Source organism: Triticum aestivum, chromosome 7D (genome assembly GCF_018294505.1).
Source record: "Triticum aestivum cultivar Chinese Spring chromosome 7D, IWGSC CS RefSeq v2.1, whole genome shotgun sequence".
NCBI classification, from domain to species: domain Eukaryota; kingdom Viridiplantae; phylum Streptophyta; class Magnoliopsida; order Poales; family Poaceae; genus Triticum; species Triticum aestivum.
In genome coordinates this window covers 416,290,498-416,358,964 of record NC_057814.1, presented here as the reverse complement: position 1 = coordinate 416,358,964, position 68,467 = coordinate 416,290,498, and the positions used below count along the sequence as shown (strand labels likewise).

General features: G+C 44.3%; 2 protein-coding genes and 2 long non-coding RNA genes across 4 annotated transcripts; 3 read left to right on the top strand and 1 right to left on the bottom strand.

Moving 5' to 3' along the window:
- Positions 1-16,040: 16,040 nt before the first annotated feature.
- Positions 16,041-17,815, top strand: LOC123163692 (uncharacterized). Its single transcript, XR_006481944.1, has 5 exons — positions 16,041-16,161; positions 16,301-16,524; positions 16,635-16,932; positions 17,027-17,202; positions 17,304-17,815. It is a non-coding gene; the product is annotated as an uncharacterized lncRNA (long non-coding RNA).
- Positions 17,816-21,767: 3,952 nt separating this feature from the next.
- Positions 21,768-27,064, top strand: LOC123171139 (uncharacterized). The gene is made up of 9 exons (XM_044588768.1): positions 21,768-21,851; positions 21,954-22,022; positions 22,524-22,603; positions 22,813-22,867; positions 23,084-23,230; positions 24,909-25,087; positions 26,206-26,242; positions 26,456-26,525; positions 26,702-27,064. Exons 1-9 carry the CDS (start codon positions 21,768-21,770, stop codon positions 26,917-26,919), a joined length of 939 nt encoding a protein of 312 aa, XP_044444703.1. The 3' UTR covers positions 26,920-27,064.
- A 2,273-nt stretch (positions 27,065-29,337) lies between these two features.
- LOC123165022 (nicalin) lies at positions 29,338-36,272 on the bottom strand. The gene is made up of 14 exons (XM_044582651.1): positions 35,878-36,272; positions 35,058-35,212; positions 34,464-34,567; positions 34,269-34,335; positions 33,188-33,280; positions 32,948-33,112; positions 32,718-32,858; positions 32,552-32,629; positions 31,978-32,090; positions 31,834-31,894; positions 30,477-30,644; positions 30,286-30,387; positions 29,942-30,031; positions 29,338-29,858 (listed from the first exon to the last, which is right to left on the bottom strand). Exons 1-14 carry the CDS (start codon positions 36,143-36,145, stop codon positions 29,796-29,798), a joined length of 1,668 nt encoding a protein of 555 aa, XP_044438586.1. The 5' UTR covers positions 36,146-36,272; the 3' UTR covers positions 29,338-29,795.
- Positions 36,273-39,744: 3,472 nt separating this feature from the next.
- On the top strand, positions 39,745-43,017 carry LOC123163804 (uncharacterized). The gene is made up of 2 exons (XR_006481999.1): positions 39,745-39,963; positions 42,871-43,017. It is a non-coding gene; the product is annotated as an uncharacterized lncRNA (long non-coding RNA).
- Positions 43,018-68,467: the final 25,450 nt, after the last annotated feature.

Here is a 68,467-nt window from a genome sequence, read left to right as displayed (position 1 = left end):
AGCTTCGCCGTGAAGACCAAAGCCGCCGTCGGCACGCCGGCAGGGAGCCTCCAGCCGTCCCTCACCGGTACTCCACACGCCACCGGTTGCCACACCGGGACGGATCTGGACGGGACGCCAGATCCGCGGCTTCCGTCACCCATCTCCAGGCATAGACTCCACCGAGGGGAAGAGCACCATGCCAGCCATGGATCTGGCCGCCGCCGCATAGGCAAGGGACGCCGCCCTACCTGCTGCTCGCGGATCCAACACCGGAGTCGCCCATGTCGCCTCCGGGTGATCCCGCCGTGCCCGGCCCTCCACGCGCAGGACGAGGCACCGCTGCACCGCCGCCGGACCTGCCCGCCCGCCGCTGCACCCCGGATGAACGCGCCGCCGCCGCCCGAGGACGCTCGCCCACGCCGAGCCCTCGCGCGAGGAGGAGATGGGGCCCTGCCACCGCCAGCACCTACCTGGCTTTGCTCGGCGGCATGGACCGGCGACGGCAAGGGGAGAAGAGGGGCGGCGGGACCTGAGGCTAGGGTTGCCCCCTCGGTCGCTCGCGGGGGAGCGACGCAAGAGGGTCGACTTCCGAATTCGTATGTGGTAGCCCATTTGAAATCTCTAAAAATAAAATATTTAGGAACGGAGGGAGTAGAATAATTTAAAGTGGACACCGATAACTGCCACACGTGTGGTGTATCGGGTGGTTGTGCCGCACGCCTCGTGTGGCATGGAGAAAAACCCGCCCGCACGACCGCGTCCGGCGCGCGCAGCCACAGCCCGCACGTCCGATGTGTGGCAAAACCGCCCACACGTCCGGGCCAAACGACCGCGCTGCCCGCACGACCCAGCACGTCAGTCGTCCCGGGCTCATTCCGATCCCCAGTCCGCCCTGCCGCCATTGTCTCGCACCTCTCGATCCCCTACCTCCGTCGCCTTCCTTCTCTGGTTGCCATGGCAACCAGAGCAGATCCCTAGCGCCTTTCCCACCGCTAACCACCCACCCCACCCCCTACCCCCTCCCACCCCAACCCCGCCCTCCCAAGATGACGAGCTAAAACAGGTGGATCTCCGATCTCCTTTTGTTTCTCGACCTTCTTTTGTCCAGAAATCTGAATTTGCAAAATTTGCCCACGAAGATGGCGACTGGATTCACGCTATCAGGGCAAACACCCCACGAATTTGTGTGTCTTTGCATTTGCCCACCAACATACGCCAGATCTGCCATATACTATGCTAGACTTGTGCCAAGCTTCTGGGTTGGCTTGATGCGAGTAGTTGGTAGCGTAGTAATCACTATGAAATAGGGAGAGAAAGGAGGAATTTGGCATGTGGAGGGAGGAAAAATAATTGCCACTTGTATCTAACGTCAGTTGCCATCTATCGTTGTCCGTAGTTGCCACCATGTTATATTATTGCTTGCCATCCTATTTTATTTTCTGTTGCCATCGCTTCAAAATGATAGATGGCATCCAGAATTCAGAAAAGAAAATGGATGTGCATGTCCTACTTGCCATGAGGTGTTGGTTGCCTACGCAAGAAATGTTATGAGATTGCCGTGTTATCTTCTACGTGCAAACAGCAAGAACGCTTTTTGCGGATTGTTGATGCGTTCTTGTTCATGCAGTGACTAAAAGCACAGTGGCAGAAAAGAAAAAGCAGAAGAATGAATCACGAAGATGGCACTGATCCTTGGCTTTCTCAAAGGCCGGAAACGCCACCTTGGGATGCGGCGGAGTACAATCAACTCATTTCTTCAGGGCCATTGCTGCCACTACTAGAGCACTACGCGGGCATCGGTACGATGCATGATAAACAAAGAAGAAACAGTTGCCATGTTCGTGACGATGAAGATGTCATTCTACTTATGTCCTACAATCTATTTTTTAGCAGGTTCTTATGACCAAACCACAATCAGGGGGGCAGCATGGCAAGTTTCGTCACAGGGCGCTAACGCTGACAAATGTACGGGCAACCAACTTCAGCTAGCTAATGTGGCAAATCAAGGTAATGCATACGAAAAAGGAACTTATTGTTGTGGACATGAAATTAAACTTGCAAGGATGGCAAAAGACTCACGAGTTATATCAGAAAAAATGTAGGACCTTCATGCAGCACGTGGCATCAGGCAGCAACCATGTACCTGCCATCAACGTCATACACAGGTGAGTGCATGAAAGTGAAGTTGTGGACAGTGAGTTAGGAGAAAGGAACATATATGACAGCTGCAGTTGCCATGCCTGGACAGCTTCGGTTGCCATGGCTAGACAAACTGCAGTTGCCATGCCTGGACAACTGCAGTTGCCATATATAATCAAATGTGACTGCAATGTCTAAACAACCGTGGATGACAAGTGTGAACAAATCTGTGTGGCATGGTTGGACCACTACATGTGCCATGTTGAACAAACTATAGTTGCCATGCAATGACCAACTGCTACCATGATCGCAGGTTGTTACGGTGGAACCACATCGGCAAACATCTCATGGCAAGCTTTACAGTTGCAGGAAAGCGCTATTGCAGATAGAGCACATCAAATTGGAATGACAGACCACACAAGATCGGCACATGCGGCACAACAAGGTTAAAAAAAGTGAAAACAGAAAACAGTACTGCATTTGCTTTTGTGGGGAATAGCATGTGAAGAAAAGTAGATTTGTAACGGTGGTGGTGGAAAAAACAAACAAAAAATGCTACCAAGTGGTCATGTGCAAAAGAGTCGTATATTGTCTTCGGGATTTGCCAATTTCTATAAGAGTGTGTGCAACATTCATGATTGTTCACATTTGCGTATTGAGCTCAAGCCTAGAATACAAGTTTTGATGCTAGAGTATACTGGTTGCCATGTGTTGGCAACAGTAGTTGCCATGTATGTTGGACTGGATCTTCCATTGCTATGTGCTGCAAGTTCTGATGCTGAAAGAAGCTGGTTGCCATGTGTGGGCAACAGTAGTTGCCATGTGTGTTGGACTATTTCTGCCATTGCTGTATGCTACAAGTTCTGAAGCTAAAAGACGCTGGTTGCCATGTGTTGGCAACGGTAGTTGCCATGTGGTTTGACTGTAGCTGCCATTACTGGAGAATTACAATTGCCCTGCATGGCCATATGCAGATTCACGGCTTGCTGTGTGAAATGATGTCATGCAAAATCACATGCAGTTGCTGTACTCCGTTACGATACACATGACCTTCAAGCAAAATCTTACGCTCGTACCTGATTTTTTAATGCAGGACCTTCAACTACAATTAACAGCGGCGCGGGGACATCTACTGCGGGGAGCTCTGAGCGCACGGAAGACGCGTTCCACCAGCCAGCCAACACTCATGCCACAAACAATGCCGAGTCAGTGTCGAAAATGGCAATCGTGCCAGCAATACCGACAAGCACACATGCGCACACCAGCACAAGCAACACTCAAGCAGGTGAAACAGCCGTCGATACTGAAGTGAATGATGAAACCGATGACGAAGCACAAGGGGATGAAGATGGTGGGCAATCAGAAATCATGGTACCCCAGCCACCGTATCTTGGGCAGAGATTTGATTCGTTTGCAGATGCAAAGGAATTCTACCAGACATATGCAAAGTTCCATGGGTTTGCGGTCAACACCGAATACCATAGGAGAATTAAAAAAAACTAACGAGTACAGCAGAGGTGAGATGAGGTGCTACAAGGCACAAAGAAACAAGAAGGGCAAAGGTGATGTGCATGTCGTTCCGAAACGAAAGAGAGGTATCGTTGTCAAGACGGAATGCCCTGTCCGGTGTAAGCTGAACGTAGATGGAGCACAGTGGGTGGTCACTGAATATTTTGACGAGCACAACCACGAGCTAATAAAGAAGTTTGACCTGGTAAAATTTCTGACCGCCCACAGAGGATTCACCCCCCTCGAGAAGAAATTCATAAAGCTGCTACATGATTGTAACGTCGGTCCATCAAGAATGGTGCAGATACTCTCCCTCATCCACAGCAAAAAGGGGTCTCTGAGTAGCATGCCCTACCTACCAGCAGACGTCATAAACCTAAAGGCAAAGTACCGTAGAGAAAGCAAGTTGGCTGACATAGAAGCCATGATAGCCTACTTCGATGAGAAAGCGAAAGAAGATCAAGATTTCTTCTACAGGATAAGATTGGACGATGAGGACCGTGTCAGGAACATGTATTGGGTGGATGGTGCTGCAAGAAGAGCCTACAAACATTTCCGAGACTGCATTTCTTTTGACGCGACATATCTCACTAATATGTACAAGATGCCATGCGCTCCATTCATAGGAATAAATAACCACAATCAGTCATTGCAGTTCGGATGCGGGCTCGTTCGGAACAAAGACACGGATGGGTACGTTTGGCTGTTCAAGACCTTCTTCGAGTGCATGGGTGGACTTGCTCCGATGAACATAATAACAGACCAGGATTTTAGCATGCGTGCAGGCATAGAGGAGGTCTTTCCGTTGGCAGTGCACAGGCACTGCAGGTGGCACATTATAAAGAAGGCTGAGGAGACACTAGGACCGTTCATTGCTGACCGTCCAGACCTGCACAAGGCATTCGAGCTGTGCGTGGACCACAGCTTGACGGTGGAGGAGTTTGAAAGGAGCTGGATGGCTATGATTGAAACATATCAAGTCCAAGACCACGAGACGCTTGCTAGCTTGTGGGAGAAGCGAATGTACTGGGTGCCGGCCTACTTCAAGCAGTGCTTCTTCCCGTTTCTGCAGACTACACAGCGCAGTGAGGGGTTTAATGCTGTTTTGAAGCGGTACGTGAGCCCTGGCAACTCATTGCTACAGTTTGCCAAGCAGTACACCGCTTTGCAACAAAAAATACTGGGATCCGAGCTACAGCAAGAAGCAAACACCGCGCTCAAGCAGCCAAAATTGCTAACGTATTTACCAATGGAGAGGCAGATGAGCAAGATATACACCAACACGATTTTTAACAAGTAAATCAGTTGTGTTACAATCTTATTTGCACAAATCATGAAGGTACCAGGTGCCATGTAGAATGCAATGCAGTTGAAATGCTTATTTGAAAATGATGATTGTGTTGAAAAGTAGCCATTAGGTACAGAGTAAACATGATATGTAGTTGCCGTGCTTAATGAACTACAGTTTGCCATGCTTAATAAACTGCAGTTTGCCACGTTCACTCAACTGCAGTTACCATGTTTGCTTAACTACAGTTGCCATGTTTGATGAACTGTAGTTGCCATGTTTAATGAACTGCACTTGCCATATTTAATGAAATGTAAATTCCACTGGCCATGATGGTATGGAATGCAAATGCCAAATTGAAGTTGTTATGTAGTTGCCATGTTTAAATGAACTGTGGTTGCCATGTTTAATGAACTGCAGTTGCCATGTTTACTCAACTGCAGTTGCCATGTTTAATGAACTGTAATTGCCATGTTTGAACGAATTGTAATTCCATTGGCCACAACAAACAAAAGGTGCTACAAAAAACTTCACACAAGAGTTCAACAAAAACCACACAAAACTTGCAGATTCCAGGAAGAAATAAAGCGTGCCAGCATGTACACAGCTTTCCAGGTGGACGAACATACGTTCAAGGTGTGTTCTATCATGGGCATGTCGGATTCAGAACCTGAAGACCCAGACAAGGGAAGGAACTACTTTGTGAAGGCATCGATAAGCGAAGGCGAATACTACTGCCAATGCTGCAAATTCGAACGGGACGGGATTGTGTGCTGTCACATTCTAAAAGTAATGGACTTGAACGCGGTGACACGAATGCCCCGCCATTTCATAAGGCGGCGATGGACTTGGGACGCTGACAACGCATTGGCGCCGCAAACATCAAACGCAGTTTTGGCCGTGCATGACGAGAGACCAGAGTCAACCATGGAAGCCGTGAGGCACGTTGTGTTGACAAAGAACTATGCTGAACTAATTGATGAAGCGTGCAAGAGTGATGAGACAGCAAGGGTCGCAGAAAAACACAGGAAGGCCCTCAAAAGAGAGCTTGATGAGATCAAGAAGAGGAAAGCTGAGGAAGCCTTACACAGGTTCCCCCGCACATCAAGTGTGCCTTCGTCCACAGGGCCATCATCTAAAAACTCGAAGGTAGGATCTGGAATAGCAAGCACACAAACACAGGTTAGGAACCCGCCCCGTTCCATCACAAAAGGGCGTCCAAAAGAGATAAGATACAAATCGGGATTGGAGATTCAAGCAAAACACAAGAAACCAAAGAAAGGGACGGGCAATCCGTAAACAACATTGGAGCACTTTGACTTGGTCCATGGTGACATTTTTTTGTAATCTAGATGTTCTAAATTTTCTAAAAACTGGAGAATGACTCTTCAGGTGCATCAGAATCTGAAGTAAAAATGCCATGAAGGAATAGCTGCAGTTCCACGTGTATGTCGCTGAATTTGCCATGTTACTTGAACTGAATCTGCCATGCAATTTCTACTGAATCTGCCATACCATTTCTACTGAATCTGCCATGCCATTTCTACTGAATTTGCCATGTTATTTTTACTGAATTTGCCATGTTATTTTTTACTGAATCTGCCATGTTAATTGTGCTGAACATGCCATGTTAGTTGTACTAAATCTTCACCGCGTAGATTTCCATGTTCAGTCAGCGCATTTTAGTCACACATGTTGTATTGTGGTGCAAACTATGGGAAACAAGCTGAAACGGTCTCGTGCAGCAACCGCACAGGTTACTGCTCCGTGATCAAACTACCATGCTAGCCGGTACAGTTAGCAGTGCAAAAAACCCAAAAAGCCAAACAAGAAAGAATGATAACTTTCACTGACCATGACTGATCAACTACATTTGCCATGTTTTCAGACATCAAGGACGCATTCAAAACACCATGCTGGTACTACCAACCCACAAGCACATAATAATACTGAAAACACATAAACGTATCTGCTGTCAAACCTAAGTAGGTTCACATCCACACATATATTACAAACTATTCAAATGTCACTCACACGCCACCACTGTATACTAGGCTACGGGGAGACGCAGTCATAGCATATTACACGGACATAGTTTTGAAAAAACAAGGTAATACCTTACATTCCTCGGCAACAGAATGTAAGGTAGGCGTTCGGTCAGGAGCACCACGTGATCACTTGTACTTCTTGGCGGCTTTCTTCACAGCTTCCTCTATGAACTCACGTGCGTTGGACCGCGTGTTGAAATCTTCATTCATCAACCAGTTCCATGTGTAAATTTTGCGGAGCTCGACGACCATTGCAGCTGTGACGACAGGAACCCGTCGACCTACCCACTTTGCAAGGTATTCCAACGTGTGGAAGCCGCAGTCGTGCCTAAACAAGAAAAGAGTCAGGTTAACTCACAAGAACATATAGAAAAAATCATAAACTTCAATTCAGAGGTGGCAAAAGAGAGGGTGAGCATTGGTTTGGAGGACACATGAAGAAAAGATGGGAAAATACCGGTTTCCTTGCTTCGTAGTCGCCACGTACTCAATTGGAGAATGTCTGATCTGGACCTTTGAGTTTTCATAGTGACGGCTCCATGTCTCTTTGAGGTTGTTGATGAAGTATTCAGCATGCGTAGTAAGGTCTGCATCAGCTTCTGAACGCATTGAATCAAGCACCTCAAAACGTTGGTTCTTCAGGTCAAGGCAGATCGCATAGTGGTGACCACACTTGTCGTGTGGGTCGTGTGGTGCAAGCTCCTGGAACATGGGGAACAAGACCTGCAAACAAAAAATGAAGGAAAGAAAAGAAGCAGAGCTCACATTAAGAACAGAAATGATGTAGTTGGGAAAATGACATGTGAAGATATCACCAGTTACACTAACAGGCACATGAGTGACTACGAAAGTATCAAGGGTCCAAGAAAAGTGGACCAACGTATAATGTTTAGTTGTAGTGGGTAATTAAAAGAAGTTGCCGTCCATGTATGAACAAAGTTGCCATGTATTTTAGTTTGAAGTTGCCACATAGGTTGTATTAGGAAAGCAAATCAGAAGTCATTTTACATGGCAGCTGTTGCCACATGAAACAACTGTCACAAAATAGGGTGTAGCCCACATCTGAAGCATAGCTACTGGCAAAAAAAATAACATGGGAGGAAAAAATGTGCAAAAAAGGAAGGAGTACTCACACATTTCTTCATTGTGAGCTCGAAATCACCATGCGCAGCAAAATGCTTCCTCGGGATTTTGTGGTGGAAGTCACCATCCCATATTTTGCACGTCACAGTGTACTGCATGATTGTTTTTTCGGGAGACATATCCATATGCCTGTTGATGAAGTCAATCCCACATGCAACTACATTCTTCGACATTTTACCGAGTGGCCTCACAGACTCGGCAAGATCACCCAGGTCAACGTACGTCGCATCACATTGTATGATCTTGGTTCTGTCCAAACATGAGCTGTATGAAAATGATATACATGAAAGAATCATGTCTACTAAGTGAAAAAAAGAAATAAAACGTAAATGGAGCATATCTAGAAATATCAAAAGGATGAATAGTAAAAAGAGCAAAGCAAATGAGAGGTTTATGTGGGTGTGGTCATTACGCTTTCAGCTCCTTCATGTGATTGCTGTTGGACCTCGCATTTCCAAAGAGCTTGACAATTTCGTACAGCTGGTTCTGATCCTTTGTGGCCTTGACTTCCAGCTCATAATCATCCGCGGGTGGCGTGTGAACTACCCTACGCTGCCTCACAGAACCAGGGGTGGCACTTCTAATGGTATCCTCAGATACGGACTCAGCAGGCACGTTGGAACTTGATTGGCCCTGACCTCGTGAGGACCTCCTCTACAATGCTACCTCCTCAATCCTGCGGTAAGCTTTATCAAGTGACGGCGTAATCTCCTCAGGGGTCGCTGCACGGATCAAAAAAGTGGGTTAGGAATCCTTGGAAAACAAAACAAATCTAGTTTGAAATAAAGGTTGCAGAAATATGAGATGTAGGCACAGAAAGTAGGGAGTTGCCATGTGCAGGCAACTCCAGTTGCCATGTGCAATGCATTGTAGTTGCCATGTGACAACAACTACAGTTGCCATGATGTATCAACTGCAGTTGCCATGTGCTTGCAGAATGGAAAAATGGAGTATGGCAACAGAAAAATGTAGGTGACAGCGTGCAAGCAAATCCAGTTGCCATGTCCATCAGATAACATTTGCCATCACAAGTGAGAACCCAAAAAAATGCTTGGAACAAAAGTCAGACTAAAAAGATGTATACACGAATATGATAAACGCATAAAGAAATGTACCTTGCACAACCGGCTCTGCGAACTTCACAGCCTTCTTGCCCTCGACCATTGGCTGCGCCATCATTGGGGCCATGCCTGCCGGGAAAGCAAAGGCAACTAGTGGAGGATCTTGCACCACTGGTTCATCTTGACTGCGATCAATGCCAAGGCTACAGCTCGGTGGGGTGAAGGCCATTGGGTGCCTCTCCTGCCTACTGGCCGGACCGCGAACAGCTTGCTGGGCAGAATCCAAGGGTGAAAGATCAACAAACATTTCTGCATCGGCTGCTGCAGAGTCATCAGGCTTATTCGTAGGACGGGGCGTGTTGTCAGCAGTATCAGTCGCAGCTTTCTTGACAATCTTCTTGTTTGGGCTGTAGGGGACACCGATGTTGACTGGGAGCTTAGAAGTGCGCAGATTTAAGCTGGGGTTATCCACTGCGGGTAAAGACGCAGTCTGCTCCGCATGTTCACCTCCGTCAGTCGTGCCCGGCTTGCCACCTGGGTCGGTTGTACTCCGGTCTTCCGTTCTCTCCATAACATTGCTTCTGGCAGGTGGTGGGAATAGTGTGGACGCAGGCACATAACCAGAGTCATCTCTGCTGCTCCTAGCTACAGCAGGCGCGTTGGGTGTGTCTGCAGATTGCTTGCGAGGGCTACGACGCCTAGGTGGAAGACCAGCTCGCGTAACGGTCACCTTGGCAACCTCTGGAGCACCAGAAGCTGGAGCTGTTGTGCCAAGAGTCTCACCTATGGATGGCATGTCATTATGAACTATCGCCTCCGCCCCTTCTTTCGTGGACGAAGAAGTGCCACCACCCACGCGCTTGGAATCCGTGTCAGATGAGCGGGAATCTTCCTTGCTTAGGTTGATCTCGGGGGCGCCCACTTCAACACTTGCTGATCGGGTCGCATGGCTCATAGCAGCATCCTTCATTGCTAGCAGAGTGGGAAATATTTCAGCAGTCCTGGCAGATACCGACTCGTCACTCCCAGATGTATGGATGCCTGCTGTCGTAGCCTGCACATCTGCAACTGGTGGAGATGTTCGGTCGCTTGCATCAGAGCTAGTGGGAACAGTGGACGGTGCAGCAGCAGGTTTGTGCACTGGCGCCTCATGAACGTCTGAGTTACCACCTGTCGACAGCTTTGAGTGTATGCGTATGAGTGGGTCTCTAGGGTTCTGCTTCGTCACGCGTGTGGTAGTCTTCTTCACCCTGAAAAAAAAACACACGAACATTGTTAGATGAACAGATGATAGTTGCCATGTAGGTGGAATAAGAGTTGCCATGTGGACCAGTTAGCAGTTGCCATGCATAACAAGCAGCAGTTGCCATGGTAGACATCTTAAAAAATGTAAGAAATGTGTGATGTGCCAGGACTGCCATTTCAAAACTAGGTGTGGATGAGTGCACAAACAGATGGAAAAGCCGGTAGTTGCCATGTAGGTGGAATAAGAGTTGCCATTTTGCCTGGTTAGCAGTTGCCATGCAAAACAAGCAGGAGTTGCCATATAGTAAGAAGAAATAGAGCATGGGAGAAACAGCAGTTGCGATGTGGGACTGATGGCAGCAGCCCATGTGGCAAGCTGAACAGCTGCATTGAAAGGAAAAATTATAGCAATATGGCAATGAAGAAAGAACATGGATAACCTACTTCTTGACTGTCTTCCTCAAATCTGGCAACACGACAGGATCACCGGTGTTGGACGTCGATGTACGAGGAGATGACCTAGTGGAATGCGTGTCACCAGCAATAGGGGCACCCTTGTTCAATCGAGCAGAAACACGGGTTGGCGTTGGTGCTTGTTTCTTCGTAACTGCTCGTCCACCAGCTGTCGCCTCGCTGCGCATATAAGAAAGAGGCAAAAAAAGGTGCCAAGTGTCAGACACGAAAATTGTTGCCACGCTTAGCAAAAACAAATGGAAAAAGGGGGTCAGTCTGTTCGAAAGGATAGACAAAACAAAACACTAAAATAGAAGTCGAACCTCCTCCTAGCAGCTAAGGGATCGGTCCTAGGTCTCTTGACAGGAGAGCCCTGCCCAACCTCCTCTGGATCCCTCCCCCTCTTTGAGGGCGACACCCCCTTGCCTCTCGCAGCTGTCTGTTCTTTGACTTTCTCCGGTGAGGGGACATATGGTACACCCTTGCCCTTCTTACCACCTGGACGAACGTCGACATGTTCATCATCGTCGGTGCCATGTTGCACATTCTCCATGTCATCGTCGTCATCCTTGTCGAGAGCAGCATCTCCATCTAGTTCATCTTGTGTGTCAGGAAGCTCCTGCGAGCTGTTGTAGTCGTACCGACCACGGCAACCAGTTGGCCGATGTGTCCGTTCTGCAACGAATGGAGTGAACTGCCTCACAACCGCATCGCTGTCAGAGCCATTAAGGGACGTCCAACCCTCAACCAACTTCCCGGGCAAGCTGGTCATTTCGGATGCAAACTGCCCAATTAGATGCTCAACAGGTGCCCTCGCCTGTGCGCGAAACAAGAAGCAGCAGTAACCAACCGTATTAAAGTCACGTGCACAAGATCAAAATAAACCAAACACAACCATAGATATATATCCTTGATTACCTCAACAGGACAAGACGGAGCTGAGTGCACGTCCATCCACTTTCCAAAGTTGTGAGGCCCACCAAACACGTTGTAGTCTATAGCATGCTTGGCCATCAGCTGGAAAAAACCAAAAAAACAGCTAGCATGTAAAGATAGAAAACAATGAACACTAACTAACAGTTCATGTATTGCAACAAAAAAGAGGTGTAGGATAGAAGTTTCAAAATGAATGGCAAAGTTGCCATGTGGCGTAAGACATGGATACCATGCGCAGACAGCCATGGCTAACAAGGTAGTCATCTCTTGTTGGCCACGGACGGTTGCCGTATGGGAATTTTTTCATATGTTATGCAGCGTCAAAAATGAAAGAATGCCGTGCAAAGAAAGAAGCCAGAACTAACCTGCCGTTTCCCGTATTTCGTATCAGTTATCTTGTCCGCGGCAAGCACCGCCTTGACAGCATCGTAAGTCCACGCACAAACAGCAAACTTGTGTGGAGGCGGCGGGCCTCCTATCCCAGTAAAGTCCACAATAGACAGATCAAGACGATCGATGTACATGAGCTGATGTACAACAATTTAAAAAGAAAAAATATGAGTTGCTATCATGGTATTTTGCAAAAAAGAAGCTAACGCATGATCCGTCAATCATCAAGTTGGAGGGCATGAAGAAGGAAAAGAGTTGCCATGTATTTCTGTTAGTTGCCATGTATTTCTACTAGTTGCCATCTAGTTATGTTGGCAGTTGCCATCTTGGTATGGTGGCAGTTGCCACAATGTCACCATCATGGTTGCCATGCATGCTCAAGGAGCTAGGAGTGTTTGCAAAAAGAGTAGTACAAAAATACCATTAAATGGAGCCGACAACCCTTCTGGTACATCTTGTTTGAGAATGCATCAGGAAGTCCGCAATGAACTTACACCAATTCATGTTCTTCACTTCTTTCAGTTTTGCCTGCACGACACAAATTTCAGGACAAGAAGTTGCTGCATCAGAAATCAAAATGGGAAAACATCAAAAAAAACGGTAGTGACTAACTTACAGATGACATAGGAGTCAAAAGATTGAAGGAAAAATGAAGGAGTAGAGATACAGCATTCACCGGGATGGGGAAGCATTTGTTGCTTGGGCGAAGAGATGTGATCGGCGCAAAAACAGCTGAGATCAGGTACATGAGTAGCTTCATCTTGAAAACCTCGCCATGGGTTGTCATGCCCTCCAGTGAATTTGCCAGCACGGTCGTGTTCGGCATGGATGTCAACCCAGGAAACAAACGGGCAAACAACGTTTCCTCAATCGTATTATTGACCTCATACGGGACTTTGATCTCTCCGCGGGGCACACCCAACGTGCAGAACACGGATTCCTCGGCTAACGGCAGTCTTCCACGTCCCGGAATCACAAATTCCCTGGAGGCGGGCTCGTAAATCTCACCGAGCCAGTCGCATACAGGATTCACTAGATTCTTCCACCGAACATCCATCAGAGCCTGCATCCCCAACTCAGCAGCAGCTCCCTTCTGGTCGTCGATGAATCCCTCGGTCAATATAGTCAGGCGTTCCTGTGAAGCCCTATTGCGATTACGGTTCTTCTTTTGCAAAACAGAGAAATGGTCATTTGTTGCCATGTTTCACCATCATGCAGGTTTAGACCCTATCAGACGATTGCAAACTCAACATGACATTCAAAACATATGGGGGGAGTGAGGCTGGGGGTGGACAGTTACCTCATCGTCGTCTGTTGTCCGTCTAGTTGCGCGATTCTGCCGTGGTAACTCCATGAAATCATCATCATCGTCTTGATGATCACCGTGAGCCATTCTGCTGATGTAAGAACAAAGCAAAAATGTCAGGGTGAAAATGAAAGTATGAAGTAAGCAGTTGCCACCCAACAGAATGTACTTGCCACAAAGGCTCAATTGAAAGTGGCAAAAAGTACTAGGTTGCCATATATTGTGGTAACATATAATGTGGTAACTCACACTCTGTCCTCATACAAAAAATGAGTTGCCACATATTCAAAGGCGAATGTACTAGGTTGAAATTGCCATGTTAAAAATGCAAGACAATTCAAAAAGCGTTGAAAACATCTACTCAACAACATGTAATGTGGCAACTCACAAACTGACCTCATATTAAAAAATGAGTTGCCATGTAGTACGGCCAAAAATATGTTCAGATATCACAAGTCAGTATGGGCAAACACAAAAAGGGAGTATATTGTACAGCGAATTTGCCGCATTATCCTGCCTATATCATGGCAACAACCTTAGTGTGGTAACAGAAATACTTGCCACATATAATCATACTGTGCGGCAACTGACACATTTGATCAGGAAATTAGTTGCCTTCCAGTGCACATACTTGCTGAAACTGCCATGACTACCTATTTACTACACTTTATCAGGCCTACAGCATGGCAACAGCCATATTGTGTGCACACAAAAAGTTGCCGCATGGAAAACATATTTGTGGTAACTGGCACAGTTGATCAGGGAATTAGTTGCCATCCAGTGCAGATAGTTACTGAAACTATCATGTCTACCTTCTTACTGCACTTTGAAAAACAACTACCTCGATCTAGGGTTCATTGGCAACTATCATAACCTGAAAATCGTCAACAAAAAACTTCCTGCACTGCTCGCAAAATAGCATTTCAAGACAGTACGTAACTATGAACACCCACACCCCCTACGATTGTCCAACGATAAATGTGGCAACTAAACACATTGGCTTCGTTAAAAATCTACAGTTCATAAGGCAATTTAACAAAATGTTGAAGTTGCCATGTTAACGCAAAAGAAACTAGAAACAAAAAGGGACACATACTACAATGCACAAACATATCATGTGGCAACTGACACCCTGTCCTGATATAAAAATGAGTTGCCATATCTTCACAGGCAAGTGTGTAGGTTCAAATTGCCATGTTAAAAGTGCAGGACAACTCAAAAAGTGCATAAAAACATCCATCACACAGCATTTAAATCTGGCAAACACACACCATGATCTCGTATTAAAAACGAGTTGCCATGTATGTTCATATATCACAAGTCAGAAGGCAAAACGCAAATTCAGTTTACAATACAGTGAATTTACCCCATTATGCTGCCTACAGCATGGCAACAGCCATTGTGTGTTCACAAAATTAGTTGCCACATGGCAAGCATGTTTGTGGCAACTGACACGGTTGATCACGAAATTAGTTGCCTTCCAGTGCATACAGTTCCTGGAACTACTATGGCTGCCTTTGTAATTCACTTTGAAACACAACTACCTAGATCTAGGGTTCAATCCCAACTACCAAACCCTGAAATTAACCAACAAAAAACTTCCTGCACCAATGGCAACAGCATTTCAGGGCAATGCATGACTAACAACTACAAAAACGCCAGCTCAAATCGAACCGCAACACCCGGATGTGGTTGCGGACATGGCGAGCCACACCGGCATCACTGCCACCGCGGCGGCGACGAACCTGCGCAATGCCATCCTAAACGGCAAACACGGGACTCCGCCGCCGACGGGAAGGGCGGAGCACCGCGATTATGCCGTAATCACTATGAATCTCGAGTGGAGAAATCCACCGCAGAGGGGAGAGGGGAAAATGCAGGGAGGAATGTCAGCGCGGGGAGGAGCATTACCTTCAAGCTGCGGGCACTCCGGCGTAGACTCTCTGGTCCGGCGAGCCTCACCGACGGCCGCGAATGTCGTCGACTCTTCCGCCTCCGCCGCCTCCTCCTCCTATCGTCTTCTCCTCCAATCGAATGAACTGCTGCGGATGGTGGGTTGGGTGAGTAGAGAAGTGGGGGGAGTAAATGGAACCGCGCACGATGGGGGTGTGAAGTATGTCGTGCTAGACGGCAACCGCATTCAGGCGACGCATGCGGGCGCAACCGCAGTCCCACCGCACGCCCCCGAGTGGCAACCGTTGACCGCGGAGAGGAAACCGGCGTGCGGGCGACCCCTCTTACACACCACACAATCGACTTGTCCTACGTGGCACACGAAATCAGCCAGATCGTGTCAAGATTCGTGCAGTAGCTACTGGACGGCAACGGATGCGTGTGCGCGAGTTGGCTAACGCCCACACGTGTGGGCGTTAGACTTTTCGTTTAAAGTTTAGACATACTCCATCCAAACCGAGGGAGAGCTCTCCATGGGGAACACGACCTTCAGCTTCAGGCCGGTCATGAAGTCCTCATGACGTACGTCCGTACATTCTTCTTCTATAAATACATAGCTCGGCCATACCACCATCCCATCCCTTCCTCTCCTCCTCTCTCCGCAGCACCCTCTCCATCATCTGCTACGCCGGCCGGCCGGCGACCCTGGCAACATGAAGCTCCTTCCGGCCGTCTTCCTTCTCCTACTAGTCTTCCTCGCACTGGATGGTACGCGCATTGTAAACTACTTACGGCCTTGCTTTTTTCCTATCCGTATGCTGCATCAATCCTCATCGAGTTCTACATGTTCTGTCTGCATTGCGCGCATGCGCTGACATGATCGACGACCTATATATGCTGTTGACAGATGCGCAGGCCCGAGGCACACCCAGGGCTCGGTGGTCCAGCATGTTCGTCTTCGGCGACGACTTTGTCGACAACGGCAATGTTCCCAACATCATCGGCGAAAGGACGTCGCGGCACGGCGGCAGTGGAGCTACCCGTACGGCGCTTATCGCAACTCTAGTTGGTCTGGCGCTCCCGTTCCAACAGGACGCTTCTCCAACTACCGGATGCTATCAGATTTTATCGGTACGTCTACTCGTATACTATTCTAGAGTACTTACCTAGCTAGCGAATTGAAATTTTTTAGACTACTGCTAGTGGGCTATGACATGTAATCTGTGACCTTGTCCTTGCAGCAAGGATGTTCGGCCTCAATGAGGCCCCTCCAGCCTACGAGCTCACATCAGATCAGTCTTGCGACTCATCGGGCATGACCTTCGCTTTTGGCGGCGCTGGTGTCTTCAAGGTGGCGGCGAAGAAAGTGCAGACCCTTGCCGCACAGGTTCAAGCTTTCAAGAGGCTAGTCAACGACGGGGTCATCCCAACACGACAGCTTCACCACTCCGTCGCGGCATCGCGCTCATCGCCATCTCGGGCAATGACTACATGAGCGGCTCCGACGCCAATAATGGCTTCTACTCAAGCTTCGATGATGTGAGTATAGTTCCTAACATACTCACGCAGACGAATTAAACCATCAATCAATATATTGATCTCCACCTTACTGATTAACTTTTCATGCATGCAGCTTGATACTTACATGGGAAACGTGGCGACTGAGATCCTAGATAATGTGGCACAGCTGCAGACGCTTGGTGTGAGAAAGGTGCTACGAGTAGTAAGCAACTTGCATCCCATTGGTTGCACGCCATTGTAGACTAGCTCAAACAACTATATCACGTGACATCGTCAATCACGCCCCTGGTAAATACATATATATGTCCGTGTGGATGTTACAAGTCAAATCTTACTTCTAATGTGTGGATTCAATTATGTAACTATACACATTTTTCTTGTGCATGCAGGTGAAGGGTTGGATCGGTCCAAGGATTTCAAGCGCAAGCTGACCCCGTGTTGCGAGAGTTCCTATGAGGGAGGGTACTGTGGAGAGCGTAGCAGTTCACGGAAGCACCTCTACTACCTATGCCAAAATCCCGACAAGAGGTTCTACTGGGACGAGACACATCCGACACATGCTGGGTGGGAGGCTGTAATGGAGGCGCTGGAGCAGCCTTTGATGGAATTTCTCAATTGATGCGTTGTATTTTTGGCAGCACCTTGATCAATTGATAGTTGGTGCGGTATCTTTTAGGTTAGCATTATATACAGTGTGCGTATTTAGGGGTGAGCTTGAGAGATTTTCTTTCGTCATGTTCGGCTAAACTTTTAGTCCAGTAGGTTCGAAATTGCTTAATGTCTCGTATCCCATGTTTGAGATTAGAAAGATGGTCGTAGTATTTGACCAACGTCCACGACGGCATACGCCCTCTTGAGCTCTTTACTAAATCTTGTTCAGTGTTCGGCTGCTTGATCTCTACTCCTAATGTCTTAGTTGGTAGTCCGCGTTCCGGGTTTTATTTTCGTCCCACCTAATACGGTCTTTTTTGGTACTTCTTTCGTCCCATCAGAGACGGTTTTTTTTCGTCCTCGATCCCACCTCCCGCATCCCCTCGATTCCCACCTCCGTCCTCGAACCAGGAAATAAAAATCGGTATGCTCCCACTATGTCCACTGCTAAACCCTCCGGTTCATCGAAAAAAACTCGCACCTGAAAAAATCTACGAAAATTAACCTACGCCCCGACCGCCGCCCGAGGGTCGCCCGCTCCCTCGCGCCCCTGTTGCTCCCTCCTCGATCCCGATCTGGATCGAGGGGACGAGGAGCTCCTGCCTCCCCGAGACCCCGACGGCCGGCCTCCTCCTCGCCCCGCCGCTGCGTCCGGCGCCGCCACGGCCTCTGGAGCCAGGGAAGCCATGGCCTGAGCTCGGCCTCGAGGTCCCCGCCGCCGTCTCCTGCAGCTTCTGCCCCGCCGCCTCACCGCCCGAGCTCGCCGTCGCGCCGCCGCCGGCTCTGGTCGCCTCCACCTCCGCTCCAGGCAACCCTCGGTCGCCGGCTCGCTGGAGCACGACGGCAGACGATGGATGCCTGGTTGTGTGCGACGGATGCAGTTCTCACGCGCAAGCTAGGGTTGGAGCCGCCAGCTCTTCATCCTGCCCGCCGGCGGCGAGTCTTCCCGTCCCGTACTGCCGCCTCCCCGTTATCACAGGTATCTCCACCCCTTCCTCTTTCCCCCTCTTCTCTCCTCTCCCTTCTCCCTCCTCCATCTCTGTTCCCTTCCCCCTCCCACCCCGTTATCTGTTCATGTTGTTGGCACCTGAAGAAGTTGGTGGCATGGTGAAGCCCCTGAGCAAAAGTTGCAGGAGTCTTTGAAGGAGTTGGAGAAGTCTTAAACCTGAGTCCGAATCCAATTTCGTGGGAACAAGCATATATTCCATGAATTTTCCATTAGATTCAGTGGACAGGTAATGTCCTCAACGACACTTGCACACCCTAAACCCTAAAAGAAACAACTAGATGCCTTGGGTAATTTTGGCTGCATCCATCTTGGTTAGTTGGTTTACATGTGAATTCACACGTTTAAAGGGCATGTGACCATTAACTTTATAAGTATTTATCCATGTTCTAAAGGAATTAAATAGGATGCAGTAGTGCAGACATTCAAAGGAGGTGGGAAGTGTGCATATGCTTTATGTTAGTTATATGCACAGGGCAGCCTATCAATATAGAGGTGTCATTCAGACAGAGCTCTTTGAATATAATAAGATAAAAGATCGGGTTCCTGATTTTTTTATAAGAAGATTCTTCTATATGTTCAGTTACATGATTTTTAATTTGATCATCTTCTTTGAACAATTTTTGTGCTGACTATGATATTTCTTTTGATTTGTAGGTTCATCTGGTCCTTTACTCCTCACATAATAACTGTGAAACTTAATGAGGAACTTCTGAAAAATGCTCCCTCCCCTCTGATGTCTATTTGGTTACTTATGCTTGTGTGGTCTGGTTGTTCCTAAGTGCTTTCGGACATTATTATTTGTGTGATCAGCATTGAGTAGATTGCCTGCAGCAAGATAACTTGAGTTTTTTTACTTAAGTAAACGATATGTAAATAGCTCTAAGTTAACTGGACATTTTGTCGCATTGGCTTGAATCTGCATGTTGCATCATTTGTGCACAATGAAAACTGTATGAACCTGCATTGGATGGTGTATTTGTAGGAAGGTTATCCTTTCTTCAAGGACTGGAAGTTTCCTGGTAAGTGTTCCTTTTTCTTAAAAACTCTGTGTTTGTTCGCTGTAATATTTTGTTTACATCAGGTTTCTCTCTCCTTTTGTGGGCATAATGGGCGAGACAATAATATTCAGAAAGTTGTTGTTTTAGGGAAACTGCTAACTCCATATGTCAGACCCATATCATTGTTGAGCATGCATAGTGTTCCTATGTCATTTCTATGATGTATTTGTTTCCTTTTATATCACAGTAGTCTTCATTTTGGCCATGTACCTTCAAACTGAACCAAAAATGGTTTGTCTGATGACATGTTTGAGGAGATTCTTGATATGAAACAGTAGATATGAGGGTGACCGTTTTTTTTGCAAGTTTTGTCCGTGGAATCTTTTTGCAGTTGATAAGACATGGGCTGGACTTACTTCCGATCTGCAATATTTTCGGTAAAGTGATTCAAGGTATGTTCGATTGTTTACTTAGGGTGGTTACTGAACCTCTTCCATTGTATAAAGAACTAACCTTCCATTTTAGAAAATATCCCTGCAGGTTACAAACCTAACTGATTGCTTGATAGTTCTTGTTTGAACTGTCGATATTTATAGCTTAATCTGGAGTAAACAAGCCATATAATTATATCATCTTACTATTCTTAGCACTGCATTGATAAGCACCCCATTCTTTGAAAATGTTGAGTTTTATCTTATTATAGGTTTTGATACCAGCACCATTTTGGGTCATAGGAGCGAAAAGCATCTCTTAAATCATGACTTGCTATACTAATCAAGAGGGAGGAAGAAATTAAACCTGTAGAAACCATGAATGAAAAAAAATCATATACCTATCTATACCGTATATCACTTAATCATATGTTTGCATCATTGAGCCGCATTGTCAGCTGGCTAATGGCAACTGGTCCATGGAAACTCCTTAATAGTTAGCCAAAGAAACCTCATCGCGTGGGCACCAGATGGCCTTGCTGCGGCCCTGTGTTACACGCCTGTTTCACTCGAAGCCGTGCCCAGGAGTGCGTCGATGGTCGTTGCCTGCCTCACGCCAAGCTCATCGCTTTGGAATTGACTAGGCATAGGTCATTGTGATCAGGTGGGCAATGCGGCCATCATCGGCATACAGAAGGATAAGCGGCGACAAGGGTGGGACACAGTGTTAAAATTTAGGGTGTAGACATGTGTGTGGAAGGAGGTGTTGAGACATGCTTATTGTCTAGAAGCATATCATATATTTTCTCCCGTTGCAAGCTATCTCCCCCTGCCTCTCAAAATACAGTAATTGATTGCCTGAATACGTATATGGAATGTGAAACAATATTGCTTACACTAATTGGAATGGAGCTAAATTTTCTTCAATATTTGAATATATGCCTTCAAATATGCAAGATTATACTCCCTCCGTTCCGAATTACTTGTCGCAGGTATGGATGTATATAGATGTATTTTAGTTCTAGATACATCCATTTCTGCGACGAGTAATTTGGAACGGAGGGAGTAGTTTCCTTTATGAGTATGATGCAGGATTATCACTTATGCAGTTTGATACTTGTGCTGAAATCTTACTTTATTTGAATCTCGATTCTGTTTCAAGCATACTTTGTCAAATTCTCATTGGTTTCATGGTTTCCAGGAAACAAACATCCACTGTGTCAATCACTCAAGATGGTGCATGCAGTTTTCCTGAAAGTTAAGTCTGAGGTAGTCAACAATACATATGCATATATGAATATGTCTCCTGGACTTGAACTTCGATTAATGAAAAGACACTTTCAACTTTGTCAGTTTCATTCACACATTGTTGTGATCTAGAAAGCATACCAAAAAATTGCTTTTTGAAAATGCACTTGGCTCTGAACATGTATGGATCCCAGTGCACCATTTCACTCAATTTTGGAGAAATATGATAATACCCATGGCATTTGGTGCCGGCTGACCCTGACGGTGTGGCATTCGCCCTTTTCAGAGCCTGCTCCTACATAAAGCTGGGTGACGGGACGACGGCCAATTTCTGGGAGGACAAATGGTTGCCGGGTGGGCGTTCCGTTTAAGACCTGGCGCCAACACTGCTCACTTTTGTGCCCAAGAGCACAACTAGGTTTACTTCTGCCTTCCTTTTGACTGCAATTCCTTGTGTGAGCTCCTCCCTCTAAATCATGTCCTCCTAATTTATTTTTTCAGTCATCTATGGTTTGGATGGGGCTGGGTTCCTACAACGACGGCAACAGAGGCGACAAACACCACTTTGCAACGTCGCCGAACTGTGTTGCTGAACTGAAGGTACTGTAGCAATCCTTCTGGTTTGGTAGCTACAACCGAGATACTTAGCTTGTTTATGCCTTCATTTTTTTGTAGTAAAAAACATGATTCCAGCATCTGTAGAGTATTAGATTTCAGTTGTTTGTTGTAGTTTGTTTTGCAACCTCGCCGAACTGTGTTGCTGAACTGAAGGTACTGTAGCAATCCTTCTGGTTTGGTAGCTACAACTGAGATACTTAGCTTGTTTATGCCTTCATTTTTTTGTAGTAAAAAACATGATTCTAGCATGTGTAGAGTATTAGATTTCAGTTGTTTGTTGTAGTTTGTTTTCAGGGTTCAGTAAATTCTGCATCAATATTTAAAATTTTAGTATCAAGCGATGATGAGCAAGGTCCGCTTCTGATTGTTGTATGCCAACCCATGTTTTCTATTTGTAGATGGTTGTGTTTTTGTAGTTGGCCTACATCTAATAATTAGTAGTTAATGTCTGGATTACTTTCGACCAAATATTTTGAAAGTTGCTTGTTCTTTTGTACGTATCTGTGTTGGATTATCAATGCATGATCTAATTATCATTTTCTTCATATCGATATCCTATTAATTACTACTACATCAAGGATCTTCATGTTGTTCGTTTTCTTACAAATCCACTCATTGGTAATGATGGTTTAATTTCTTTGATATTTTCTTCAGTTTAGGGACAGCAGCAGTTTTACCACCGATGGTGTTGCATGTAAGCTGGATGTTCTCATTGTTCTGTTGGCTCTGATCGGGTGAGTTCTTCCCTATTTCCTTTTTTGATGCCTCCGTATGCTCAACCTATTATGGTTTTAGTTGTAGTGTGAATGTTTTATAGTTTATATTTTTTTGTGTTCTCTGGTAGTGTGTATGCTATGAAGTTAAGGTTCTTAAGATTAATGATGTTTATAGAAGGTAGATACAGTTTTATCATTCATTCATGATCATATTTGGCCTCTCTTAGTGGCCAGTCTATGGTAAATCTAATAGTTGCTCTTGATAGTGATGCAGGATGTGAGGTACAACTATCAAAGTGACATTAATTTTGGTTCTGATTCCTATCCGCAGCCTCTTCTACACTAGGTGAGAAATTGGTTAAAAGAGTACATTTTATTACTTTTCTAAAAATATCTTCTGAGAAACATGATTATTATGTTCAGTAGTGTTGCTTCTCTATTCCAAAGGCACATGGAAGTTTACAGAAAAAAATCTTACAATTGTTTTTTTATCTTCAGAGAAGGAAAACACTCGACGATCTGGCTCTGTCTCAGGTATATGCTCCCTCGCCCGCAAGATCCGCTCTCTCCCATCTACGCATCGCAACAGCACTTCAGCTCCTCTTGTGGATTCTCACCAGATCAGGCCACCTCACTCACCTTCAGGTAAACCTTGAGCGACGACACAGTATGTTTTCGCCAACTAATCTTCTTTAGTCAACCTATCGATCCTTGTTGCGTGTGCTTCTTAATCGACATGTGAATAATCTGTTGATGCATGGAAATACATACTGATCTCCTATTTTCTTGCTGCCTGCAAGGTAGTATATGCATGAATCTTGTTCAACTACAACAACCTGAAAGCCATGTTATTCTCAGAAAAATTATCATCTACGGTTGTATGCATATGCCTCTTGATATTTACCAGCTCTTCTTAGGATTGCCTAACTAGCATACATATCCTAGCTAGAACATAAGAGTTTGAATTTGTACATGTGAACTGCACATTAAGTTACTATCACCACTGTTTAACAACACTGTTGATTATGACTCAGGTTTGTAAACAGTCATCCATACTATAGGTACGTACATTAATGCAGAAGCACTACTATGGAATTAGATGTAGTAAGTAGTAACTGCGTCAATCTGAACATTTTAGCAAGTTCATGCATCAACCTTAGGGTCCATCGGTGAAACAAAGCCAATCATATGAATTGAAGGAGCTACTGAAATAAAGTGGAAAGAACAAAGAGAAAATTGAAGATTATCTATATGAACATTCTGAGAATGGGATAGGAGAGGTGGTTCTTCCCAACAGGAAAAAGAGTGGAGCGGTACTGTTATCCTGCCTTTTCTACTACAATCCCAGTTAGCATAATAACATACGTGACATGAAAAATCATATTATCGATTCAATTATGATTCAAGCAACATGAACAATTATCCGTGAAATTCACTTCCAAAACCTGGTTTTATTTAGTTCTAACTTCAGGATAGACATTTACTGTATTGTAATTGCCAGACTTCCAAAATTCTATTATTACCATTGTTTAACAACACTGTTTTTGTCACGGGAAAATTATAGATGGATAAACGTCTCAAATCATACACTATAAAGCTTCCAACACTTGCTTACAGTGTCTTTCTTGTGTAATCAGTCTGTCGTGATGGACAAAGTTAAGATCCCAACAAAAAGTGCTTCTTGATGCTATGATGCAGCAACTTAACCTTCCAAATTACAGTTTACTAAACAGTAAGTGCTTCTCGATGCTATGATACAGCTTCTTGATGCTATGATGCAGAAACTTGATTCTATGGGCAAGTGATTCATGCTGCTCTTGGTTCTTCTGTATACTTGAAATAAGGAACAATATTTGAAAGTATGATAGTGTTTGGTTAAAACATATACCTCAGTCCATTACTTCAGTTTCTTCTTCTGAAGTTATGTGTTTTCTGCTTTTCTACTTCTTTGCTCTGCTTTACACAATTCACATGGCATTCGAGACCTTTTATTTAGGACCAGAGAAAAACTCTAATTGTTAACTTTGTATTTTCCAACTAACTAGCACATATCTTGCCTAAGCGCATGCCTAGGCAAGCTTAAGCAATGCGTTCTGTTCTGGCCTAGCGCCTAGGCGCTTACACCCTTTCCCCCTTGCTTGCTTTGTTGTTCAGAGCACAGAAAAATTATATTCAAGTATACATCACCGCTGTTATTTTACTTGCTTGCAATTACAGTGTATTTTAAAACACACTTGGCGAACATCTGCTCGTGCTTACAATGCTCTATGAGGGAAATAATAGATCAATACTTGCTTTTTTGCTCCTTTTGAACGGTTGTCAGGACCTCGCCGGCAGATCCCTCAGCTATCAGGGAAGGCAGCCATCAGCGGAGATTGAGGGCGCCTCTCCGGCGAGAGTGCTCATGTCGTGGTGGTTTTCCACCAGCAGCGTGGGGGAGGCGGTGTCCTCTGCAGCTAGGTCTACTTACTGGCGACCTCACCATCACCAGCCCACCTGCAGGTATGCTAGCTCCTCTTCTATTAATGGAAAAAGGAGATGCTCAAATGGATTGGGTGGTACCTTCCTGAAAGTATTGTAGGGATGGACATATGGATTGATTGGTAGGCCCCTGAAAGCTACACAGATCTGAACCGATAACTTCAATAAGAATGTGTATCCCAGCTCCTTTTATAATCTTGAATCCTTCTTGGTCCTACTAAACTGTAACTCATGTTTCGTATTGGAAACAATATTTTGGACATTCCTAACCTGGCCAAGGGAATGTATTGCCCACCTACAGTGAGAGATACATACGAAATAGGTCCTACTAAACACCTAAAAGGATGAGTCATACTGTACTAACATTTTTGCTATCTTTATGCTCCATATGGATGGGAACTAAAAGGATGATGATATTATTCTACCTTTCAATATTTGGCGGCGCATGTTTAAGAAAATCATAGTGACTAATAAGCATGTCATTTTCTAGAAGGGGCTTGACTGGAATGTATTTATATAGTTAATAAAATCATAGTGACTAATTCTTCAGTTCCTCTATTTAGATTAGAGGTGTATGCATGCATATTAGCCAAGTGATCAGTCTTTCCAGGTCAAAAGAGAAAGTGACCAATATTTTGGCATATTTTCCTATTAAGAATAAATGGATATGCCCATGCACGTATGCACACAGATTTCAGGTTACAGTTTAATTAGGAAACAGATGATACCTCATTGTGTCGTCGTGGTCTGAGAAGAGGGGATATACTTGGTGAATATATATGTTCCACCCGACCATTGTGTTTCTTGGTCTTTTTAACTATTTTGGTTGATGGTCGATCAAGAGGTAGTAGAAACAGATGCAAAAAGAGAGGTGCAGATTTGAGAACTGGCTGACTACAAAAAATAACTCTATATGAAGATTAATTGTAAGGATATGATGCTTCAAGAAATAATGTGCATAATTAAGTCTGGTGCTTTTAACTAGACATGTTGATATGGCCATTGTTTCCTATTGTGCTTCACCGGCGTCGATGCCACCAACTTCAAGTTCGTCCATCTTGTGATAATGTTTTTGGATTATAGAGCATTTGTAAAGGGCAGTTGATCTTCTCATTGGTTTCATTGGCGTTGTATGCAAGGTCTCAAAAGGTCTGCTGTTCCTGGATGGTGCGTGTGGTATAATCCCCATCTCCCCCAACTTTTCTTTTGTTACCATGCTTTTATCATCATTCACAGTAATTTCTACTTGCGCCTCTTGTCATGTGCTCCACCATTCCTCTCCTGTTCTAGGTCCAAAATGATTTGTTTAATTGTGTTGTGCATGTTATTTCACGGTTGCATCCTTTTTGGTGCTCTATTTAAATCTTTGTTCTCCACTCACTGCCTTAGATAGCTGCATATGAGGATGTACGAAGGATTTGGCTGCGAACTCAATCAGACCATTGGATTGAAGCTGAAGGTATACTTTGGCTGCTTTTCCTATTGTTTTTGTTCCTCTTTTCATGTGTGTTCAGGATTTTCTCCCTCCTTTTTTTCCGCTTTAGAGCCTCAACTTTGACAAGCATATGTTGTCGATTAGTGAGTAATGAATTGACAATATCTTGATCTATGTTGACTCTCATTCTCTACTTTCAGGGGGCATTGCAAAGATACGAAGGAATGGCCTTTCGTTCATAACCTGGTCAGCTACACAACATCTGGTCGTACATGTTTCTGTTGCAGCGGCCCAGTTACGTGGAGAAGAATGGCATACGCTGAGGATTGTGTCAGCTGATTTTCTAACTCATGGATTCTCATTTATCTCTTCAATTTACACAAGGAGGTGCATTATCAGCTCTTATGTATTTTCTTAATAACCGTTGATAGGAATGACAACTATGTTGAGATGTGGTAGACCATTGAATGACTTTTGGTCCAGAATGAAAAATAGAGGCATAATTATTGTAATTTTGTTGCTGCTAATTTCTTTCAAACGAAGCATGGCTTCTAATCCACAAATCACGCTAACTAATGTTCATCACTTCATAACGCCTATAAGAAGTATCTCTCCTTATCTACCTTCCTTCCTAATAGCATTGTAAATATTCTATCATAAGCTTCTTAGAACATTATGTATCATGAATAATCCATGTGTTCCTATTTGCCCCTAAATATATTTTTGTTCACTCTTTCTATACTTGCCTCACTCTCGCCCCTTGCGCCATTGGTGCAACGGGTCATCGATCAATGGCTCATTTAGAACACGAGTTACTGGATTTAGTGAGAAGCCTGAGGGTTGTGAGTTAGCGGGATGGGGGTTGGGGTTGGTCCGTTCAACTACGGATGTCTAAGTGGAATAATTTCCCTACATTAGAAAATGTGGCAAATTGCATGAGCGAGTGGTTCATTGCCTTTTTTCCAGGGGATGTTGCCTTATTTCTACAGTAAGCAAATAAACAGTGTGATGAACTTAATAACTCTATCCTTATTTGCCATTTCCTTCTCACATATTGTATGGGTTTTCGGATAGCCTAGACATACTGAGACAATTTGGGGGTGTCGATTCTCTCTCTCTCTCTCTCTCTCTCTCTCTCTCTCTCTCTCTCTCTCTCTCTCTCTCTCTCTCTCTCTCTCTCTCTCTTGCACGCACGCATGCACACATATTACATACCTTCTCCTCAGTCCTACCGTGCATTATTTGACTTTTGTGCTAATAGATGGGAAAATATGTTGTAAACTTGTGAGTTGTGAGCTACTCCCCCTGTTCCTAAATATATGTCATTCACACTTTCACCCTTATATTTGATGTTAATGTATGAGTGTATGTCTAATTAGGGTTTCTCTCCAGTTGGTTGGTGTTTCAATAGGGGTTGCTTGCTTCCCTTTTATGGCGTAGCTCCTATTACAACACACACATTTCCTTTTGAGTTTTATGTGAAAATCCTTTTGAGCCGATACACAAAACATGAAGTTACATAACTCAAACAAAATTGAAAAATTATTATAAAAATACAAATAAATGCCAATAAAAGTTTAAACAATAAATGTTATCAAAGATTGATATGTCTACCTGTCACAAGAGAGGTAGGAGTAGCATGTTCTAGAACATGTGTTTTTCTGTATTACTTTCTAAATGGTAAATTGTATGGTTTGAAGCGCCTAAATCCATATTATGTAATAGTTTGCCAGCCAATTGCATATTGCAATGAAGTTTCTGGTTGGAACATTTGTTTAAAGGGAAAAAAATCCTTCATGTGTCGTTTTTAATTAATAGATAATAACAATGCACATGCTTTCATGAGGCAAACAATTTTAAGAATTAAAAAAAGGCATTCAAGTGTTATTATCATTTGTAATGCATTGCAGAATAAAGAGTTCAGTGTTTGTGTACCAACTTCTTTATTTTGTGCATCAGGTATATGGTCGAATTACATTTTTTTAATCGAAGTACATTGAAAGCGAATTAGATTTCAATTATTTTTTTATTTGTTATTACCTATCTTTCTATGTATGTAAAGTTTTACATGCAGCCGATACAAATTTTCAAAAGCCCGTGGCAACGCACGGGCACTCTACTAGTTAATATAGTACATCGCCCATGCATTTTTTGGCATTGAGAAACTTACCTTTTACGTGGTTCGGACAATTCACATTATAGAAGCGCATACTCCTGGAGGAGGTTGATTAGGGCGTGGGCATAAGGGCCTTACATAATCAACAATTCGATTCATTTTCAGTTAGGTCTTCTCCAGGTTCTTTAGGTGTTATTAGGCCTTGTACAATGCAAGGTGCTTAGGGGAGATGCTTAGAGAAATAAATCAGATTTTTCTTAAGCACCGATGCTTATTTGTACAGGGTAGATACTTAATTAGGTGTCTCTCCTTAACAAATAAGCACCGGTGCTTCACAAAAGCCGGTTTATTTTTCTGAGCATCTCCTTAAGCACCTACCATTGTAGAAGGCCTTACTTCCTTAGTAGCTCAACATAGATAGCACTACCTATATCCTGCAGTTTTGCAGGACGGAAATCTGATGAAATTTTACAAAAAGAGGGGCTAAAGTAAAGAATTCATCAGGAAATTTGCATGCTCGACAGGAAAACTGACGGCACATCAAGAGATGTGTATTTGAGAGGCCAACAGACCTTATGTCATTCTTGACACCCTGCTTAATTTGACTAAAACTTCGTACTGTAAACCTCCGTGATTAGCCGGCCAGTTTTGCTAAAGCACATCTATATGTGCCCCAAGTATTGCACATCTAAATCCTATGTCATTGCTTACCCGGCATACTTGAGGGAATCATGCATCCCAAGCCATTAGAAGTACATTAAAACAAGGTATATGAAGCAGGATGTAGTTCTGCTTTGAGTGTATTCAGAAGATGCATCTCACTGTACCCAAGTACAGATTTGGGAGTGCAGAGTGGTGCTCTCTATCCATACATAACATAGTAACACACTGCCACGATGATTATGCAGATAGGCCTTCTACTTCACAGTAGCCGTAAATGAAAAAAAAATATAACAGACAACAAATTACAGTCAAATTCCTTGTGTGCAGAAGAAAATGTTTTCGCCCTGGAGAATCTGATGCCGCTCACATTGGCTAGAGAACAAAGGGTAATTCTGAAAATTACAGGTCTATCTGCTGTGGAAAGCTTAGCTTGTCGTAAATCCTGGTGTCTAGCGCTCTTCTAACTAGGCATGCACTTCTCCTCGTTACTAATACACAAAACATAATGATCTAGCCTATGCTCCCTTGACTTTACGTGATGGAGGCCGCCGGAATATGTTAATGAGATCGTCGAGGCCCTGTTCAGGAGAAAACGTATCATCTCAGTTGCAGGGAAAGAAAGCTTCTAGTTATGTTTACAGAAATGAATCGGTCCATATACCCGTGTTGTGATTACTAGGAAACTGAAGAGAACGATTAGATAGGAACCAAGCACCAGAAGGAACAACAGGTCGAAAGTAACACTTGCAACCTGTGAATTTGAAGAATCAAAGGCCGGTTGAGGTTAATTCAATGTGGTGATGGTGATATCTATGAAAAGCAACATAAAAGGTGGATAAAACTTGAAATTTGAGTAAGTGATCAGGGAATTCATCCGTGGATGACACATCACAGGCACTACCAAGCTAGAGGCTATATATATTCTCAGTACACTTTTATGTCATTCTGAAATTAAATGGCGATATCCAAACATGGAAAAGTGTGGCATGAAGCTTACACACTTACCTGGTATACGTTTAAAGTTGATTTTGTTGCATCATAGAAAGTGAACATGCCATCAAGGACGTCATTTTGAACATGCACATCAGTAGTATGCTCGGACAGTTCCTGCACCAATATATAGATAGTGTCATGGCTTGCGAGGAAACTATGAACAAGGTGAAACTAGATGAGATCATTGATAGCAGGTACGCAACCTTTTTAAGTGCTACAATGAAGGGGTCATTCTTCTGAAGAAAAGGTGCAACCCGTGGTGTCCGTGAAAAAAGATCCAACCAGGACCGGATGTAGTGAGGACTGATGGCTAAGCTGCTGTTGTCAGCAAAAACATCAATGTTCCTTCCTCTCAACCCGTAGATTTGTCTCTGCGAAGAGGCACTATTAGTATAATATCAGACTTCATCTAATTATAAGAATCCTGGTTCAGAAAAGAGCAAGAGGCGGACGATAACTTTAGTTCTTCCAATCACTTATTATAGCAGCATTTTGCACATCTAATCATTTTAACATTCAAACATGCCACCTAAATGACACGAAACAACTGAAACATGGATGGACGGCAGAATCTCCTAAACCTTTGTCTAATTATAAGAATCCTGATTTAGAAAAGAGCAAGAGGCAGCCAGTAACTTTAGCTCTTCCGATCAATCACCATAGCGGCATTTTGCTTACCTAATAATTTCTTGCATCACATTCAAACAAACATGCTACCTAAATAACAGTATCACATGAAACAATTGTAGTATGGATGAACAGCCAAATCTCCTAAACCTTCGTCTAACTATAAGAATCCTGATTCAGAAAAGAGCAAGAGGTAACCAGTGACTTTAGTTCTTCCAAACAATTATCATATCAGCAATTTGCATTTCTAATGATTTTTAGTATCACACATGCTTATAACATGAAACCATTGTAACATGGATGAATGGCAGAATCTCCTAAACCTTTGTCTAACCATAAGAATCCTGGTTCAGAAGAAAGCAAGAGGTAATCGGTAACTTTAGTTCTTCCAAACACTCATCATAGCAGCAATTTGCATTTCTAATGATCTTTTGCATCACATTCAAACATGCTTATAACACGAAACCATTGTAACATGGATGAACGGCAGAATCTCCTAAACTGTATTTCTATGCAGCTAGACATTTGAGTGTAACTGAAGCACTAAAATAACTGGATCAACTTGACATATTTCAAGAGAAACTTCATGCTAAGTTAAAACCAGTTGAACAGTTATATTATCCTACATACATACATGCTACTCTTGTGGATATTTAAATCCAAATTTCTAACCAAACTAAAAATTCAATTAGTCCATACAAGCATGTTTTCCCAGAGAAAAAATATTGAATGAATATTTGTGGAAGCACTGAAAAGAGATGTATAACAGAAGCGGTCACTTGCCCATTGGAGATTCTTACATGGAATAAAAAAAATGTCTACAAACCATTAACACATACACATCTAACACTGAAGAAACGATAACTTCATTAATATTATCTAACTAGTGTGCAAAGTAAAATGAAAAAATTCAGAGCAAATGATTTAGCTTACCGCAAGAATCTCAGAAACTAATTTGACAGTTCTCATTACTGACTCAACATCCACTGATTCTCTGAAAGAAGGAAAATATACAAGTAAAATATTAAAAACTAAGACAGTGAAAAAAGAATTAGGGTGTATTAGAAGTGACTTCACCTAGTGTCATACAGACCACCAGTGCTTTCCAAAAATTCAGGAGGTGTAGACAATTCCGAAAGAGTTAGCGCAGTAACCCTAAACCTCGAGAATTGCTCATGTTCCCATGCTACCTGCAAGATTACAAGCATGTCACTTGGCAAGCATGAAAGTTTAACGAAATAGAATAGTTAATCAGCAATACTAAAGCAGTAAAAGGCTTCTAGATTCCAAAATGTAAATACTCCCTCCGTCCCAAAATAAGTGACTCAACTTTGTACTAGCTTTGTACAAAGTTGAGTCACTTATTTTGGGACGGAGGGAGTAGTAAAAAAGCATATTAACTTCTAGAAATAGCATATAATTCTGAACTCGTTTCTAAACCAGCCCTGATGACAATACTAAGCTAATTCTTGATCCTGCACTCAAAATACTATGTCAGGCTACCATGCCAGAAGAATTGATTCACCAATAAATATTTCAAATGCCATCATGCTAGTACTGACAGTAGGTACATGTAAGATGGATTATCTGAAATCCTGATGGGATTCAAACCTAATGACGGTGTACAATCCTTCAAAAGGCAAGAACATACTCTAGAATTTGACACGTTAATCTTCTTGTGCTTGATGCCGACTGAAATGCCCATTTCCTTGGAGACATCTGAAAAATCCTGAAGCAAAGAAACTTTGAGCTGTGAATGACTTATCATTGCAGACAATTGAGGTTATGGACCAAAAAACCTGAAATGGCTACTGTACTTCAAAGATTTGCTTGATGTAAGGGTTCTCTGGAGGCTTTGATACATGCATCCAGAGATCATGGCTCCAGGAACCAACGCTATTCAAGCAAATTGCATAGTCAATACTCTCGCGTACACGCTGATCGAAACTTCTAAGCCACTGTAACAAAATTTGAAAACCATACAGCTGTGAGTTGGCCATGAATATGCACCAGAAGGCTTTCATAATGGCGCAAGATGATCACTAACCTTGCTAGTTCCATTGTAATTGTAGGGTCCTCCAGATGTTAATCCAAAGAGAAGATTAAACTTGCCTCTGGTCTTAGGGCTTGAATAGAGGCGTGAAAAGATCCTTGCAATTTCTAGAAGAGCCACAGCTCCACTTCCATTGCTGTCACTTCCCACGGAAAGCGCCTGAAAACATATGTATTATGAAAATATCAAAAATAACATCGAAGATTCTTGAAACATTTTTTCTGGGTTACATACAGGTGCAGCACCAAAAGTGTCATAGTTTGCAACTATGGCAATGGTTGGAAGCTGTTCAGCATCGCCCTCTCCTTTCGATCCAGGTAACCATCCCTGCAACTCAAAGATATTAAAATTAGTCCTGTTGACATCTCATGAAAGATGGGAAACACTATTATAGTTATAAGAGCATCTCTAGCAGACCCCGCATAAGTGGTCAAACCCGCAAAATAACCGTTTTTTGCAGTTCCAGTCGAAAAAACGAGCCCGAACAGACCCCTTAAAATCGTCCGACCCTTAACATTTTTTAAGGGGCCCTGTAAACGCAAACGCGAAACCCTCATATATACAGTTTTGAGGGCAACTTTAACAGGGCCCTGCATACCGGTCAACGTTGGCGGTTGAGGAATCTTTGCTCCCGCCAACGCCATGAAGCTCGCCCGGCCGCCGCGCCCGTCCGCCCCGCCACCGCGCTCGCCCGCCGGCCGTCCAATAGCCGGCCGGTCTCCGTCCCGGCCGCCGCGCTCGCCCGAGGCTCTCGAACGGAGCTAGCTAGCTAGCTCTTCGAATCGATTGAGCTGCTAGCTAGCTAGCTCCTTCGATCCGGCCGCCCTGGCCTCCGCGCACGCCGCGCTCGTCCCGGCCGCCCTGGCCTCCACCCGCGCCGCCCTGGCCTCTGCCGCGCTCGCCTCGCGTTTTCCCTCGTCCGCCTGTCCGCTGGATTGACGCGAGGAAGAGGACGACTAAAAAAAGAGCTAGCTCTGGGTCTGTTCGGTATATTCGGAGAATATTCTTTTTTACGGGTTGATTATACGGGGACTGAGTCTGTCCTCGCCCGCGCCGGCCTGCATATACCCTTTTCCGCAAACTGCAAAAGACTTATGCGGGTCGGGATTTGGCGGGGTCTGCTAGAGATGCTCTAAGAGTCAGATATCAGGTGTAGCGATCACTTCTGGCATATAGCCAGCCATTCATCATGGTTTATTTAATTGTTTGTTTCAAAAGAAAACAGATCTATAAGATGTTGCAGTGAATTATAAAGTAAATAAGATCAACCTGATAAATGCGAAAGTAGACAGTAAATTCATGTCAGAGCAGCTACCTGGATATTTGAAATGGTTGGAGATGACACCTTTTTAGGTTCCGCAGAAGGCACTACAAGCTTGTATCTACAAGTCCAAAAGACAATCAAGACCATGCAGGAGGCTGACAATTTATAGTCAAGTGTACACTAATTATAGTGCAAAATGCTGGACACTCGAGAGTATGCTGAGTTTCGTCTTCAAGTATTACTTACCCTCCTGTTGATGCAGAGGCTGGCTGGCCTGAAGAGGCAATTTTACGAATATCTGCCAATAAGTTATCCAAATTGTCGTCATGGAAAGCGAAGTACACTGGAAACTGCATAGAGTAATGCACATGAGTTAGCCAAAATATTATATCATATTTAAAAAGTCGATCACTGAACAAAGAGGAAGCAGGACATTTAGAATGGAAAAAAAAACATTAGCAAATCTGAAGGAAAGATCACGATTTATAAAAACAACATTATACAGTAAAGGGGGTCATAGAAACTGTTGGTGCTTACCAATAGCAATTTAAAGCGTGCATGTTTCAAAACAAAGAGAAGTTTGGTTAACAGCTAAAAGCACCAATCAGGATTTCAAATCAACCATAATTGTATTAGTTTTGTTGAGCTATATTGCCAATTACAAATTTTAAAAACAGATTGCAGAAGCTCAATGCATATTTATAGTGTTATATAATTTGTATTTCTAAATGTTATATCTATGGAGCTATGTGATATAACTAACTAGATACTGGATAAGTAATGGAAAATATAAATCACAAGCAAAGATAGACATAACTGCCTAACAAATTTATAACTTACCGGCACTTCTTCATGCATGAGCAACTTTTCTAGCTCAGCCAGCACATTCTTTGGTTCCCCCTTGTCATCGTTGTTTCCCTCAACGTTCTTAGCGCTGATGTTTCTCGGAAGCAGAATGAGCAACCCTCCAAGATGTTTTTTCTCTGCCAGGTACTCTGAGTAGTAGGTAATGAAACAACAGTTTGTCAGCACTATTATTTCAATCAAATTTCATGTGCAAAATTAATAATTAATACTGCAGTTCATGGAAGAAACATGATCTTTTTCGGATGGCCCATGCATGATGGAACACCAATGTTGACAGTGACGGAGCCAGGGGGAGCCATCCCCCCCCCCCCCCCCCCCCCCCCACACACCACCCAAGCTTGGTAAGTTGTGTTTGGCCCCCCCTTTTCTTTCATCCTGGCTCCATCCCTGAACGTTGAGTCGCGATTGTTGTTGTTTACATGGCGTGATTCAACAGTTTGTAATGTCACAAGGGTGAGTGCATACATTTTGGCAAGAGTAACTAGCAAACAAGTCAGATGATAACTAAGGCATACTTGAAAGCCCATGCGTACAGCTTATCCTGGCTGTGACCCGGTTGCTGTAACTAAACGAGCAGCGTGTGCCATGTAGAAACACGAAAGTAACAGATACACACCGACACCAGAATCTTACAAGATCGGACAGTATATCGCGAACACTGCACATCTCGATCGGCAATGCGAAGTGGCACGCAGATCGAGCTCAATTCTAGCTAGAGCTGGCGAAGAGCTCGTCTCATCTACTACAGCGTGCTGGTACTAGGAGGATGGGGCGTAAGAGGGGGGAGGAGTACCTCGGAGGAAGGCGAGCGGGAGGTCGAGCAGCGGCGCGACGAGCGCGGAGCGGGAGAGGTCGGCCCCCGCGGGGAGCGGGAAGGCGGCGGCGTGGTGGTTGAGCGCGGCAGCGCGGGAGCCGAGCGGGGCGCCGGCGAGGTCGTACTGGATGAGGCGGTAGACGCCGACGGCGGCGGCCGCGTCGCCGAGCTCGACGCAGGCGAGGAGGACGAGCAGGACGGCGAGCGCGGAGGAGACGGAAGCGACCACCTCCCCGGAGGGAGACATGGCCGGCGCGGCGGGGTGGGGTGGGATCCTGGAGCCGGGGCGGAGATGCAGATGCAGCCGCTGCCGCTGCCGCTGCTGCCGATCTGATTGGTATCAGACTGGTGTTCAATCAAACCAAGTCCTCCTCTCGACCTCACCTTCACTGCGTGCGGAGGTGGCGGCGTGGACTCGCGTGTTAATTCCCTCTGCTTTTCTGGGCTCCTTCGCATAAACTTCACCATGTGATTTCCGATCGTGGATTAGCATCGCATTCATGCATAATGGAACAGGTCATGTGCGGGTTTGACATAGTTAATTGCTACTGCCATGCTTCGATTAATTATGGCTAAACTAATCCCATGGGTGAAACATCATGGTAACTTTGCAATGTCAAGTGACTAGCTGCATTTTTGTTTGGCATCACGATATTATTGTTGTGTTCAACCATGTTCTTAGTTTTCTCGTCGAGCATCAGGCTCCATGCCAACGTGATTTGCATCTTTGAATTCTGATTGTGCTTATTAAACGGAAAAAGACTATGTTGTGTTTCTTAGGTTTTTGAGCAATTTTCATTAAGCTAAATTCAATTTGGCAACATAATAAATGTGCTAACAAAGCATATCATGTATGGTAACCAGCACATTTAGCATATATATATATATATGAACCAAAAGCATTTGTGAACGCGTGTCTAGGTTGCATCCTGGTGTTCCTTTGGGCGGATCTTTTGTTAAGTGCTTTTCTCTTTCAGAATCTATGTGTATTGGTCTTTTCTGATATCATATACTAATCCTATGTCAAGTTTGGTTACGACCTCTGCGTTTGTTGTATGCACTGTTTGGATGTGTACTTGCTTATGCCCGATCCTACCCAGGTTGTCTTTCAATGACTACACAATCCTAGAAAATTCTTAATTGAAATATCGGAGGTTTGAACTCCCCGGATGAATGGTTGCATATTCAGAACAAGATTGAAGAGGGTGGTTGCACTGTGGTGTGTTTCCAGGGAACTAAAAAAGAGCATATTAACATACCCTTCATTAGGAAATTTTGTCCCCATAGACTTGATGCCTTCGCGTTTTCTACCATCTATAGTTAGATCTGGTGGAATTCTCATTGTTTCACTCCAAGGGAGAGCTCTTTTTTCAGAATGATTTTGCAACATATGTAGTGCTTCAGTCAAACAAATGTGGGAATTGCTAGACTCTCATAAATATCTATGCTCCATGACAGGATGATAAATAAACAAAATTCCTTGGTTGGTTGGATGGTATTCATATCCCTGATGATCCAGATTGGCTGCTTCTAGGAGATTTCAATCTCATTGAAAGCTTTGACGATAGAAGCAAACTTGGAAGGGGAATTTCAATGACTTGTTGCATTTTAATGCAGCAATCAGTCAACTTGGTCTCGTTGTTATCCCACTTAAAGGTAGAAAATTCATGTGGAGCAATATGCAAGCTAGCCCTCTTTTAGAGTGATTGGACTGGTTCTTCACGTCACATCCTAGACATTATTTTACCCCGGTACTTTACCCTTTCCTTTAGCTATGATAACTTATCACCATGTGCCTCGTGTTATTCACGTTAAAACATCTATGCCGGAGAGCAACATTTTAAGGTTTGAAAATTGGTGGATGGATCATGACCATTTGTCTACCTTTACTCAAGTCTATTTGGACTAGGAGCATTCACTATGCAGATGTTACTAAGAGGATTAATGCAAAAAAATGGAGGTTCTCAAGAAAAGCTTAAAACTTGGGCCAAAACCTTGTCTATTATTAAGGAGGATATTACTGATACCAATGCTTTGATTGCCCTGATTGATTCTACTAAAAAATTCAAAGATCTCATAAGTTCTGAATATGCTCTTAGGAAAGATCTTGAGGCCCACCTGACTTTGTTGCATCAGTGGTAGAAAATCTATTGGTAACAGAGGGGCAAAATTAAATGGGTGCCTTTATGAAGTGACAATTCTATATTTTCTTCACTCTGTGGCCACAGTACAACATAGGAATAATAACATTGGCACTTTGATTTGTCCTAATGGGTCTATTTTTTCTAATCATGATGCTAAGGTAGTGCTCTTAGATGATGCTTTTAAAGGGAGATCGTGTCAGACTAACAATTTTGATATTCCTACTAAACTTCTCAGTCTCTTGGAGCCCCATACTGGCTTGGATTTTTTGGGAGAACCTTTCACCCATGAAGAGATTGATGCTATCATCAAGGAATTGCCTTCTAATTAATCCCTTGGACCTAATGGTTTATACAAACTTCATCCAAAAAATTGGCCCATTTTAACAAAAGTTGTATATAATCTTTGCGAGCACTTTTATAAGGGAAACTTATGCCTCAAAGTATCAGCGGCTCTTTCATTTCTCTAATACCCAATAGGCAGGCGCTTCTTGAGTCAATGATTGTAGGCCATTTTCTCTTTAGATTTGCAGTATCAAGCTCCTTACTAAGCTCCTAGCTAACACATTGTAATCCATCGTCCCAGAATTGATGCATGTTAACCAATATAATTTTAGGACTATCCAAGGTTCTAGTCCTTGGGCATATGAGTATATGTTCAAATGCCCCAAGAGCAAACATCCCACTATTGTTTCAAAGCTAGATTTTGAAAAACGATTTTGATAAGCTTGAGCATGGAATTCTTATGGCCATCCTTAGGCAGAAAGGGTTTGGGAATAAAACGTGTTACTGGAATAGTCAAATTTTGTCCTCGGCAAGCTCCATTGTCCTTCTAAATTGTGCCTTGTGAGCTCAGTTTAAATGTAGAAGAGTAGTCAAACAAGGTGATCCTCTCTCCCCACTTCTATTTATGTCAACATTTGATTTTTTACAAGAAATTCTGAATGACGCCATGCAAATAGGAGTCATTCAGCCATGTGTCAGCTTTCTTTCATGTCCAAACTTTCCCACTCTTCAATATGCATATGATACTTTGATAGTTTTACAAGCTTGCCCTCTCCAATTCACTCAGCTCAAAGTCCTAGTTTTTTTCCAAAGCTTTTGGTTTGAAATTCAATTATCAAATATCCATTTTGATAACTATAAATGTACATGATCATGAAAGTTCAAGGACTTCCTCACATTCTAGGCTATCATGTTGTCGTTTTCCCTTTCACATATCTTTGTGTCCCCCTTAGTTTTTCAAAGCCAAGGATGTAGCATTTCATGTATATCATTGAGAGAACTCAAAAGAGATTAAGTGTTTGCTCACACTTCTTGAGCTATCATTGCAGCTTGCTAATGGTAAATGTTTGTTTATCATCATTGCCCACTTACGTGATACTTGTAGTTATACAAGCAGGGGCGAACGCACGTACAGCTCTGTGGGGGCGAATGCCCCCACTTGATTTTCGGCCCACTTAATACTATGTCCAGAGTATAAAGCACTGCCCCCACTGAGCCCATGATATTTGCCCCCACTTCTTTCATTTTTCTTGTTATTTTCAAAGCTGAAGCAGCCCGTCAGCCTGTTCTAGGCAGCCCACATAGACGCCTGCACGACGGCCTAGATGGTATGCGTACGAGCGAGGCCTTGAAACGCACGCAGGCACGAGCCACGACCTTGTCTAAAGAAAACAAAAAAAACAAGCCACGACCTAGACGAAGATGGGGTACCCCTCAAAAAATAGGGACGGAGATGGGGTCCTAGACTGCTAGACGTGACCCGCCGCCGCCGTGACCACGCGAGGTGTGAAGCTACCTCGCCAGACTGCCTCATCGCTCCGGGAACGATCTGCGCCTTGCACGTCGGCTGGTCCTTACCGTTCTTTGGTTCTTGGATTCAGAAGATCGGTACAAGCACTACGTGTTTTTATCAATCGAGGTAAACCCTAAGGTCAATTCATTCAATCATATTCTTTATTTGCTTTCAGTTCTCGTTTCTTTTCCAATTCCCACATACAAAGTTAAGGAGTTTCATAAAATTTCCACTATGTGATACCATACGAACTGTCAATTAGTTTGATTCAGGGACGAAGCTATAAAATAGATCCTATGGGGCAACTCCAAATTAGTGCTGTCATCTTTACAGATTAAAAATGATTAGTGCAAACTTAGTGAAGAATTTCCAAAAATCACTGGTGTCCAGCGGCATTGCTTGAGCTCCGTGTTCCTGGGTTGATCGAGTTTAGCTTCACGCAGTAATTTATTTAAAATGAGTTAGTATGTGAGAGGAATAACAAATGGACCATCGTATTTTTCAGCGGTAGCCTTATTTGCTTGTCTGAATTATTTGACAAAATCATTAATGAGGTGATAGCTCAAAACTTTCATGAAATCAAAGATCAATTGTTTTCCTTCATATATGTACATATATGTATGATTGCGGGGTAAGTGCTTGCAAGCGATAGCCATAAGTTCCTACACATCTCCATGTAAAAAAAAATATTTGCCCCCTCTCAACTTTCATCCTGGATCCGCCCCTGTATACAAGGGCATCATCGGGCAGTTAGGTAAGTATATAAGGCATTAGTTTTGGAGAGGGAGAGACATTGAAAAAGAAGATTCCTCCTCTTGTTGCTTGGGATTTGATTTGCAGGACCAAGAATGAAGGGGCTTAGGAATGAATCAGCACACCCAGAACAATTGTCACCTTCTCAAGATGGTGCACATATTCATTAGTCATTTTTACCTACCTTGCGTGAACCTCATCTGGAAGCCTATTATTAATAAGGTCTACCCACTAATCGGCTTTCTCAATCCTCCTTCTGGTGGAGAGATTATCTGAAGATGTTGCAGACTTATAGAGCTAATTAGCGCCAGAAAAAGCACGGCGCACGCCGCGCCCGTAAGAGAGCTTGTCTGGATCTTTGTTTTTCATTTGGTTAAAAAAAGGAGTATGAGGTGGTGTGAGAGGTTGATTGAGTGACAATTTTTGTTCAGTGAATAATTTCATGTAGGTCCTTGTGTAGTTTCTGCTATTGAACACGTAGTACATTCCTTGTTCATTGGGTACATATCAAGGGGTGGTATCAAAAGACGGAAGAGATGGTTCATTTCCCGTAAACTACAAATAGGGCTCATCCAACAATTGATCCTATGGATAATATTCAGATACTTTGCACCTCGGGTTACCGATTGGCAATGACATCTTATATGCTATATCTTCATCTATATTTAGCCATACTCCATGGAATCTTTGGACAAAATTGCAGTAAATCTTTGTTCCTATCTATATTATGGATCACCTTCACTATCTTATGCTTTGACCCACTATTCTCCTACCAAGCCATATAATTGAACCTCATTTAGTAGGAAATGTTTTTTCTTATGGACACTTAGTTCTTACTCATAAGGAATTCCTAATCTAATAAATAAGAATGTAGATCGTAAAGCTTTTCACTTATTAATTTGAAGTAAAATGTAATTAAGTAGTTTATGTTGAAAGAATATATACAATACAATATTTTGTCCAGACCAATTGTCCGAAAACAGAATATAGATAATCAATATTTGATTTGTCTTCATCCATAGAATATACTCACTAAGGGAGATAAATGTTCAACCAAAAAAAGGAGATAAATGTTGCACTGAACAGGTAAAATATCACTTTTCCCCCAAATGTACGTAGAAAAGAAATACATAACACAAAACAATCTTTTATTTACTCTTTAGAATCTTTAATGGGGCATCCCACCAAATGTTATCAAATTCCAATCTCTATGTTGTGGTGCTGCAATTACAAAATAGCTAAAGGACAAATAAAAAAACTTTCTGTCAAAGCAAGATGACATACGATGAACTATAAAAGAATTATTTAAAAAAATATAAAAACGTTGTAAAGGAGCTTTCAGATGAGACATGTAAACTGATAAATACGTCATGTTTCGATGAGAACATGTGATATTGTCAGTACCAAATTATTTGAGATCATTTCAACAACATACTTATTTGTGTACATTTTGAACCACTTCTTGAGGTTTTCAACAGAAGAGAGGCTAAAAAAATACCATATAGCTTAGCACCACATTAGTATTATATATAGATATCATCCACTTTATGTTTGACATGAATGGAAAAGAAAAAACAAAAAGGAAAGAGTTACATTTTTAGTTTATTGTTAAAAAAGTTCAAAAAGTTGGACACGATATCTCCCAAATAGCGATCATAAATTGCAAAGGGACCAAGTTTATCATCATTTTCGAACTTATACTCTGCTGCATGGTAGTCTTCCATATCATGGTCAGATCTTCCTTTAGCTAAGTGAAATCCATGTGTTAGTTTGTTGCTTGGTAAATTCCTCCATACTCTTCTAGTATTAGATCAGATTGTATGAACACAATAATCTTAATAAAGAATTGTAATCGTTAAACATTTACCCAGTGAAATAGGGTAAAAATTATCTAAACATCTTCATTGCCGATTTACTTACCAGAGAAACAAAACACATTGGGATTGGGAGAGGGACAGAGCAAGAGAGTGGAGGGGCTTCAAAAAGAATTATTTTAGGTGGAGAAAGCGGTCGACGATGTCTCACAAAGAGTGGCCTACGAGCGAGATAAGGGGTGTGTGGTAGGACCCGGACCGAGATATTTCTGGGGTAAACCGACCTACAGGAGGTGTAATGCACCCCACCTAATTTCTCAACAGTAGGTAATATAAACATCTAAAAAGGAGGAAACAATCTTTAATCGCTTTTATAAAAAAATCTTAGGTTTTCCTTTTTGTGTTTTCTTTGGATTACTATTCACATAGATGTATTTTGCTGCTGTTGTTTCGGTTTACATTTCAGGTATTGTTCATATGAAGTACTGATCTGGTTGTTTTGGAGTGGGTATGGGTATATTCCAGTTTATTTGGTGAGCATGGAAGCACTGGTCGCATAAAGCACTGTTGCAGAAAAAGTTACTGTTCTAGAAATAATATTTTGGTTTCTTCTTGTTAACGGTTACAGTTTATTTTGGTAAATGTTCTCCAAAGAACAAGATCCAGTTCAGAGTCCAAAAAAAGGATTTCGGTCAAACCGTCCGTGGGAAATAAAATTATGGGGCAACAGTCCATAAGAACGAATCAATGGAAAAAATAAAATGAGCAACACCTTTTTAAACAATAAAAAAAGGTAGGCACGGAAGATGCTATATTTTTCCTTCGGTTTTGGCTTCACAGTAATATTGGTGTGAAATGACGATAAATGGTTAAAATTAATTATGACATAATATAAAAACAGATCAGATTAACTAAATTGGTATTTATTATGCCCATCTTTTTGCCTCTATGTTTTAAAGTAGTCCTTTAGATATGTGCGTATTTTACTTTAGGTAATTATTTATAAGTAAGTCTAAAATATAGCATGAAATAATTGTGTTGGAGGCAACAAAGTAAACAGCTTGCAAAGCAGTACGTGTAAATGGCAATAAAACATACATGAAGATCTTTTTTTACTATAAAAAACTATACATGATATTCAATACGCGAAAAAGCCTTTTTTTTTGCAATACTGTGCATAAGTGGTCAGTGTTCATAAGTGGTCCCTGTTTATAGGTGATCACTCCTCGTGCGAACGCACTGCTCACAAAGTTTACTATTTGTAAGTGGTAACCGGCAGTATTCACTAATGTACACGTAAATTAAAAGGTAGTGGTAAGAAAAAAAGTCAAAAAAACTAGAAAAATCAAATGCTAGCCGCTTTAGTATATGTACTTATGTCACTTGCTCTGTTGAGAATGGTTAATATATTGATCTATGCAATGGCAAATGGTAGGATATGGAAAAAGCTCAAACTTGGCCACACTTGTATTCCTTTTCCTCGGATACCCATATCTCTTTTCAAGTTCTATGGAACATGGAGGATTTAACTGGCCAGTTTCACTTACCGCTATCTAAAGAGGCTTTTGCTCAATTTCATGAATTAAACTATCTAATTTAGAATATAAAACTCGCAACTAATGCAGATTATTGGAAATTTCTCTTTCACTACTGCAGGATGCTGTTAATGTGACACTACGATCAGAGACCCTTTGACGAAACTGTGTGCGATGAATTAATTGCAAATGGTGATGTAAAAACCCCGTCAAAAAAGATGCAAAACGTTTGTGATGAAGGATACATCAAACACGGTTTAGATTTTAGTTGCGTGTGCGATGAGGGGCAACGGTTCAGTTCAATTAACTGTTTGCGATGTGGCAGAAAAAAAAGGAAGCCAGATGAAGGCGTGTGCGATATACGGCATACAGTTCACTCGGATGAACTGTTTATGATTAGGCAACACAAAAGAAACGGTCATCCAGATCAAGGTGTGTGCGATATACGTCATACGGTTCACTCGGGTGAACTGTTTTCGATTAGGCAACGCAACAGAAACGGTCCAGCCAGATCAAAGTGTGTGCAATGGAGGGCATACAGTTCATTCCGATAAACTATTTGTGTTGAGCCAAGAGGACAGAAATATTTCACATAAACAAGATGTGTGTAATACGCGGCAAACATCCAATTACATAGGTGGCTAGTACACACATGATATTTCCACACACCAAAGTAAATTATTACATGCATAATTAACTAGGATAAACGATCATCTGATCATCATCTACTTCTTGTTCTAGCTCGATGTTCCTTCTATGCTAAGTTTTCATTAATTGATGGCATTTTATGAACAGGCCACCGTTTCCCGCCATTTCCTCACCGGTTTCCCGCCACCCAGCGATTGTTACGCAATCCTGGGTCCGCTAGCTCCGGCGTTTCCGACCCACATGTGTCACTAGGCCCAACCGGAGAGCAACACCGACTTATGACAGGCCTTGGGCCCTCTCCCCCCAAAAGACTAGCCTGTTAGGAGGGGATATCCCCGTCCTTATAAATCGTGTTATGTCTCTCCCCATAACCAATGTGGGACTAAACCCAACAATCTCCCCTTTACACACCGGTCATCCATGGGCCTGCTAACACCAGCGTTTCCAGCTCACCAACCATGACCGACCACCCGTGAGTTCACTGAGATTTATTCCGGGCACCTGGGCTCTGATACCAATTGTTACGCAATCCTGGGTCCGCTAGCACCAACGTTTCCGACCCACATGCGTCACCAGGCCCAACCGGAGAGCAACACCAACTTATGACAGACCTTGGGCCCTCTCCCCCCAAAAGACTAGCCTGTTAGGAGGGGACACCCCCGCCCTTATAAATCATGTTATGTCTCCCCCACAACTGATGTGGGACTAAACCCAACAATTGTTAGAATAAATCTGAGGCACTCCGTCGATCTACCGAGGACAAAGCAATCACACAAGCATGACACCGAGATTTGTTAACGAGGTTCGCCATCATGGCTACATCCCGGGGCATGACTACGGGTGCTCCTCCCCATGACACCGTCACAATACCGCACCCCGGCCGCCCGGGTGCCGGCACACGCCGCCGGCTCCCTCGCGTGCCCGTGCTATTATGTTGACATAGGTTACATCGTGTGTCTACCCCCGATATATATGAGAGGCCTAGGATACAAGTGTCCTATTAGGACACAACTTCTACCCTGACTACACACAGTCCAAAACTAAGTCCAACTGTAACCTACCTTGTACAATAATATTCGACACAATTCTAACAGCAATATTGCGCATAAACCTAGGCGGCGCGCGACGCACGGAGGCAACAAGCACAGCCTATAAAACATCCATCTTTTCCAAGCATGCCAACCCACCAAAGTGCCGCCTCTGCCATCAACCTCGTCGACGAGGAAAACGAGCAGGCGCCATGGCCCGTCGAGGCTGAGGCGCTCCCCGGCAACGCGATGGACGACGACGTGATGTGCGTCATCGTCAGGGTTGAGCAGACCCTTGGCGCATGGCGCTTCAGCGCCGCGGATCAAGATAGGCATGTCAGCGCCGAGAGGCTGCAGCTCGTCGCACAACATGATCGATGGCGCGCCGCAGAGCAAGCTAGGCGCGTCCGCGCCGATAGGCTACGGCTCGCCGCACGGCGAGACCGTTGGAGCGCCGCAGAGCGAGAGGCGCGACATGCTACACAGCAAGAGCGGATCCATCGGCGCTTGCCTGCTGTCGACAGGGCATCGCAGCTGGGTACACGTCTCGTCAGTACCCCCATTCCTCGCCAGGAGTGGGCAGAGGCCCTCTGCGCCGTACTTGCACCACAGGCTGGCCGCGCCGTACTTGCACCAGAGGCTGGCCGCGCCGTACTTGCACCAGAGACCCGCCGCACTGTTCGCATGGGTCGCGTCGTTCGCCTTGTCCGCGGCCTGCTCGATGCCAACGCGCTGGCTGGTAGGCTCGACCGCCTCCTTGGCCCAGGTGTCCACCTGGGTGCAGTAGAGGAACATGGCCGTCGCATCCTCGAGCTGGTGATCTCCGATAAAATAGCCATCTTTGAGCTCGATATTGCGCTCCAGATGTACCGCGAGCGTGTCGATCGCTTGGACGAACGCCTGCGTGAGTTCAGGTAGAGCCAAGAGCTACCGTAGGCAAGGGCTGCTGGTTATGGTCTCATGGACGCGTTTTATTTTGTTGAGTCATTTCGACGTGGGTAGCTATGTATTCACAGCAATCATAGTATTGCTTTGTTTATTGCTCTGTTTCAATGTATGTATTATATTTTCCGTTCTTATATGTTCTGTTTCAATGTGTGTGTATACGTTTTCCATTATGTATATGTGGATGATAACAGCTAGATTCAAATTAGTATACAAAAACAGATAGAAAATGGAATTCATAGTATATATATATATATATTAATTGTTCATTAGTTCATCATAGAATATATATAATACCATCACATATACATGATGATACTTAACTACCCGGTATAATGCATAAAATTGAAAACGAACAATACTAAAACTAATAATCCCTCCTAGGGGCAGTATTCTGGCAGCCCCTCGCCAGCAGCTCCCTGGTGCGCAGCGTCTTCCCAGCGCGGAGGCAGTACTTCGCCTCCTCCGCCTCACAGCGCTTGACGTACCGATCTGCCTCTTGCTGGCGGACGAGCGCGAACGATCTTGCCATTTCGTTGGGCACCCACCGGAGCTCCTTGTCAGTGGCATGCTGGAGCTTATCGGCCCACCTCCATGCAGCGATGAGGCGCCTAGCGCCTTTGACCTTCCTCGCGAAGTACCCGTCTTCGTACACCTCCTCTGCACGACGACGCGTCCGCCCCCAAAGCTCCACCGCCTCCTTTTCCAGACGGCATCACGGGCTTCACAGGCCGCCTAGTACCTGGCTTCCTCCTCCGCCATCTCCTTCTTGAACGCCACTTGCCTGGCTTTCTCAGCCGGCGGCAGCGATTTCCACAGACAAAGATTGTACTGGCCCCAAAACCAATCCAAAGTTGGGGGTCCGGTGCAACCTCATCCGGCGGCGCGTAGGGCTCCTCATCGCTGCTCTTCGAATGAGCGTCCTGGGGGCGGCGACTCCTCGTCGGCGCGTGGGCAGACCGGCGGCGCCATGGCAGAGATTTGAGAGAGAGAGGGAGAGAGAGAGGGGGGGGGGCGAGCGAGGGGAGGATGTAGATGTAACACCCACGATGCGGCTATATCTCCCACGTGTCGAGGCACGACTTAGAGGCATAACCGCATTGTGGTTTTGTCGCAAGAAGGGTCATCTTCACACAATCCCATGTAATGAACAAGAATGGGATAAAGAGTTGGCTTACAATCGCCACTTCGCACAATACATAAATGAATCATACATCAATCAGAGTACACACATAGGTCCGACTACGGAACCAAAAAAAAAGAAGACAACCCAACTGCTAGATCCCTGATCGTCCCAACTGGGCTCCACTACTGATCAACAGGAAACGAAACAACACAACGAACAAGAGCTTCATCGAGCTCCCACTTGAGCTCGGTTGCGTCACCTGCACTGGTATCATCGGCACCTGCAACTGTTTTGGAAGTATCTGTGAGTCACGAGGACTCAGCAATCTCACACCCGCGAGATCAAGACTATTTAAGCTTAAGGGTAGGCAAGGGTAAGGTGATGAGGTTGCAGCAGCGACTAAGCATATATGGTGGCTAACATACGCAAATAAGAGCGAGAAGAGAAGCAACGGAACGGTCGTGAAGCTAGCAATGATCAAGAAGTGATCCTGAACTCCTACTTACGTCAAACATAACCCAGAAACCGTGTTCACTTCCCGGACTCCGCCGAGAAGAGACCATCACGGCTACACACGCGGTTGATGCGTTTTAATTAAGGTCAACTGTCAAGTTCTCTACAACCGGATATTATCAAATTCCCATCTGCCACATAACCGCGGGCACGGCTCTCGAAAGTTTAAACCCTGCAGGGGTGTCCCAACATAGCCCATTATAAGCTCTCACGGCCAACGAAGGATAAACCTTCTTCCGGGAAGACCCGATCAGTCTCGGAATCCCGGTTTACAAGACATTTCGACAATGGTAAAACAAGACCAGCAAAGCCGCCCGCTGTGCCGACAAATCCCGATAGGAGCTGCACATATCTCGTTCTCAGGGCACACCGGATGAGCCAGACGTCGGGTTGGCATAGACCCTGGTTGCCCAGGGGGCGCCGGACATCGCTCGGTTTGGACCAGCACTCGAAGGAGAACTGGCCCGGGGGGGGGGGTAAATAAAGATGACCCTTGAGTCTGCAGAACCCAAGGGAAAAAGGCTTAGGTAGGCGGATGGTAAAACCAAGGTTGGGCCTTGCTGGAGGAGTTTTATTCAAGGCGAACTGTCGAGGGGGTCCCATAAATCACCCGACCGCGTAAGGAACACAAAATCAAGGAACATAACACCGGTATGACGGAAACTAGGGCGGCAAGAATGGAACAAAACACCAGGCATAAGGCCGAGCCTTCCACCCTTTACCAAGTATATAGATGCATTAATAATATAAGAGATATTGTGATATCCCAACATAAACATAATCCAACATGGAGCAATCTTCATCTTCACCTGCAACTAGCAACGCTATAAGAAGGGGCTGAGCAAAGCGGTAACATAGCCAAACAACGGTTTGCTAGGAAGGGTGAAAAGGTTAGAGGCTGACATGGCAGTATGGGAGGCATGATATAGCAAGTGGTAGGTAGCGCGGCATAGCAATAGAGCGAACAACTAGCAAGCAAAGATAGAAGTGATTTCGAGGGTATGGTCATCTTGCCTGAGATCCCGCAAAGAAGAAGAACGAGTCCATGAAGAAGACAAACGGATGTAGTCGAACGAATCCTCACAACTCCGGAATGAAACCGAAGCTAACGAGAGAAGCAACCCGGAAAGAAACAAGCAACATAGTAAACAACCACCACATAAACATGGCATGATGCACAAACAAGTATGATGCATGTCCGGTTTAATGAGGCATGGCATGGCAAAGTGCAACAAACAACACTACAAATTAAGTGGAGCTCAATATGCAATGAGTTGCAAATTGACGAAACACCACATCAATTATTTAGTTCTCTCTCATTATGTACTTGACCATATTAAATGTTGATTACCATGGCAAGAGGTGAAGAATAATAAACTATCTATTTAGGCAAGTTTAAAAGAGGCCGGAAATAACAAATAACAATTCCGGAAAATCCCCATATGTCATTTAACAATTTTAATGCAAACATCAATTGTAAACATTTAAATGTTGTTATCATGATGCGGATGACAAATGCAAGGTATATGCAATTTTATAAAAGTGTTGGTATAAAATGATACGAGGCATTTGTTACCATGGTGGAAGAAAGGGGTGCCACGACAACGAATCCGAAAATGATGCCACGGCAACATAACGGCGATTCGACAACTCGTCGAGATGTCGGTGCAAAAGAAATTGTGGATGAACGGAACATGCAAACGATGGTGGGGTGATCCCGGTTACCGGGTTCCCACATGACGGTGGCAAGGAAACGAGGAACGTGCAAGGACCAATTCGGACATGGTGCAAACACGGGCATCTCATACAACACGCATGCATTCGTCCACGGGTCATCGCCTCGGGGTTATACCTTCGAAGCGTGCATTTTTGGAGCGGTTCGAGTTCGGAGCGGTGTAGAGAAAGTAGGCGTTCACGGGACGTCGTGGAAGTAGTGGTACACGTTGTCTTGTCGAATCAACGGCGGCGGTAGTTGTACACTTGACGGTCTTCGGCGACGGTAGTGGTACATCTTGTAGTGGAACTTGGGCGTAGTGGTACACGGCGAAGGTAGTGGTACACGTTTACGTAGATGTCCGGGGTTGTCGGTAGAGGTACTTGTCGCATCGCCGAGCATAGTTGACCTCGGCATATCCGAAGGGTTACTTGTGGTCAACGCGGCCTCTAGTGTACTTGTCGGTCCAGCAAGCGGAAGCAATTCGGGGCGGTCACGGACTCGGCAACAAGTCTTGGCGTCCCAAAACTTCAGGAGCGGAGGTACACACAGGCAACAACAACAACAACGCTGGGGTCTCGGTCATGGCCATGGCAGGAGACAACGGTGGCATAGCCGGCTTGGTGTGTTTGAAGTGGACAGCTCGGGGCAACAGGATGAGCAGCAACAGCTATGCAAGCGGGTCCCCAAGCAAACAGAGGCAAGAAGAGGACCAGGGACGCGACAACTCGTTGGACAAGGCATCGGGCAGCAGCAATGGCGCCCTTGGCGGCCGCCGATGATGGAGTCAAGAAAGGAAGGGGTCGCGTCCAGAGGAGAGGAAGGAGGCCGGGAGGCGGCGGGTCCGGGCGAGGGGAACCCGTTCCCGGCGTTGGAGGCCTTGAGCAGAGGTCTGGTGGTGCGGAGGAGCTGTGGAGGTGATGCAGGCGATGGAGACAGGGAACGGTGGGAGCAGAGGAGCTCGCGACGACACAGCGAACGGGGAGGCCCTCGAGCAGAGGAGCGGGCGACATGGAGGGGCGGCAGCAGAGCAGCGGCAGAAGGGCGCGACGACGGCGGGGTCTCGGCGGCTGCGGCAAGGGAAGAAAGCGCGGGCGCCATGGTTCTGGGTGACGGGGCCGCTTCTGGTGGCGCGGGAGGCCGGGCGGCAGAAAGAGAAAGAGATGGGGATCGAGCGAGGAGGCGCTGGAGGGAGGACGAGGGAGAGATGGAGATCGATGGGAGTGAGGAGGAGGTGGGGCTAGGGTTAGGATTAGATAGGGCGCGGCTGGGCTTGTGGAACGGGTCGGTCTGGTTGGTCAGGCCCAAGAGGCCGGCTGGGCTGGCTCCTCTCTCCTATCTTCTCTTAAAACAGAGAAAAAGAAAGGAAAGGGAAGAAAAGAAAAGTTTAGAGAAAGAGTTTGGGCATGGGGATTATTTTCCCGGACTCACAAAAATGCGCTTGATCCCGGAAAAATAGAAGTGGCCTGATTGGACGATTTAAATTCAAACTCATTTGAATTTAATTCAAATGGTTTGAAAGAGTTCAAGGTATTGAGGAGTCCAAAAATGTTGGGAAATTAGGAAGAACCTCGATAAATGGGAAAAGAAATATTGGCAAGGTTAGAGAGATCAACTCAAAGCAGAAAAGGCATAGGATTAATTTTGCACGTGTGTTAAGGTGAACTCCAATTAATGGAATATTTATAATAGCTCCATAAATATTAGGAGGATATGTTATAAAGAGAAATCACCATGTGAATTTCCCTCGATTTAAATGGATCGAAGATCCATGCAATTTACTTAGTAGAGTTTTAAAAATTAAATGACATGATGGCATGATGACATGATGCAATGCAAAAAAAATGAAAGAGAAAGCACAAAAGAAACACGCGGTGATCACGAAAAAAAGGAAGTCTTCTGAAGCGATGGTCTCGGGGCGTTACAACACTCCACCACTACAAGAGGATCTCGTCCCGAGATCTAGGATGGTACCGGAGAAAAACGGAAGAGGAAGAGAAGAGGTAAAACTAAGTTGCTTCTTTGACAAACGAGTGAAACCAAAGAACCTTGAGAGGTCGCAAAGCTTGAAGAAATGACACGACAGAGGTGAACAAAATTGAGAAGACTCCGGTAGACAAGAGAGACAAGGAACACCATGAGAACCTTGAGGATAATTGACACGATAGATATTTAAACCACTCCGGTTAAAACAAGATAGGGAAGGAATAAGAATGATATAATTTGGGCAGCACTCCGACTGTAAATGGAAGGAATTGAACATGATCTTGACAAGATGAGAGGATACTCGATGAAATTAACAACACATTGCCTCCGGAACTAAAGAAAGAATGGCACAAGGGGTAAGAAAGACTTCAGGCAGCCCTCCTATTGAGGAAGGAGACAAAACTTTATAAGATGAGAGAACTAGAATGAAAACACGACACTCCGGCTAAATGGATAAGTAAGAAAAGAACACGATCCTCACAATTCGAGATGATGAGCGAAGAGAGCAACATCACCATGCCTCCGGAAGAAGAAAAAAATAGAAGATAGATCATTGGAATAAAGAATGGAGAAGAAAATGACAACTTCCGCCACAAATGAGCTTGGAAAGCATCCTTCCTAGAAGGTTAGAACGGAGTTGTTGGAAAACCAACAACAAAAAGAACAAACTTGTTGAGGGCTTATGGAACACATCTCAAAATTATGAGGTGACAACCCGCCACTAGCGGAAACAATTGCTTGCTTGAGATCAACGAAGAGATGAAATCTTCTCTCGCCGAGAGGATAGGAGAAAACTTGGATCATTGGTAAGCACCACAAATAGCTACATTCCTTAGGGAAGGCTGTAGGTGAAATATAACCCAATATAACTCCAACAAAAGATTGATTGGTTGAAAAGATCTCTTGAACGAACAGAAAATGATGGATTTAAATATGTCACTCTTGAAAACTTTGTGAATCATGAACCCGAAGGGAAATTATCCAGAATGACGTAGCACCATCTCAAAAGATAAGGTAGAAAGAATTGCACTTCGGAATGCGAGATGAAGAAAGCTTGAACTCCTCAAGTCAAACATGTGTTGAGCACCATGTTTATTTTAGAGTATAGCTTGACGGATCATAACTTCAAGAGAAATCTTGAAGAACAATTGAAAAATGAAAGGAATCCTTGACGAACCACCATGTAGAGCCTCCATGAAGAACTCCGGTAATAAAAGGATGATAAAAAGAAAGAGAAGTTGACAACACAAGGTGAAGCCTTGCAATGATTAGATGAAGGTTTGAAATGATATAATTGAAATAACTTGGAGCTCCGGAAAGGAAAGATAAACAACTTGGAGCCGAAAATTTGATAACATGAACGAACTCCGGAAGAAGGAATTAATCACTTGGAGGAAACAAGAATAAGAATTACATTACGCGTATCCTTCACCAATTTAGATTGATGACAAGTAACAGATTTTTGCATACTGCTTATTCTCGTAGAAAGGATTAAGATAGATATTGCGCAAACTTGGGAAGGTCTTCATCGAACCATCGGTAAAATAGAAACAACTAATAAATTGATATGATAACGAAGGAAGAGAAATCTTGAACGAACCACCGTAAGAATTGAAAATGAACGAAGATACTTGAGAGAATTTAGATACAAGTGAACGAAGAGATCACGAGCTGATTAGAGAATACTTGGACGATGCACCGGAATAATATGGAGATGACCGAAGAGACATCAATTTTGAATAATTGGAGAACGAGGCTGAAAACTTAGAATGAAGAAATCTTCTGAAATGATGGCCTTCGGAGAATCAAACTGAAAAGACTCATGAAATGCTCCGGATGGTTAAAAAGAATTCTCACAATCAAAAACAATTATGAGAGGATGGCATCAAGCTAGAACTATGAATCTTCAAGAGAACAGACCAAGATTTAGGAGAAATCCTTCTTCGGTCTTCAAATGTTGAGAATGACGATGAGAAACACCACCATGAAATATTGAGGCACTCCGGAACAATGGATAATAAAAATGATGAACCAACGATGAAAGCATTTAAAAGATCTTGGAGAAAGACATATGACTGATGATAATTCATTCTTACGTCAACTTTGCAATGAATTTGGGAATAACTCCAGAAAATTAGAAGAGTCAGGTAAGATCCTGGGAAAATACCTGTGGGTTAGGGCCCACTCAAAAGAAACACTGTTGAAATGATTTAAAAGAGAGATCGCACTAGTTCAATTAACTGGCTTGAATGAGATAGCATCCTCAAAAGAACTTGAATGAATTGAGAATGGAAACTTGAATCTTCTGAGATATCTTCGGCACTCCAGAACAAGTGAATGGCGAGAACTGGATGATTAAGAGGTACACCAGCATGAGAAAGCCTTTGAAACGAGGAAAAGATATGATCGACAAAGCTTGAATTTAATCCACCGGAGAAGAAAAAGAACGAAGAATGATAAACTTGAAGTTTCGTGAGCATCTTCATGGAAAATCACCGGATAAGAACATTGACGGAAAAGAATGAAGGGGCTTCACATGAATAAAATGGATACTTGGTTACGACATCTGATTCCTTGAAGGAAAAGGGTGGGAGGGCGGGAAAAACAAAGGCACCTTGGGACGGATGAAACAAACACCGTTGAGAAAACTTAGAGTTGATCTTGCGGATGTTGGAATGAACGGATTCACTTGAAGAGAAGCACACCGGTTGGAAAAGAATTAACATGACGGCCTCGATGATCAAGAAGGATTAGTATCCACATAGAAATATGAGAACACCGTTTAGGAAAGGTATGGATTCAACACTTGTCATTGAAGCAACTCGAATACCACAAATAAAACAAAACAAAGGATTTGGCTTGCAAAATAAGCCGGAACAAACATATGATAGAGATTTCGTTCGAAGTTTTCGTGGTGGGGCCCACACGGGCTCGATCGTACAGCACCATCATGTACAAGGCAGTGCACATGACATACGAAGCATCCCCGAGTCGGCATAGCCAAGGACTCTTTAAGACACTACGAGACCACTGTAAAATCAACCGTGTACAGGCGGACCACTAGACGTCGAACCCCAATCTCATATCATGCGTCTGTCGGAAAGATATCCTAAGGCTACTTGAATTCCCACTTATAAACTCCCGAAACTTTCTGGTTATGCAATCTGGTGTTGGGGATACAGGGGACACAAAATATATCACCCAAACTAACAATACCTAGATCCAGCTGTATCCATCCGTCAACACATAACCAAGAAAACTCCGGAAATCATTTACCTCAACCTTCGAAAAGCATCCGTTATACGAGTTATGGCAATACTCCCGAACTCCCGCCCCAGTACTGGGTGGCGTCGAGGTGATCTCACCAACAACTGCATAAAAGAGATTTCGATGTCGGCGAAACTCAGGTATTCCAGAACTGCAACGATAAAATTGTGACGACAACACCTCGGAGCTCAACTCCCCGGGACACTGCCACAACCCCTAAATGTCAGGAGGCACCAAGAACAATGTTCTCGTCACAAAACCATCGGAACGATTCTAAGATACCCGCGTGATCCTAAAATTTTTTTAGTGAAATTTGAGGAGAGAAAGTCAAAACTTCTACGTCAGGAGACCTCACCAGAGCGACGAAGGGACTGAGGAGTAAAAAGAATCCTACTCTCCGATATATATAATCCTAAGACTCAAAACATTTTTGTTCTAGACTCAACAACACAGCGATTCGATCAAGCAGGGGGCTCCTAAGTCGGGGATGGCTCTGATTACCAACTTGTAACACCCACGATGCGGCTATATCTCCCACGTGTCGAGGCACGACTTAGAGGCATAACCGCATTGTGGTTTTGTCGCAAGAAGGGTCATCTTCACACAATCCCATGTAATGAACAAGAATGGGATAAAGAGTTGGCTTACAATCGCCACTTCACACAATACATAAATGAATCATACATCAATCAGAGTACACACATAGGTCCGACTACGGAACCAAAAGAAAAGAAGACAACCCAACTGCTAGATCCCCGATCGTCCCAACTGGGCTCCACTACTGATCAACAGGAAACAAAACAACACAACGAACAAGAGCTTCATCGAGCTCCCACTTGAGTTCGGTTGCGTCACCTGCACTGGTATCATCGGCACCTGCAACTGTTTTGGAAGTATCTGTGAGTCACGAGGACTCAGCAATCTCACACCCGCGAGATCAAGACTATTTAAGCTTAAGGGTAGGCAAGGGTAAGGTGATGAGGTTGCAGCAGCGACTAAGCATATATGGTGGCTAACATACGCAAATAAGAGCGAGAAGAGAAGCAACGAAACGGTCGTGAAGCTAGCAATGATCAAGAAGTGATCCTGAACTCCTACTTACGTCAAACATAACCCAGAAACCGTGTTCACTTCCCGGACTCCGCCGAGAAGAGACCATCATGGCTACACACGCGGTTGATGCGTTTTAATTAAGGTCAAGTGTCAAGTTCTCTACAACCGGACATTAACAAATTCCCATCTGCCACATAACCGCGGGCACGGCTTTCGAAAGATAATACCCTGCAGGGGTGTCCCAACTTAGCCCATCATAAGCTCTCACGGTCAACGAAGGATAAACCTTCTCCCGGAAAGACCCGATCAGTCTCGGAATCCCGGTTTACAAGACATTTCGACAATGGTAAAACAAGACCAGCAAAGCCGCCCGAATGTGCCGACAAATCCCGATAGGAGCTGCACATATCTCGTTCTCAGGGCACACCGGATTGTCCAAGCTTCCGATAGGCCAGACCAGAGTTGCCCCTGGGTGGCCACCGGCGACTGACAGGTTGGACCAACACTCAGAGGAGCACTGGCCCGGGGGGTTTAAATAAAGATGACCCTTGAGTCTGCAGAACCCAAGGGAAAAAGGCTTAGGTAGGCAAATGGTAAAACCAAGGTTGGGCCTTGCTGGAGGAGTTTTATTCAAAGCGAACTGTCAAGGGGGTCCCATAAATCACCCAACCGCGTAAGGAACGCAAAATCAAGGAACATAACACCGGTATGACGGAAACTAGGGCGGCAAGAGTGGAACAAAACACCAGGCATAAGGCCGAGCCTTCCACCCTTTACCAAGTATATAGATGCATTAATTAAATAAGAGATATTGTGATATCCCAACATAAACATAATCCAACATGGAGCAATCTTCATCTTCACCTGCAACTAGCAACGCTATAAGAGGGGCTGAGCAAAGCGGTAACATAGCCAAACAACGGTTTGCTAGGAAGGGTGACAAAGGTTAGAGGTTCATGGCAATTTGGGAGGCTTGAATAGCAAGTGGATAGGTAGCGCGGCATAGCAATAGAGCGAACAACTAGCAAGCAAAGATAGAAGTGATTTCGAGGGTATGGTCATCTTGCCTGAGATCCCGCAAGGAAGAAGAACGAGTCCATGAAGACGACAAACGGACGTAGTCGAACGAATCCTCACAACTCCGGAATGAAACCGAAGCTAACGAGAGAAGCAACCCAGAAAGAAACAAGCAACATAGTAAACAACCACCACATAAACATGGCATGATGCACAATCAAGTATGATGCATGTCCGGTTTAATATGCATGGCATGGCAAAGTGCAACAACAACACTACAAGTTAAGTGGAGCTCAATATGCAACGAGTTGCATATTGACGAAACACCACATTAATTATTTAGTTCTCTCTCGTTATGGACCCAACAATATTAAATGTTGATTAACCATGGCAAGAGGTGAAGCATAAGGAAACTGCCTATTTTAGGCAAGTTTAAATGAGGCCGGAACAACAAACAACAATTCCGAAAATCCTCATGTCATTTAACAATTTTAATGCAAGCATCAATTGTAAACATTTAAATGTTGTTATCATGATGCGGATGACAAATGCAAGGTATATGCAATTTTATGAAAGTGTTGGTATAAAATGATATGAGGCATTTGTTACCGTGGTGGAAGAAAGGGGTGCCACGGCAACAAATCCGAAAATGATGCCACGGCAACATAACGGCGATTCGACAACTCGTCGAGATGTCGGTGCAAAAGAAATTGTGGATGAACGGAACATGCAAACGATGGTGGGGTGATCCCGGTTACCGGGTTCCCACATGACGGTGGCAAGGAAACGAGGAACGTGCAAGGACCAATTCGGACATGGTGCAAACAGGGGCATCTCATACAACACGCATGCATTCGTCCACGGGTCATCGCCTCGGGGTTATACCTTCGAAGCGTGCATTTTTGGAGCGGTTCGAGTTCGGAGCGGTGTAGAGAAAGTAGGCGTTCACGGGACGTCGTGGAAGTAGTGGTACACGTTGTCTTGTCGAATCAACGGCGGCGGTAGTTGTACACTTGACGGTCGTCGGCGATGGTAGTGGTACATCTTGTAGTGGAACTTGGGCGTAGTGGTACACGGCGACGGTAGTGGTACACGTTTACGTAGATGTCCGGGGTTGTCGGTAGAGGTACTTGTCGCATCGCCGAGCGTAGTCGACCTCGGCATATCCGAAGGGGTACTTGTGGTCAACGCGGCCTCTAGTGTACTTGTCGGTCCAGCAAGCGGAAGCAATTCGGGGCGGTCACGGACTCGGCAACAAGTCTTGGCGTCCCAAAACTTCAGGAGCGGAGGTACACACAGGCAACAACAACAACAACGCTGGGGTCTCGGTCATGGCCATGGCAGGAGATAACGGTGGCATAGCCGGCTTGGCGTGTTTGAAGTGGACAGCTCGGGGCAATAGGATGAGCAGCGACAGCTATGCAAGCGGGTCCCCAAGCAAATAGAGGCAAGAAGAGGACCAGGGACGCGACAACTCGTTGGACAAGGCATCGGGCAGCAGCAATGGCGCCCTTGGCGGCCGCCGATGATGGAGTCAAGCAAGGAAGGGGTCGCGTCCAGAGGAGAGGAAGGAGGCCGGGAGGCGGCGGGTCCGGGCGAGGGGAACCCGTTCCCGGCGTTGGAGGCCTTGAGCAGAGGTCTGGTGGTGCGGAGGAGCTGTGGAGGTGATGCAGGCGATGGAGACAGGGAACGGTGGGAGCAGAGGAGCTCGCGACGACACAGCGAACGGGGAGGCCCTCGAGCAGAGGAGCGGGCGACACGGAGGGGCGGCAGCAGAGCAGCGGCAGAAGGGCGCGACGACGGCGGGGTCTCGGCGGCTGCGGCAAGGGAAGAAAGCGCGGGCGCCATGGTTCTGGGTGACGGGGCCGCTTCTGGTGGCGCGGGAGGCCGGGCGGCAGAAAGAGAAAGAGATGGGGATCGAGCGAGGAGGCGCTGGAGGGAGGACGAGGGAGAGATGGAGATCGATGGGAGTGAGGAGGAGGTGGGGCTAGGGTTAGGATTAGATAGGGCGCGGCTGGGCTTGTGGAACGGGCCGGTGTGGTTGGTCAGGCCCAAGAGGCCGGCTGGGCTGGCTCCTCTCTCCTATCTTCTCTTAAAACAGAGAAAAAGAAAGGAAAGGGAAGAAAAGAAAAGGTTAGAGAAAGAGTTTGGTCATGGGGATTATTTTCCCGGACTCACAAAAATGCGCTTGATCCCGGAAAAATAGAAGTGGCCTGATTGGACGATTTAAATTCAAACTCATTTGAATTTAATTCAAATGGTTTGAAAGAGTTCAAGGTATTGAGGAGTCCAAAAATGTTGGGAAATTAGGAAGAACCTCGATAAATGGGAAAAGAAATATTGGCAAGGTTAGAGAGATCGACTCAAAGCAGAAAAGGCATAGGATTAATTTTGCACGTGTGTTAAGGTGAACTCCAATTAATGGAATATTTATAATAGCTCCATAAATATTAGGAGGATATGTTATAAAGAGAAATCACCATGTGAATTTCCCTCGATTTAAATGGATCGAAGATCCATGCAATTTACTTAGTAGAGTTTTAAAAATTAAATGACATGATGCAATGCAAAAAAAATGAAAGAGCAAGCACAAAAGAAACACGCGGTGATCACGAAAAAAAGGAAGTCTTCTGAAGCGACGGTCTCGGGGCGTTACAGTAGATGAGAATGCAAGCAGGACAACGTGAGCAAGGTAGTATTTATTGGCGGCTGGAATCTAGATCGACGAGAACAGTACACATGTCGGTCGCTTGAATTTACGAGTACTGTAGTTTGAATTACACACGATCCCCGCAGCAAAATTTGTGTGTGAACTTAATAGCTGACGGTTTCCAATACAGAACCGTGTCTGATTGATAACCCCCGCCACTCACCTACCAAAACTCGAGGCGCGTAATAGAGTGCCAATCGTGTGGGGGCCGGTTGTCTTGCCAGATCTTTACATTTTCTTTTTTGAACACCAGATCTTCACATCGTCTGATGATTTTTTAACTCGCACACAAGTACACAAAAATATGATTTTTCAAACCGTTATGGTTAGCTGTTGCTTGTAGATGTAGTTCAAATTTGAATTACGGTCATTAAATGGCTAGAAAACCACTTAAATGTCTTTAAAAGGTCAAATGACCCCAAGAATTTTTCAAATTTTCACATCACAGTCGTAGTAGTGCACGTTAAACGTAGAAAAAATTTGAAGGCCGTAAGAGGAAGCTATCTCCCATTCGTCATCAAACATGCATTGTTTCCTCTCCGAACCACGAACCTTCTAGTGAGTTGCTCCGGTTTGTGAGGGGTGTGTGTCCAAACTTTTGTCAAACAGGCCAATTTTTTTACCACATCATCTTGGTGGCATGATATTACATCAAGCAAGGCTTCATGTTTTTTTGATCATTTTTTATTTTTTTGGAATTAAAATGCCATGGCACTCCATGCATGTGTCCATGCCGTGAGACCAATGTTTGAAAATTCCTTCTAATTTACTGCACACGGAATTAACTAGCGCACAAGTACACAAATATGATTTTTTTAACCATTATGGTTAGCCGTTGCATGTAGATGTAGTTCAAATTTGAATTATGGTCATTAAATGGCTAGAAAATCACTTAAATGTCTTTAAAAGGTCAAATGACCCCTGAAATTTTCCAAACTTTCACATGACAGTTGTAGTAGTACACATTAAACATAGAAAAAAATTGAATGCTGTAAGAGGAAGCTATCTCCCGTTCGTCATCAAACATGCATTGTTTCCTCTCGGGACCACGAGCCTTATAGTGAGTTTGCTCCGGTTTATGAGGGGTGTGTGTCCAAATTTTCGTCAAACTGGCCAATTTTTTTTACCACATCGTCTTGGTGGCATGACATTACATCAAGTAAGGTTTCATGTTTTTCTGACCATTTTCTAATTTTTTGGAATTAAGATGCCATGGCACTCCATGCATGTGTCCATTCCGTGAGACCAATATGTTTGAAAATTCCTTCTAATTTACTACACATGGAATTAACTCGCACACAAGTACACAAATATGATTTTTCAAACCGTTATGGTTAGCCGTTGCATGTACATGTAGTTCAAATTTGAATTACGGTCATTAAATGGCTAGAAAATTACTTAAATGTCTTTAAAAGGTCAAATGACCCCTGAAATTTTCCAAATTTTCACATGACAGTTGTATTAGTGCATGTTAAATGTAGAAAAAAATTGAAGGCCGTAAGGCGAAGCTATCTCTCATTCGTCATCAAACAGGCATTGTTCCCTCTCGGAACCACGAGCCTTCTAGTGAGTTGCTTCGGTTTCTGAGGAGTGTGTCCAAACTTTCGTCGAACATGCCAAATTTTTTACCACATCATCTTGGTGGCATGACATTACATCAAGCAAGGTTTCATGTGTTTCTGATCTTTTTTTATTTTTTTGGAATTTAAATACCATGACACTCCATCCTTAATTGTGTCATAGCCGTTAGACCAATATGTTTGAGAATTCCTTCCAATTTACTGCACATGGAATTAAATCGCACACAAGTACACAAAAAATATGACTTTTCAAACCGTTATGGTTAGCTGTTGCATGTACATGTAGTTCAAATTTCAATTACGGTCATTAAATGGTTAGAAAATCACTTAAATGTCTTAAAAGGTCAAATGACCCCTGAAATTTTCCAAAATTTGACATGACAGTTGCATTAGTACTACAAATTTTCTCGTACATTTAAAACACCATCCGTTGTCACTTTACTCCAAATTCGTCTTTCACAACTAATAAAAAATATCCTCAACATCACACACAGTTTTTTTTGTAGGAACCGTTTGCGATGAAAAATTCTGGGTCTATTTAAGTCTTCCTCCTTAAGCTTCGCTAGCTTGTCTGCTCTAGTGCCGGCAACCCCCGAATCCACGAATCCCGATCCCCATTTTCGCACCCCCTTCTTGCAAAGATGACGCCGTGGAAACGCTTCGTGAAGGCCCGTACGATGGCCGCGTCCTCCCCGAGCGTCGCCGCCTGCGCTGAGAGCGCGACCGCCTACGCCGGGAGTGCCGCCGCATTCGCATTGAGCGCGGCCGCATCCGCCAAGAGGGCATCTGCGGTAGCCGACAGGGCAGCTGTAGCAGCCGAGACGGCTGCAGCAGCAGCTGCGACGACGACTGCAAATGCCGAGAGCGCTCGAGCTGCCGTCCGTGCCGCCGATGTCGCCCTGGCCCGGGTCGAGGCCATCCATGCTAAGATCGAGGACGCACATGCCAAGATATTTCAGGACACCTCAGAATCCAGCATGCAACCCACGTCCGAAAAGGCGGCGATGGCCATGGAGCACCTGCTTCCTCATGAGATCGTCAAGCGGGAGCTGGAGATGCAGGAGGCGGTGGAGATCGAGGAGCGCCGGGAGGAGGAGTTGCGCGTGGCCGAGGTCGAGGTAGAGAAGAGTCTGTCCGTCGATGAATCGGCGATGGAGTACCAAGGCGAGCTCTGGTGCAGCCACTACTATGAGTACTACAACCTTGAGGGCGGCACCGAGGACGAGGACGAGGACGCGGTCAACTTCAGCAGGGGGACGCGGCGTCCACCAACGGCGGCATGTCGCCAGGACAAGTCATCGATGTCTCATCTCACACCGGCGATGCATAGGCCGGCGTGGCGGTGGATTTGTTAAAATTATGCGTACTTAGGCTTTGTTTTAATGCTGGTCTTTTGTTAGATCAATGTTTAGGTCAACTGGCTCTGTTTAATTACTAAAATTGCTCGATTCAGTAAGTGTGGTCTGTGTGTTGTACGCTCTTTTGTGTGCCCAATTAGCAAGCGATGTTAAATTATGCAATGACGTATCCGGGGAAATTTCCACCAAAATTTGAATTATCAAACTCATCCCATGCGCGTAAAGCAGAAGAATCATTTGCAATGCACACAATCGTTCAAAGTGAATGGTGTCCGGCGGCACCGCGCGCAAAGTTTCCCTCCACATTTCGAAATTTTTGGCATACCGCCAAAATATCTACCCCCACCCCCTTTTCTCCCCGACCACAAGTCACATTTTCCCTGTTTCCTCCTTCCTTCCTTCCTTCCTAAGCTATAGCCGCTTCCTCGCTTTCATCGTCTCGCATCCTACCGCCGGGGTCGCCATGGTCTTCTTCAATGACCTCTCCAGCGGTTCCTCCTCCTCCTCCGAGTCCTTCACCACCCGGGTATGCCTCTCTTCTCTCTCTCGGGCTATGGCTTGGAATGAAGGATTTTAACCCGACGGTCGATTTGAGTCATTTCTTCCTCTTGTAGCTCCCTAGGACCATCTGTTGCAATGAATGGAGCGGGGTGGCTGAAGATCTGTCTGCTCGTTGTCACCATCAATCTCCATGCGTGAAGCTAGTCGTGTTTGAATCTGTGGACAGTGGGAGGAAGTTTCTGGCATGTGCAAAGAAGGTTAGACCCTCTTTCGTTCTTACAAATCATTTGTTAGATGTGATTCAGACACTGTCACGGTCCCAACCCATTCATACCACACCTTCAACCAAACGCATCCTAAGACAGTGTCACAGTTTATACCTAGTATCTAAAAATGTTGCCATCTCATCAGCGGTGCCATTAGAAAATTATTTGGCACCGCTTCAGCAGTTTGTGCAGCCAACTTTGGTCCACACATCCGAGCAGCCAAGCAGTAAAATACTAAATCTTTATGGCATGAAGGAACTGGGCATCGGAGCAACTAGGTGCTCCGGAGTCCGGGTCCCTGATTTTTTTCCGCTGCATCGGCTCGCCAGTGCAGGGCACCGGTGCGAGATGTAGCAACAGTTGTCTTTACACTAGTTTTGGCATACATAGTGGAAGGCTTAGTGCTATTAGTTCTATGTTACTAAATTTGTGCATGTACACACCTGTTAGTATCAATTTGCTGTCATCCAAACACTGTCGCTATGCTGTTGCAGTTATATTTACCTTCCTCATAAAATGTTCAATTTTTTATTTATAGCACATGAGTAAGAACTTGTAGCGTTGTTGTAGTTAATTATAGCTTCTGATGTTTCATAATTTGGTTGTTGTCTCAGTAGCAATTAATTCATTTGCACATTGATCTTTTTGAGAAGATATGTCATAATTAACCTGTTTCTTTAGTTTTTCAAAATAAGTATTGGTGATTTTCTATGTTGCTATAAACCCATTTCCCCTACAATTGTTATTGATCTAGTTTTAAATATTATAGGATGAATTGAAGTGTTCTTACTTGGAGTGAGTTGATCAAGAGTGGCCACAGTCTTTGAAGATGTGCCTAGAAAAGCTCTGGAGCATGTATGAGGAAGAGAACAGAGGTAGGCTTAGAGAAAGTGTTGTCAACGCTGAAGAATATTTGAAGATGCGGGATAAAAAGAGGAAGGTGGAGAACGAGCTCAGATTTTTTAAATCAGACTTTGCTAAGATGGTGTTGGCGAAGGAGGAGGCACTTTCCCAGTTGGCCAGTGAAAAACAGGTTCTTACTGAACTGAAAGCAGAGGTGAATAAGAGGAGCCTGGATGATCTCGATTAGGGAAATGAATATATTGTTCTAATATTGTTCTTATTAAGTTGAAATAGCTATATGATGTAGTCTGATGTTTTCAGGTAGCTATCATACTGTGATGTTAAAATATATTTATGTGCCTGATATGAAATTCGCAAACAGCTGTTCGATATGAAATGTGAATTTGCGTAATACTGGAATTATTAATTATAAACTAATAAACCTGCTAAATGGGTCATGGAACTTTGCAAACAGTTCTAGCAATAAAAGCGCTTGTGATGGATAGCCCAATGCCACACAGTTTTCTTCATCAAATCGTGTGTGATGTAGTTGATAAAAGCAAACGGTTAACCAAGGCAGAGCGTGTGTGATAGTTATACCTATCACACACGAGCCTATACATAAAACTGTGTGGGATATACATAGGAACGGAAACGTTTTCCCTGGATTGACTGTGTGGGATGTACATAGGAACGGAAACGTTTTCCCTGGATTGACTGTGTGGGATGTACATAAGAACGAAAGCGTATTCCTTGGATTGACTGTGTGTGATATACATACGAATGGAAATGTTTTTCTGGGATTCACCGTGTGGTATGTACATACGAACGGAAACGATTGGGTTTTGAGGCCTTGCCCGGTCGCACACGAACTCATTTTGCCCCATCCTGTGTGCCAGGAGGGCCTATCCCCGACGGTTTCTGGGTCGTGTGGGAAGGACCCCCCTATCATCCATAGTCACTTGGTGACGGTTCCAAATGCCGTCGTGGAAAGGGGTTAAAAACCGTTTGTATAGCACCGACGCGTACCAGTGTTTGTGCTTCAAAATTTCAAGTATCCAAGGCATATAAGTTATTAAATATTGATCATGCAGTCATGCCAACACTGAAATGGATTTGGAAGACATGTTGTCAATCGAGGCACCAATTTTCTTCTAGGTTGTTACTTCAAAATTGACTCAACACAAGAGCCCTTCCTTCAAAGGATTGTTTATCTCTAACTACACTTGTGTTATGTGTGGCATGCGAGTGCTTGAAACTAGAGACCACCGTTTCTTGCATTACCCATTCGCCCAAATGTGTTAGTCATCTCTTTATCCCATTTGTGACCAATGATCAATGAATTTATGAAGAAATTGAGCATATCAGAGGGCTTTTAGGTGTGTCATTTTCTCTAGAAATCATCGTCTTAGTTTAATGGGTAGTTTGGAACACACGAAACAACCTCATTTTCAAAGGCATTGCTCCTAATCTCTGTGTTGTAGGATTTGTTTATAAAGAATGGCTGAAATGGATCATCCTCGTAGCAAATAGTAAAGAATACATACATTTTAAAGCCTGGGTTAGCTCTTTTAGACAGCTTGGCTCATCCGGTTGTTTTGTTGTTATATTGTTGTACTCTTTTTTAGGCATGTATAGTTCTTTTTATACAAGTACACAACATATTTCTTTTCTTTCCCTAAAAAAGCACCGGCAACGTGCATATGAACAAGACATATGAATTCGATGGAAACTGCAACGCAACAGTGTCGTCGACCATGATGGTGGAGATGATGTGGTCATCCATCATAGAGGATGTAATCAAAACAGATGGTCGGTCATCATGGATGTAGTTGGTCTAGAGCGAACAATGGCGCCAAGACGCTCCCAAAAACCTTGTCGGGCCCTCAACCTCTAGCGACGTGGTTTCAACACATGTTCGCACATAAGGTTGTGCAAGCGGTCATTACGATGGGGTTGTCCCGAAGCAGCGACAGTCATTTGGACGGGTCGTCCAGGCGCAAAGTATTTGGCAATATTGTCTGAATATGTAGCGAGTTTCGATACAAGACCTTCCCTGCTAATGCCTGCTGCTACTTTGCTGCCTCTTCAACATCATCAACAACGAGTGGTGTTGCTTCCTTTTCGGTTAGACCGAGTTTCCCTATGACCTCCTCCATTGGCACCCTCGTTGACCTAGGCAAGAGAGCCCTTGCCTGACGCTGGATCCGATCTAATCCATTAGGACCCACCACACTACACCCTGCCGATGAGACCGTTAACATGTGTCACCGTTCCCACCAAAAACCCTAATCGCCCCCCTAGGAGCGCTCCTAGTTTTTCGGGGAAGTTTTTATCTTGGTCATTTATTTTGCCTGTGCTATTCCTATGCTACACAGAGACCTACCATTCCAGTTTCTTCCCAGAATTTTCCAAGACAAATTCTGAATTGGATCCAAAATTGGCGGGTTAATGTGAGCTTATCCATATGGTTAGCACTCTTCAAATAGGGATTCATTTTCTAACTTTTTGCGCGGAACTTCAGAGAGCTTTATTACATAAAAACATTCGCTGGTCAGTTAGCCAAAAGAGTGCTGACTAGGAAGCTAGGGGTGGAGTCCAGCCAGCTTTCAGTCACATTCAGCGTACATGCGCGCTTAGCACACAAGTGTGCAGGACCGTTAGCGGATCTTATTACATGAGAAATACTGAAGAACAAAAAATAGCAGAGAGCTCTCTAATTTCAGCAAGGATCGGTGCTACGACCGAGCAATCAGTGTATCTAGAGTTCCAGAGGTTAAGTGCCTCTAGACAGTCGGATTCCAGTAGCACGTGCGTGTAGCCTCGTAGCTTGGCAAAGATGGCACCCTCACGCAACGAGAGAACTGATACGTCCATTTTGCATCATGTTTTCCTACTATTATTTATGATGTTTTTATGCATAATAATGTTTGTTGGAGTAATTCTAATGCCTTTTCTCTCATACTATGCAAGGTTCACACAAAGAGGGAGAATTCCGGCAGCTAGAAATCTGGACGTGAAAAAGCTACGTCAGGCTACCTATTGTGCACAACTCCAAATGAGCTGAAACTTTACAGAGATTTTTTATGGAATATATAAGAAATATTGGAGCAAATAACTACTAGAGGGGGCCCACCAGGTGGGCACAACCCACCTGGGTGCGCCAGGGAGCCCAGACGCACCCTGGTGGGTTGTGCCCTCCTCGGCCCACCTCCGGTGCCCCTCTTCTCGTATATAAGTCATTTTGACCTAGAAAAAAATAAGGAGAGGACTTTCAGGATGAAGCGCCGCCGTCTCAAGGCGGAACTTGGGCAGGAGCACTTTGGCCCTCCGGTGGAGCGATTCCGCCGAGGGAACTTCCCTCCAAGAGGGGGAAATCATCGTCATCATCATTACCAACAACTCTCCCATCTTGGGAAGGGCAATCTCCATCAACATCTTCAACAACACCAACTCCTCTCAAACCCTAGTTCATCTCTTGTGTTCAATCTTTGTACCGGAACTATAGATTGGTGCTTGGGGGTGACTAGTAGTGTTGATTACATCTTGTAGTTGATTACTATATGGTTTATTTGGTGGAAGATTATATGTTCAGATCCATTATGCTATTTAATACCCTTCTGATATTGAGCATGATTATCATTTGTGAGTAGTTACTTTGGTTCTTGAGGTCACGGGAGAAATCTTGTTGCAAGTAATCATGTGAACTTGATATGTGTTCGATATTTTGATAGTATGTATGTTGTGATTCCCTTAGTGGTGTCATGTGAACGTTGACTACATGACACTTCACCATATTTGGGCCTAAGGGAATGCATTGTGGAGTAGTTATTAGATGATGGGTTGCGAGAGTGACAGAAGCTTAAACCCTAGTTTATGCGCTATTTCGTAAGGGACTGATTTGGATCCACAAGTGCTATGGTTAGAATTTATTCTTAATACTTTTCTCATAGTTGCGGATGCTTGTGAGGGG

Bases quoted from the DNA above. Each gene is read 5' to 3' on its own strand.
- LOC123171139 (XM_044588768.1), top strand. From the start codon at position 21,768: ATGGGGCTGGGTTCCTACAACGACGGCAACAGAGGCGACAAACACCAC. The intron at 23,231-24,908 runs GTAAACCTTGAG...AACGGTTGTCAG, and splicing joins GCCACCTCACTCACCTTCAG to GACCTCGCCGGCAGATCCCT. The intron at 26,526-26,701 runs GTATACTTTGGC...CTCTACTTTCAG, and splicing joins CCATTGGATTGAAGCTGAAG to GGGGCATTGCAAAGATACGA.
- LOC123165022 (XM_044582651.1), bottom strand. From the start codon at position 36,145: ATGTCTCCCTCCGGGGAGGTGGTCGCTTCCGTCTCCTCCGCGCTCGCC. The intron at 30,645-31,833 runs GTAAGCTAAATC...GCCTCTTCGCAG, and splicing joins TAGTTTCTGAGATTCTTGCG to AGACAAATCTACGGGTTGAG. The intron at 29,859-29,941 runs GTATATGGACCG...TCTCCTGAACAG, and splicing joins TCCTAGTAATCACAACACGG to GGCCTCGACGATCTCATTAA.